This window comes from Sus scrofa, chromosome 1 (genome assembly GCF_000003025.6).
Source record: "Sus scrofa isolate TJ Tabasco breed Duroc chromosome 1, Sscrofa11.1, whole genome shotgun sequence".
Classification (NCBI taxonomy): Eukaryota; Metazoa; Chordata; class Mammalia; order Artiodactyla; family Suidae; genus Sus; species Sus scrofa.
Window position 1 is genome coordinate 1,981,878 of NC_010443.5, and position 69,492 is coordinate 2,051,369.

A 69,492-nucleotide genomic window follows, 5' to 3' on the forward strand; every position below is an offset into this window, starting at 1 on the left:
CCCGCCACCGTAGACCTCAAGATTAGAGGGAACACGTGCCCGCGGGGCTCTGCTCTTGAACCAGTTGCCTGGTGGTGATGTTTGCAATTGTTGTGACTCCTTTGGTTTCTGATCAGGTGGAGAAGGACGAGGAGGAGCGAGCAGGTGCTGAGGTGCTTGTCGGGGAGGGGAGATGACCCCCGGGCCTGGGAGCCTGGACCGAGAAGCGGGGACCGGGAATAAACACAGCAGGATACAGACACGACAACCTGTTTAATGTGCGTTTGTTTCCAAGGGAGAACCGGGAAGGAAGGATTTCACTCTACCCCGAGCTCTGCGGGTCGGGCCCGGCCGCGGGGGGCAGCTCGTCTGCCGTGGCGACGGCGTCTCCGGTCGGGAAAAGAGGCTGAGAGAACCACAGGTGGAGAGCGAATTTCAGTCATGTCCAAGGACTCGGGAAACTGCTGCAGAGGTTTCAGGGACTGGCCTGCTCTCTTGCCTGCGTGGTTCTCACGGGGACCATTCGTCCCCCCGTCGGGGGCAGCAGACACTGCTCATTTGTCCAGCATTGCGGTGATTTTCCCTGGGGACCAGAGGGACCGCCTGTCCTGGGGAGGGACCCTCTCCCCCCCCCGCAGTGACTCCCCTGGGACCCCAGCAGATCCCGACCCAGAACACTGCCCTCCCAGGACGGCCTGGGACCCCGCTCTCCCCAGCCGCTCGTCTCCCTTGTCCTCTTCATCACGTCTAGCCTCTGCCTCGCTGCACCCTCCTGAGTCTGGCTGACAGACAGCTGTTTGCTAGGCCAGCATCAGGGGACTCAGGGCGCGGCGCTTAAAGGGTGGAGATCAGTATCACATCTTTGTGGCAGAGGAAAAGGCCTCACTCACATAGGCTGGTCTAGACGCTCCTCTCTGCACAGCCTTGCAGAAAAAGAAAAAGAAGAAGGGGGGGGAGGGGCCTGCTGGTTAGCTCCGACCAATGAAAAGACACGCGGTGACAGCATGCCGGGGTTCTGACCCACCTCCCAGGACAGGTCGAGGCTTTAGCTGGAGTAAAACTACAGAGCCATAGGTAAGCAGATCCGGCCAGTTAAAACCAAGAAAACCCAAAGAAAACCCAAACATGGTCTCTGCATCCTTCCAAACTCCCAGGACCCTGTGCCCCCGCCCCCTCACCATTTTCACCCCAAAGCTTAGCGAAAAGCAATGAAGTGGATTTTTTTGAAGAATTCTCTTCAAAGAAATGTTAAGGGTACAGTTTGGCGATGCTTTCGTGCTGAAAACGGTCATCGGTCTGCTGCAAACCTGTTCCTATCACCAGGTCTCATTTACCATGATTATTTGTAAATTACCCAAGATTCTGATTTAGAACCAAGTTCAATCCTCAATTATCTAGATAATTGCCTTTCTGCAGGAGACCTTCCTCTAAAAACTCCAAATTCTGCTGAACCTTCTCCCCCCAAATATGACACCTCAACATAATCCAGACCCTCACTGTCGCCTTGGGGTCACGAGCATCTCATGGGCCCACATCACGTGACCTCTGCCCACTGTGATTTGACTGCTCATCTCCATACCCACGTCACCTGCCTCCACCGGTTATAACCAGAGTCAACAGATGCCAGTCACCAGGTACTCAATATGTGCCCAGCGATTCCTCTGTGGTATAAACTTGGTCCTTATAATGACTTGCAATATGGGTTTTCCCAGCCCCAACACTGTTGCCAACGTGGGCCTGAAGTTCTTTGCTGTGTGAGTTTTAGGGGGGCGGGGGACATCCTATGTCCTGCGGGACGTCGACAGTACCCCCAGCCTCCACACATTAGATGCCATTAACACCCCCACACTCTAGCGCTGACAGCCAAGATGTCCACAGACTTGCAAACGTTCCTGCGGGCAGCTGAGAACCACTGACCTATAAAAGAGGTATTTCCTGATTTTCAGATGCAGCAACTGAAGGTTGATGAGATCTGTTAATTTGCTCGTGTTTGATACATGTGGTCACTGATGGGAATTTCGCTCCAGGTCCCTGTGGCTCCAAGGCCTGTGTTTCACCCAGCACCCAGCACTCAGCACCCAGCACCCAGCACCCAGCACCCAGCTCCCAGCACCCAGCACCAAGTGGGCAGCTCCGGGGAGACCAGCTCCTTCTCCCACCAGACGGCGCAAAAGCCATTCAACTGAAGAAAGGAGAAACTGTCTCCTGGACCTGGCCTCCAGTGGGTACTAGGCTTAAGTTCCTGACTCTCCGCCTAAGCTTCTTGCAATACTAATGCTTCTTCTAGAATCAGTGACACTTTTTTCTAAGTGTTTCCTATTGAGTGGGCGTTAGTGATGCTCCGTGTCCTTGACCTTCAGAACCATCCTTCGGATTAACCTCATTTTCCCGAGGCTTAGAGCAGCTTGGGGAGCCTGGCCGGTCGCTGCACGGCTCAGTGAGGATTCACAGGCAGGAGGCCGCTGCCCTGGAAATCCGAGGTTCTGGTTGATGTAGCGTCTCACCTGCCCAAGGCCATCGGTCCCAGCACAGCCCACCTGCCCAACGCCTGGCTCCTGCCCAGTGCCCATCCTCCTTCCTGAGCCCTCAGAGTTGAAGGTGTGGAGGAGCAGAAATCTCCCCAGTGATTGGTTCGGGTTGGATGTTTTAAAGGTGAAGGCGTGGGTCGTACACACCAGCCTCTGGTCTGGCCGGATCTTCGTCATGTCCCCATTAACCAGTCCTGGGAAGGTGGCCTTTTCAGCACGCGTGTGCCTCTCGGTGCCTTTTGCCAAGGTGTCCACTTTACAGCCATCACCGAGTGCCTGTCCCGCCTTTAGGGAAACACGGGAGTCCTGAAACGAAAATTGACTTACGGCGGGACGACTTCGGCGTCATGACTCTTCCTCCTATTCAGGCCTATTCAAAGCCTATTGTCTGCAGGGCACCAAGTGTAATATTTCCATGAAGAAATCTCACTAAACCCATCAGCTCCAAGTCCCTGCCCTGAATTTGGTTATGAATAATGAAGGGAGGAGTTCCCGTCGTGGCACAGCAGAAACAAATCCGACTAGGAACCATGAGGTGGCGGGTTCGATCCCTGGCCTTGCTCAGTGGGTTAAGGATCCGGTGTTGCCGTGAGCTGTGGTGTAGCTTGCAGATGCGGCTCGGATCTGGCGTTGCTGTGGCTCTGGCGTAGGCCGGTGGCTACGGATCCTATTAGACCCCTAGCCTGGGAACCTCCATATGCCATGGGTGAGGCCCTAAAAAAGACGAAAAGGCCAAAAAAAAAAGAAAAAAAAAAAAAGAATAATGAAGGGTATGATTCACCCTACAAATATGTTTTTTTCTTCAGGACGTTTTATGCAAATTTTTCTAGATTATCAAATTAATAGCTACCAGTCCAGATAATTCCTGGTCACTGAATTTGGTGAATTTGGAAATCCTGGGCGATATAAATTGCAGTAATTACTATGCAAAAATTTCCCTTTACACATTTTTCTTCCCTTTCTATTCCGTCCTTTTGGCCTATACACTGCTCCATTCTATATGGAATATTTATTGAGTTCAATGAACAATTGGCCAATATTATGTAACTTTGTATCCATAATGCTGAGCTAGGAATTTAGAAAAGAATATGCACGCCTTCTCCCTGAAGATGTTATTCATGTAGAAATGGACAGAATGGAACAAAAACACTGACAGGAAGAATATCAAGGTTTCAGGGGTTAATATTCGTGTGTGTGAAAATTCCAGATGATGGGGCTTCCGGCCTCTGAGGTGTCCTAGGACTGAGTGAATGAGTCCTCCGTGCACTCATGATATCAATATTTAAGAGCTATCGTTTACTTATAGACCCACCTGCTGAGGTGGTAAGATAAGGCATTTAAATTACACAGGCTTCCTTTTCCCCGAAAAACCTATATGATGACTAGGTGTCAGGAAAAACATCATTAATCTTCATTACGTGAACTCAAGCTGTTACTGCAGGCAGCATCCCCTGTTGTTCATTTAAGCAAACGCTTTTTCTGTTTATAGGAGCGCAGCTCTACCTCTCTTTAGGGCAGAGATACCTCGAAACCAGGGGAAGACTTAGCCTCTAACAGGCCAATGAAAGCGGCTCCAAGCGCTGCACCGCCCAGCTGAACGAGGAGCTGTGATCCCTGCTCTGGGCGCACAGGCTCCTGGCAGCTTGCAGAGGCTGGTTGCTGCAACTCTGGCTTGTTCCCTCTCTGCCCCGTCTTGAGATAACGCCACCGTGGATGTGACCTTCAGGAAGCTACCTGGGGAGTTAAAAAGCAGAGCCTGGGAGAGACTCCCACAATAAGCGGCAATTTATGTTTCATTTTTTCAACTCCTGGAAAGTGCGTGGCTTGATTTGCTAGAAACAAACTGTCAGCTGATGACGATGCCAGAACTGATGACTGCCCGCCTCTGGCTCGGAGCCCCTGGCCGGTGCAGCCGGCAAGGTCACAGGAATGCAGCTGGGGAGGGTGGGCCGAGCCCGTCCACCTACCTTGTCGTCGGGGTGCTGGACTTCCTCCCCTTCCTCCTGTTGTCTCTGGGCGCCCTGGTGCTGGGCTGTTTTGGGGGGAGACTCTGGTTCTGTAGGAAGATTCTGCAGAAAGAGAGTCATCAGCGCCTGAGGTCTCCATGGAAACCACGGTTAGGACCCCCGCCCCCCGCCCCATGTCTTGAGGGGTCATCCAGGTGGCTGCCCCAAGGCCGTGGGCCACCTTCTGTGTTTACACGAAGGTGCGTGTTCCCAGGGTCCCAGTTTGCATGACCCGGGCCGGGATGCCCCAGTGACAGCCAAGCCTGAACAAATAACGGTGGATGGAGAAATCGCCACCCACCCAGGCCGGTGGGGTTGCTTTCTGTGGTGCTGAGGGAGCCCACAAGTTAGAGCCCAAATCAAAGGGAACCCAGGGGAAATGCTGCCACCGCGCTCTGGTGTCGGAAAGGGCTGAACGGAGGGCAGGCTGCTCCGGGAGGACAGAGGGGCCCTGGGGCCCGCACAGCCACGGACTTCCCACCGTAAACACGTTTAAGCCCTCATGTCCCGCCATGGGCAAAATTGGTTCATGTAACTGACATCTGTCATTAAATACGGCGGGGAAGAAGCGGTCTACTAGCTACAGCTTAGACGTCAACTTGCCTATGTATGTGCCTTTACTTCTGCTAGTTTTGATTAAAAACTATAAATAAAAATAATATAAAACTGATTATAGTGATGATTATACATTAATCAAGTATCAATATTATTTTGCCTGTGTGCTTAGCACAGCCAACTAAAAGCTAGGGAAAAAAAAAAATCTACTAATCTCCCCCCAGGAGGTAAGGGGGCATCTGGAATCACTGTTTTCTGTTCTCTCCACGAAGACGGAGGGGCGGCCCTCTCACTGCTGGGTGCTGGGCCCCCTCACCCCACCCACCTGTGGCTCCTCGATGTCCGGGGAGGAACACGTGGACTCAGCCCTCGGAGCCTGGGTCGGGGGGCTGCCTGCAGGGCCCTCAGGGGGCGATGGGTGGGTGTCTGCAAAGCGAGGAGGCGAGGTTGAAAGGACAGTGCAACACGGTCTGAAACCTCACCCTCCTCCTGGAGTTTCTAAGTCCCACTTAAACCGCCTGGGAACAGGTGTTCTTCCCATCACGATGTCACTGTACAAACATGGGGTCAGTTATACAAACACAGGTCAGTCGACAACGTGGGACGTTCGACCACGTCAGAAACATGAATTATGTGAAGAATATATTCAAGAAATATCTGGGGGACATCACTCTTTTTCAAGTATTAAGACGGTTTGGGTGATGAGACCTTTAAGCTGCTTGTGGCCCAGCAGGGAGACGGGCACGAGAGAGAGAAGAGCAGGGTTTGCGAGGCAGAGGGGGCAGTGGGGGGGTGGCCGCCACCTCATCCCAGAGTCAGGGAAGGCCTCAGCCAGGAGGTAGCACCCATCAGTGGGACGGTCCCCAGGCTGGGCCGAGGGAGGAGGCGGACGATTCTGAGGTCAGTAGCAGAAAGCTCAGGGCACCGCTGGGTAAACAGGTTGGTGGAGGCCTGAGTGGGGCCAGCAGGAGAGCAAGGTGGCAGGCGAATGAACACAGGGTTCTCAGCGGTGAGAGCCCGCGGGCCACTGACCCTGGAGGAGGTGAAGAGCCAGCCTGGAGGAGGGAGATGGTCAGGCAGACCCAGAGAAAGGCCAGCAGAGGCCTGGGAGGGTGGGAGCCACCAGGCAGGCGGATGGGGTGGCCCCACCCATGGGGTGGAGGGAGGGGGTAGATCTGAACTGCCGCCAATGATGCAGGAGATTCTGGGGAGGCACGAGGTTCTGGGGATGCAGGAGGTTCTGAGGATGCAGGAGGTTCTAAGGATGCAGGAGATTCTGGGGATGCAGCAGGTTCTGAGGATGCAGGAGGTTCTGAGGATGCAGGGGACCAGCCAGTAGGAGTGCAGGTCCCAGGAAGACAGGAGACGCCACTTCATCCTGTTGGGTTTGCTCTGCACACAGTCCGCACCCGCGGGGCCCCGGCCACAATAGAGGCCCCGGCATTCAGGGTGGCAGGTCCAGAGGAGCCCCAAAGGTCTGACAGCAACTTGAGGAAGGGGCTTCTTCCCCGACCAGTGCCGCCAGTGTCCACTGGTGCTCTTTGGTCCTGCTGTGGGACCCCTGAGGCAGAGGCCCTGCACAGCTGTGCTGACAGCCCTGAGCTCAGAAACAGGGTGGGGACAGGCCAGGGATGTCCCACCAGGGTGGCAGCATGCTGGCCCCCAGAATCAGCTCTGGGTGTGCGGGGAGGGGGTCGGAAGTGCCGGCAGGACAGACAGAGGGGACCCAGGGAGGGGGTCAGACAAGAGGGTGAGAGGCGAGGCCATTCCTGAACCACGTGCACTCGCCCCAGAAAGATCCAGGCGAAGCCTTGGGGACGATAAAGCCCAGGCCTCAGAGAGAGAACCAACAGGACGGGTCCCTGCAGGACGCTCACCCGCGTGGTCAGCAGCTGGCGGGTCCTCAAGGGCGATGACACAAGCTGCTGGCACCGGGGACTCCCCGCAGCTCCATTTCTGCAGACACATCGGAAGACTGGAGTGGCGCCTGCGGCAATGACAGTCACCACACCAGCAGGGTCCCTTCGGCTGCTAGGCCTCGGGACCGAAAACCACATGTCCCAGCAAGCCACTTGAGCTGCCAACCCTGCCCCACGTCCAGGACACAGGCGGCCAACAGCCCTGCTCTCAGCACCGCCGGGCAGGCCGGCTCCCAAACGCAGAGATACGCAGAGATACGCAGAGGCCGGCGGAGCGAATGATGAGCCATTCCTCTGCTTTTTTGGCATTAATGACAAAGCTGAAGAAATTCACTGTTTTTAATCTCTGGGAATATAATTCTTCCAAACAAATTGAAACTATGTAGATTAATAAATTGTGCGTTCTTATTAGGCTAAGTGGAACTGTGCCTAAGCCTAGGTCTGAAACAGAAGCAGTTTCAATAGTAGTGTTTTCAAAGGTTACCTTTTCGTCCTCACATGAGGTTGGATTGTCTTCACGGGGCGTTTCCCTCCCGGGAGGCTTTGCGCTTCTGCCTTGCTTCCTGGAAAGGGTTTTGTCTCCACCGTCACATGATACCGTTTCCGCAGAGTGGATTCTTTCCATCTCTACACACATGGGCTGAAAAGGAATGTGGGGGTGCTTCTGCATTTACACACTCATGATCCAAAAGCACCAGCAAAGAGCCCGCACTGGCCATCCTGGCAGCTAGGCTGTCATACCCCGCGTTTGGCCCTGCAAAGCAGGACCTGTGGTGTAGCCCGCTTCCCATTTTAGAGCATGAGCTCACGGGATTGAGGGAAGGTGGGATTAACCCTGCAAAAGAGGTTTTGCCTTCACAGCAAACTTCGTCAAGCAAAATTGAATTTAAAAATATATAGCAGAATTTTTTTCTGCCCTTTGTGTTACTCAGAACTTGATGGCTTTCAGGGGGCGGCTATATGCCGGTTACTCATTCACTCACACACAAATTCAGCAGTTTCGTTGCAGGCACCTAGTGAGTTAATTCAGTTCAGGGCAGGAATGTGGGGGAAGCCTGCCTCCCTTAGCAAACCGGGGCGTCCACGCAGTCACGCGGGCCTCAGACGCCGTCTATCCCAACGTTGCAGAAGAGATCCCTTCCCTACTGGTAAGAAACGCTTGAGTTTGGAGAGTCCAGACCCTCCTTCAAGGAGGAAAACGTTTCCTGTTCAGCAGTGACCTTGGGGCAGGAGGCCAGGACCCTCAGTCACCCTCAGGAGCTGGGGTCTTCTCCATGCAAGGCAACCCTGTGTCCACCCGGCTTCCACCTGCCGGGGGTGATGAAGGCGCTGCTACGGGGGGCTGACTTTAACAGTGACGCTGCAGGACAGACGGAGCAACATTCCGCAGGAAGTCCCCAGACCAGCTGCGGGACAGCCCTGGAGAGTGAGGACAGGATGGCTCAGGGCCACTGAGATGGGCCCAGGGACATGAAAAATGTGGCACCTAAGACACACCCCCCCTCAGGCCACATTCATAGACATAAACCCGGGGCTGCCGGCCCTCCCGCCAGGAGCTCCCTCTAGGAAGGCTTTCTGCTGGGGGGCGCCCCCGAGAGCCCCCAGGTGGACCTGGCTGTTATGGGGACACTCTGCAGGGAGGAAGTGTTTCCATGACATGCGGCTGGGACGCGTAGCGTGGGTCCCCAGCCTCTGCTTCTTTGCAGACTGTTAACCCCGAGAGCCACCTGGGCAGAAGATGGGTGTTTGGATGGCAGCCCCCCACCCCTGAAAGCGGCGCTGAGACTTCCACCAGTGTATTTCCGCATTTTTCCACTATCTGTGGGCAGGGGTGAAATTTTTCCAGAAGTAGATTCTGAAACCTAAGGTAATTTATCACAGACCAAAGTCGGGGGGGGTGGCCACATCCTCAGAGGTACAGTGACCTCGAGATACAGCCAAATTCTCACCCATTCAGGGTTAATTACAGTGTCCTATAGGAAAACACAGGGATATGCAGGGGGAGAGGGGGAAGGTCTGGGCAGGTTCTCGCCCCCGCGCGAGCACGCCTGTCCCAAACCCGGCACTGTGTGCCTTGTGTAGCTCCTCTTGTGCACTGTTTCAAAATATCTTGGGAAACTCAGAGGTTTCCCCAAGGCAACAAAATAAACAATACCCAAATTTAGTGCCTTGCGTGATGTGAGAAAGGGTTAAACAAGGAAGAAAATGTGCCCGCATTTCCGGTGACTCTCACAGTTTATTGGAGACTTGAACCGCAAGATCGGTGGCTTCCCAGCTCTAAAGCAAACTCCCAGCCAGCCTGCCCTTCCCGTGCCCGGCAGTGGTTTTAGCCATTGGCCCCTCAGCCCCGAGGAGGGCAGGGCGTGGGGGACGCTGCTCTGGGCTCTCCCCATTTCCAACGTGGCTGATCCTGTCACCGCTCTGCCATGTGCTCATGAGCGTCACTGAGTTTTGATCTTCTGTCCCTAAAGTCCTGTCTCCACACAGGTGTGCCGGTATCGGACTATATCTAAGAGTTCGGAATTCACATGCGCGTGCTGTTGGCTTCAAATTGGGTGTGTCCCTTCGGGGGCAGGTCCTGTCATTGCAGATAACCCCGTGACCTTGTAACAGGCACTGAGCACAGACCGGACAGCCATTTGGAAGTCCACCGAGCACAAGAGTGAAAGCTAAGAGAGTCACCCTGTCGGGTCAGAAATACCCTAACGCCTGCAGCTGTAGGTTCAAAGGTCACACTTTCAACGCTGACAGGAAACGTCAGTACATCCTTGACCTACAAGAAGACACCTCCACTTATATCTTGAGGGTGTTTGCATGGTTTCAGGCGCCATCTGTACGTACCACGTTAGCGGTTCGAGTTGTTTAGAGGCATATGCAGGAGGCAGAAAGCAGACACAGCAGACAGGCCCTGGCCGCCTGCACAGTTTCCCCAGCACTGCCGCAGCCCCCCAGCCAGATGTGGAAGCCAGATGTTAGGTACAGTCAAGCTGGTGTTTAAGGAGCTGACAGCCAGGCTGTCAGATGCTGACTCTAACTCTGAGATGAAGCTGGGTGCTCCCTGTGCCATTGCAGGGAAGCTGGCCCGTGTACGGACGGAGCATCCTGGGGTCCTGTGGGCCGGTCCTGGGGTCAGAGAGCGGGGCCAAGTCTAGGCTCTGGCTCACCAGCCACATGACCGTCAGTGGGGTTAGCAGTGGACCTACCTCAGGACTGTGGAGGGACTCCATGGGGATGGGACGACAGCCCGCCCGCGTGAACCCGGGAGGCTGCTGTCAGGTGTGCACAGGTGTATTTGCAGACCGACACACTGGCCTGCAGGGACCTGGCCTGTCCAGCACCATGACTCATTGTTTGTGGGAAATGGAGCTGATGGGCGAGTGAGCCCCCGCCTCCCGGAGGGGGTGTCACGGCTCCATCACCCACACCGCGTTTAAGCACCAGAGCCCTCTGGTACCTGAGTGTCCGACTGTCTCCGAAGGCACCCCGCCAGGGCCTTCTTGGTCTCCAGACGCCGCAGCTCAGAGGCCCTCAGCCCAGCCCGCAGCTCCTGGTTCTGCCTCGTCAGCGCATCCATCTGGGCCCGGAGTGCGCGGTGCGTGGCCGCCCAGTGGTCCTCCTGCCTCCTGAACGCCTCTCGGAGCCCCGAGACCTGCTGCTGCAGCCACTGTGCCCGAGAGAACAGAGCCCCGTCAGGAGCCTGGCCGGCACACCCCCCAGCCCACGGCTGTTGGCTCAAGGCCACCTTGGCATTTCTATTACGTCACGTCCATCAAGGAATGGTCCAGGTACCATAACGGACAAGGGCAGCTACGAATTAGCGTTCTGGGCAAAATATTACTGGGGCGGGAAGAGGCTGAGAATTCTTACACTTTTTTCCTGCTTCATCTTATCCTTAGGAGTCAATACAGCAAGGACTTAAAAGCATGAGGGTGTTTGTCGTTTGTTTGTTTTGGCCGCAGCATGTAGAAGTTCCCAGGCCAGGGATGGAACCTGCACCATAGCAGTGACCAGAGCCGCTGTGGTGACAAAGCCGGATCCTTAACCCACAGGAGAACTGAAGCATGAATTTTGAAGTGATCCAGACCTAAACGAGAGCCCTGGCTTCCCCACTTCCTTGCTGTGTGACCTCAGGTAAAGCATTTACCCTCTCTGGGCCTCAGCTTCCTCTAAAATGATGATACAAGATGACCTCAGACTGTTGTTTTGAGAATGGACACCTCCGCTGAACCTAGAGCACCCAGCGCAGTGGATGGAAAACTTGGAGCAGGTGTGAGGGATTTGGGTGATTTTCCACTGCTTCATTCCCTTACGCCCGGCTTAACGCCACCCAGCTTTTCACGCTACTATACAAGACAGACTTCAAGATTAGAAATATTAGCTGCGGAGGAGAGCAAGGGGAATGTTCTTTGATATTAGAAGTAAAATTGTTTTCCGAAAAGAAGATACTGGAATTCCCGTTATGGCTCAGAGGTAACAAACCCGACCAACACCATCCATGAGGATGCGGGTTCCATCCCTGGCCCTGTGAATAGTGGGTTAAGGATCCAGCGTTGCCGTGAGCTATGAGGTAGGTCACAGACACAGCTCGAATCCCAAGCTGCTGTGGCTGTGGTGTAGACCAGCAGCTGCAATTCAAATTTGACTCCTAGCCTGGGAATTTCTATATGCCGCAGATACAGCCCTAAAAATAGATATTAACTTGCCTACATTAGACACAATGTAGAGGAGAAACTTAGAATTAAGAAAATAAGTTTAGGAGTTCCCGTCATGGCACAGTGGTTAATGAATCTGACTAGGAACCATGAGGTTGCAGGTTCGATCCCGGGCCTTGCTCAGTGGGTTAAGGATTCAGCGTTGTGGTGAGCTGTGGTGTAGGTCACAGACGCGGCTCGGACCCCGCGTTGCTGTGGCTCTGGCGTAGGCCGGTGGCTACAGCTCCGATTAGACCTCTAGCCTGGGAACCTCCATATGCCGTGAGAGAGGCCCTAGAAAAGACAAAAAAAAAAAGAAAAAAAAGAAAAGAAAAGAGGTTTAAAAACTCTAGAACACAAGCAAAGTATTTCCTTTTATAGAGGTTATCACTGAAAAGTGATTAGCACCACATTACAAATTAATGATTAAAAGGAGAAATACAAATGGAGGAAAAATTAGTGATTTTATTATTCTCTCACTTTAGAAAGAGCAGAAAAGTCATTGCATTTCACTGAAAATTCAATTCCTCTTCTCCCCACCTGCAGAATTTATTCTAATAATACCAAATTCCTGAAGGCTGGTGCTGCAGAGCCTCGGGGGCCGGGGGCGGGGGGTGGGGGCGGAGTGTCTCTCCATCCCGGGACCAGAGCTGCTGGAAGCAGAAACTCCAGGGGATTTCAAGGGCGACTTCCCACAGGCGAGCGGCCAGGCCGGCGTGGACTCTCACATCACCTCTGCCCTTACACAAACACTAGCTTGGCCTTGCCGTGCGGTCCAGGCTGGACACCTGCTCTGCCAATGTCACCTCATGCGCCTGCACAAGCCTTGCAGGTAAGCGCTGCTCTGAACGCCAACCTGTCACCACACTGAAGGCGCAGAGCTGACAGGTTGGGGCCCTAGATTTTCACCCAGAGAGGTCAACACCAGGGCTGGCTTTTCTTCTCAATTTTTTCCCGAAGCCTTTATCACTTTCTCGTGTAGGGTCTCAGTGACTTAACTCTGTTTATTCACTTCCTCTCTGTCTGTCTTCCATCGACACCACCAGGCAAAGTCCCCAAGAAGGGGGGCTGCTGGGTCCACTGGGGCGTCCTGAGAGCCTGAAACAGCGCCTCGTGCACTGGCAGGATATCTGTCAAAATCTCAGTTCTCCTCAATTTAGCAAACTTGGGGGGACAGGCAGAGGCTGACATCGGGGTAGGGGTGGGAGGAAATCAGAGAGCCCAGGGTAGAGACATTCAGGAGTCGAGGGGGGCATCAGGACAGAGGGTTGCCAGGCTCGGGGTGCAGCTTCCCCCCACCCCAGCCCCAGCCCCCACTCCCAGCCCCAGGCAGTGGTGGAGGTTACCCAACTGTTCGGTGGCCAGCAGCCCCCACCTGTCTGCAGTCTGGTTGCAGGGAGTTTTTCTCACCATGGTCGCAGTCCGCTCCCCACCCATCCTTTGTAAGCAGTCCTGGGACTGCCAGCTGGAAAGGGTTCTGGGCCGGGCCCAGGATGCTCAAACCTGGACCCTGTAGGAAGAGACCCTCAGGAAGCTCAGCTCAGCCTCCTGCACAGGGAAGTGTGTCTCTGCCCCCTCCGTGGCCCTGGGCAGGTCAGGGAGCGAGTCCCGACTCCACCTCCTGCGTATCTGTTGATCCCCCACAGCGGTACCCCCTGCAGGACCCAGACCAGCTCTGGGGCCTCCCCCTTCCCGGGCCACGGGGCTCAGGGTGCCCCTCGCAGGCCGGGGCTGAGGCCCAGGTGATGGAGCAGGGCAGGGCCTGGCGGGATCAGTGATCTGTGGCTGAAGCCTCTGAATTCCCATAAACGCCAGAGAAACCCGGGTGGTGTCAAGGTGCAAACTTTGTGACTGTTAGAAATCAGCTGAAGCCACGGCATTCGAAACCCCTCGTGTTTGCTTTTCCACGGGCCCCTTGCTTGGACCATGTGCTTAAGGGTCGGTGGGGTCGTGATGGAAGGTACAGCCCCGTGTTGTGTGATCACAGCCGCCAGCCAGGGGGCACGGGGGACAGGGGCCCCGCCGGGGCCATAATAGGAGCAGAGCAGAGAGAACCCCCCCCCCCTCAAGGAGGCCCCTGAGGAAGCTGACGGGGCTCCGAAACTTTGATGAGACACTTTAAACCATGGAAACTTTCCAATTTTTTTAGCCAAGCTTTTTCAGTCATTGCCTTCTCTTGGATTAAGGGGGTTAAGCTGAAATGCTAACATTTAGTGCCCTTTTGCTTCCTCTCCTCTCGCAGATCTAAGGCTGCAGAAGCAGGAGAGCCCCTTTAAAAGGAAGCAGAACATCGGTGCCCAAGGGAAGCTTTACCGAAACCGTCCCGAGAAATGAGGAAGCCGGGGAAGTCCCCTGCCATGTCCGAGGGATGCCACGGATAACAGCTGGTGACCCCAGGCCAGCACCAGCCTCCCCGCCACCCCGCGCCCCCACTCACCAGCATCTCCTCGGCCCTGCCGGCCTCCCCGGCCGCCGGCTCAGGGTCCAGCCCAGTCCTGCCATCCTCTGGGCGGCCCGTGTCCTCTGGCTCCTCGGCCCCCAGGCGCGCCCTCAACATCCTGGGGGAGAGGAAGGCCCGTCAGGCGGGGAGGGGGTGCAGGCGCCCCCACCCCCCCTGCAAGAGGCGACACCCCTTCATCCCAGTCAGTCCCACCCCCCGAGTGCTGACCAAACCGACCCACACAGGCCGTCTCAGCATCAGGAAGCCACACGAAAAGGAGGCCTGAACAGGACACCTGCGGCCTCCCCGTGGCCATAGCGAGAAAGCGCTGCAGTTCCTAGAAAAGCAGGCAACGCTCTGGCAGTCAGCGCGACCTTGGCTGTGACCTTGGCTCTGACCTCGGCTCTGACCTCGGCTGTGACCTCGGGTGTGGTCAGGATTGTCTCAGCGGACCCTTGTCACCTCTGGAGGCAGGACTTGCCGTCCCCAGGCTCCAGACACCTTCCTGACTTCCTGCCCTCCAGCTGCGGGCTTTCAGAGAAGGACACTGGTTCATCCCCAGCCCGTCTGTGTGTGTGTGGGGGGGGGACACAGGCCAGGGGACAGCGCGTCCCCGGGGCCCAAGCTCTCCGCAACTGAAAACAGGACTCCACCCGAGAAACCAAGTTCCCTGAAAGCCTGAGGCCTCCTTTGAAACCCACTCCTCAGCCGTCCGCCCTTCCTTCCTTCTGCTTTAGGGAAGCCGGGCTTTTATCAAAATGAGGATTAAGGCTGATTCAGAAGGAAACCAGTGACCCTCCCGGGACCGAGAGCGGGGGACGGGCAGGCCTACAGGGATGCCTCCAACTCGGACGAGATGGCACCCGTGTATCAGCAGCAACGGGTTTACTCATACACCTCAAACTACATGTAATCATAAGAGCGAATGATTCAACCGCGGTGACAGAAAAATACCAACAGCAAAGGCTGATGAATTTCCTCATATCCCCATCCCTCCAGCCTCAGTCGGGTTTTACTGAACCTTGGTTGGGAAGTTGGCTTGAGCTGACCCCTCTCTAACTCTGAAAAGGGGCCTCTCTCCCATGTCTCTGAAGAAGAAATAGGCCAGTGTCCTCACTCAGCCTGGGGAAGGCCTCGTCTCTCAGCCGCCCCAGCAGACCTGCCCCCTCACCTAGCGCGAGGCGGTCACGGTCCCCGGCCAGGATCCTGTTCCTCTGGGCCATGGCCCCCTCCGACCCCTCCCCGCCCATCTCAGAAAATCAGGAAATAGCAGGTGGATTCTAAACCGACTCCCAGCCTTAAAGGGACACACGCTTTCCACACTTGCCAGCCCTCCAGCTAGTTGGGGGATTCCATAAAGTTAAAAGAGAAACAAATACTCGCAAAAGTGTGGTTTGGACACACTAAGTTCACGGTCAGCAGTGCCCACATGGAGTCGAAGGCGGCAGAGGTCCTTATCCCAGCTGACCACCCGAAATAAGTGCAATACCAAGCTTTCAAGGTGCAGCCAACAGCGAGAACTCCGTTCTCAGAGACCGGGTTCTTGGACACTGAACGCTGTCCTCTGATGTCAGAACACGTTATTTGCCAGAAGAACTATTTACGAGGAGACAAGAGGAGATGCAAGTTGAAATAGGAGAAACGATTCAAAAGCTCGTCATTTCACAAAATGCCTCTTGTTCTCAGTTGTCCACTGGTTTGGGGATATGACAACGTCAAGGCTGGGGGTGAACGTTGCCCCCTTCTCGCCGGCAGCCCCGTCTCTGCAGTCGTGAGAGGTGGAGGGCTGGGCAGAAGGGGCCTGCTGCGTGCCTGCCGCCTGCCCAGCGCAGGAAGGGGTCCTGGCCCCGGTGGCCGTGGCGCCGCGGGACGGGTGGGTCCAGCCGCTGCAGGGTCAGAGGGTCTTCTCCCCAGATGTCTGGTGCACAGCGCTTGCTCTGGACCCATGGCTTCAAGTTCGCATTCTCCTCGACCCAGGCTTTGTTCACCCGGGGTGGCTGAGTGCCCAGAGCTCTAGACGTGCCATTGGCACTCTTGCCTGTCCTGGGTCCCTGTGACCGTCAGGACCAACTACCCAGTGAGAATTTACAGAATGTATGTTACCTTATAAGGGGGGCGAAAGGATCAAAAGGCGGCGGGAAACCTAAGCGGGTGTGTCAGGGGCTCAGCCTCTGGAGGCAAATCCGCTGCACCCGCACCGCACCAGTAAATGCTGCTTCCTGGAAATAAGTCTCGGTGTCCCGTCTCTCTGGACCAAGTCCTGCCACAACCCACTTTTTTATTCAGAAAAATTCGGAACACATTAAACGCTGCTCCTTCAGGGCTGAGACTACGAATATTTGTAGTTACCACAATACTTTGTTTTAAGAGACTTATATTCCTGTGAGGGAGACCAGTGAGGACACAAACTTGAAGAGAAGGACCTGGAAAAATTCAATACAATGTGTCTGGGGTGGGAGCGGGCTCAGAGAGGAGAATCCCCCCCCCCCACTGCTGGGCGCCCGGCACAGGGAAGCTCAGCCTAGGGGAGGAGGCACAGCTCGGTGCCCAGGTGGGGGGCGTCTGTCCACGTGGGGAGGGCCGCCCTCTGCTCTCAGCCTTGGTCAGCCATGTCCCGCAAGTCCCCACACCTGGGTGGTGGCCCAGGGCCCAAGTCCTGCCCCTCCTCCTCCTCCTGAAGAGCCTCTGTTCCACCCCCCGCCCCCCACCCAGCCCCGACGACGGCTGGCTTGACGGCTGTTAACATTTGCAGGAAATTAAATGGAGTTCCCGATGTGGCTCAGCAGAAACGAACCTGACTAGCATCCATGAGGACGCGGGTTTGATCCCTGGCCTTGCTCAGTGGGTTAAGGATCCGGCGGTGCCAAGAGCCATGGTGTGGATCACAGACGCAGCTCGGATCCCGAGTTGTTGTGGCTGTGGTGTAGACAGGCGGCTACTGCTCCAATTCGACCCCTAGCCTGGGAATCTCCATAGGCTGCGAGTGCAGCCCTAAAAAGCAAATAATAAGGAGTTCCCGTCGTGGCGCAGTGGTTGACGAATCCGACTAGGAACCATGAGGTTGCGGGTTCGGTCCCTGGCCTTCCTCAGTGGGTTAACGATCCGGCGTTGCCGTGAGCTGTGGTGTAGGTTGCAGACGCGGCTCGGATCCTGCGTTGCTGTGGCTCTGGCGTAGGCCGGTGGCTACAGCTCCGATTCAACCCCTAGCCTGGGAACCTCCATATGCCGTGGGAGCGGCCCAAGAAATAGCTAAAAAAAAAAAAAAAAAAAAAAGCTAATAATAATAATAATAAATAAATTTTTTTAAATGTACTCATTTTCCTAAGTATTGATCCTTCTTATTTCGAAACTTCATGTCCTTATGAAGCCTCGATCGGAAAGTGGAAGAAAGTGGCCAGGTGTTCAGCCCATGAACCGGGAGGCCTTTTAGCAAGAGCTTAGCCCAAAGGCAGCACCAGGTGGTGCCAGGAGGGAGAAAAGGTTTTACGCTCGCCTGTAATTTAGGTCTCTTGGAACTGCCTCCGAAAACCTCCTCCATTTGAGACAGTGCTGCCCGCTGCCTGGTGCCTGCAAGTCAGAACCACCAGCTGGGCCACGTCGCAGTGGGTTCAGCTCAGGGATGACGGGGATGACGGGGGCCTTTGTGCCCTTGAAGCGTGCAGAGAGTCAGTGTGGACAGGGTACGGCTGACCCACCAGCACGGGGCGGGGGGCGGTGGGGGGGGTATTCCTCAGCTGCTGGGAGGTGACCTCCAAGGTCTCGCAGGTCAAGGCTGGCTGGCCGTGGTGACTTTGCCGGCGGGGGGGCTCAGGGCCAGACGGCAACCACATGATGCGGGGCTGGGGGCTAAGATGGGGTGGGGGTGCTCCTGCACCCTGACCGGGAGGCCACGGTCTCCCCTGGTTGTCAGCGCTCTCTGCATGTCGTCCTACGCCCATGACCCCACGGAAGAGGAAGCTACAGGCCTCCGCGCAGACTCTGTCTCGTGCCCTCCCCCTTGCGCTGATCCGGACACCTCCTTTCTCTATAACAACCTAACTCTAAGTGAGCTCTGTGAAGCCCTCCAGAGAACTTCTGAAACCACCAGATCTGAGCCACATCTGTGAACTACGCCAAAGCCTGAGGCAACACCGGATCCTTCACCCACTGAGCAAGGCCAGGGACCGAAGCCGCAACCTCATGGTTCCCAGTCGGATTGGTTTCCGCTGCACCACAACGGGAACTCCTCAATGTGGTTTTGATATTTGCATTTCTCTAGTAATTAGTGATATCGAGAACATTTTTATGTAACTGTTGGCCGTCAGTTTGTTTTCTTTGGAGAAATGTCTATCTAGATCTGCCCATTTTTTGATGGGTTTCTTGTTTTATTGACATAAACTACATGAATTGTTTGTACATTTTGCAGATTAAGCCCTTGTCAGTTGCTGTGTTTACAAATATTTTCTCCCATTCTGTGGGTTGTCTTTTTGTTTTGTCAATGGTTTCCTTTGTTGTGCAAATGCACTAAGTCTTCTAGTTATCTTCAAACATAAAAGAAAAACTAGACAAGAAAAATAGGTAGAATTGAACGTGAGTATTGGATTAAAGCATCAGTTCTATTATCATTTAAATCTAGGAACATCCAGATAAAAATATATGCCATACAAATTGAAGTGAGAATAGAGAACTTTCCATAATAGGAAGAGCATTGAAGAAATAGAATGGTTACTGAAAATGAAGTTTCTGGGGATTATAAGATTTGACAAGTTCCCTAAGGGAGAAGCTCAAATATAACTTCAAAAGAAAAGTAGGCATTCCCGTTATGACTCAGTGGAAACGAATCTGACTAGTATCCATGAGGATGCAGGTTCAATCCCTTGCCTTGTTCAGTGGGTTACGGATCCAGCATTGCCGTGAACTGTGGTGTAGGTCTCAGACACGACTCTGATCCCGCGTTGCTGTGGCTGTGGTGTAGGCCGGCAGCTGCAGCTCCAATTCAAACCCTAGCCTGGGAACCTCCATATGCTGCCGGTACAGCCATTAAAAAAAAAGAAGAAAGAAAAGAAAAGAAGTAAAGAATAATTCAATCTTTCAGAAATAAGGAAAATAAACCAGCATGCTTAGAAAAAGCAGGATTTTTTTCAAAATTCTATACCTTTGATTCTCTATATTTAGAAAGGGAAATATATAATTATTAGTGTTTGTTTTACCTATTGCGCTAGAATAGCTACAAATTAGAAAGTTTGGGGTACACTGTGGCCTGAACTCTGCAGTGAGGGGCAGCTTTAAAGTCTCTGGACGTTTTCACCGTGTTGAGAGAAAGCAGTTGAATCCATTTCTTTCCTATATATGTGTGGCCTCTGTTCCTGAAGAGCTGAGCGAGTGCCAGCTCTGCTGGGTGTCATGTGTGCACAGGATCCTTGGAGCTGGGACACGTGGTCTCCAGCCAACCCCCTACCACCCCCAGGGAACCTTTTATAACGGGCACGGGGTCATAGAAGGGTCACTAGAGGTACCAGGCAGGACATCTCTGCAACTCCGGATGCTTGGACCAACCCCCAAATGCACCTTCTCAGGAAACATGAGGCTGCGGAGCCTGCGTGACGCAGAGCTGGGGTGACGTGTGGGCGGGTGGTCCAGCTGGATGGGAAAGCCCTGATACAGCTAAAGCAAGAAGGACCACCAATCCAGTTACCCGTAGGACCATGCAAATCAACAGCCCTGATGGTGGGCTTCCAAAGACGTGGCTTTTCGTGACCACGGAGTGAGGCTGCTGCCAGCAGGGAAGCACTCGGGGGGCACGGTCAGCGCCCTGGGCTCTGGTGCTGGCGGGGCGGGGAGCATCCTGCTCCTGGCTCCCTGCCCTGTGTGCCCTGGAGCAAGGGACCCAACCTTGCTGAGCCTCCGAGCTTCATTGCAGTGATGGGGTGAGTGCACGTTGGGGCTCGACACACGGAAACTTTCGGCTGAGGCAGTAACTCTTCCAGTGGAAGCCTCCTCAAGCTTCCAGCTTAGGTCTCAGAAGTTCAGGCGTTGGAGTTCCCGTCATGGCTCAGCAGTGACGAACTCAACTCGTATCCACACAATGCCGTTCGATCCCTGGCCTTGCTCAGTGGGTTAAGGATCTGGCGTTGCCATGAGCTGTGGTGTAGGTCACAGACGCGGCTCAGATCTAGCATTGCTGTGGCTGTGGTGTAGGCCGGCAGCTACAGCTCCCATTGGAGCCCTAGCCTGGGAACCTCCATATGCCACAGGTGTGGCCCTAAAAAAAGCTAAAAATAAAATAAAGTGAAGGTGTCAGAGCATCAGGGAACCGAAGTTGGGTGCCAAACTGAATTAGTGTGTTGGGGGAGAAAAAAGAGTTCTGTTAGTGTAAGCAGCAGAAAGAAGTTCCAACGGCTCCTGCAAGTGCGCCAGCATCCACAACGGCCGGGTGCGCTGCCAGGCACGAGCAGGCCCGATCACAGCCACCCTCGGTGAAGAGGCTGGGGTGCACCACGTTCACCCGCTGCCCCAAACCCACACTGCTGCCAGCTGGGGAGACCAGACAGAACTAAAGTCCATTTGACTCCAAAGCCCAAGCCAGGCTGAACAGAACCAGGGTCCGTTAGGGTCAACTGTGGGTCAGGCCCCAGCTCACCTGGGGTCAGCAATGGCAGGGATGAGTGGGTTCATTCAACATGTACCTTTGGACTCATTATGCCCCAGGCACGGTTTGATCACGGGCACACGGAGCTGGACTCAGGCACCTGTCATTCTGGTGGATTCTGTGCATCCTGACCAGCCATCGATTTTATCATGGTTTCCAGCTCGAGGAGGCCCCGTGGTGCAAATTCTGATCCTGGTAGGGGGGCGGCAGGGAAACCCCTCAGCAGAAAATCAGACCTGGCCCAGTGAAAGGAGAAGTGAAAATGGGCGAGCGGGCTGCCCCACAGCCTCTTCCAAGGAACCAGAGCAACAACTAGAGGACTGCCTTTTTCTTTCAGTCATTCCTTTAACTGTGAGACAGAAAACCCCCCGTCCTTAGACTCTCCTCTGCGGCAGCGGTCAATAGAGAACCGTGCTCGCCGGATGCTCTCAGGACACAGTGCTTGAATTTGACGCCAGATGACCTAAAGCGAAACACAATTTCCCCTTTTTTAGGGCAAAACAAAACTGCAAGGGGGAGTTTCCCTCTGCCCCGCACGCTCCTTCCCCAGACAAATTTTGGGTTTTGCCTTTGCCTTGGCTTGGATGCTGGTCAGTGTGTTTTCTGTCTTGTGCAGGAAAGAGCTCCACCACCGGCCTGCGCCTGCCCTCCGCTCCCGCAGGCCGGTCCCCTGGGACTTGCGACATGCTGCCACCCAACTGCTCCGCGCACAGCGCCGCGGCGGACCTGGCGGCGGGCTCCCTGCTGCTGCTTGAGTGCGTGCTGGGCGCGCTGGGCAACGCCGTGGCGCTCTGGACCTTCTTCTTCCGCCTGAAGGTGTGGAAGCCCTACGCCGTCTACCTGTTCCACCTGGTGCTGGCGGACCTCCTGCTGGCCGCCTGCCTGCCCTTCCACGCCGCCTTCTACCTGAGGCACAAGACCTGGCGCCTCGGACCCGCGTCCTTCCGAGCGATGCTCTTCCTGCGCACCCTGTGCCGCGGGGCGGGGGTGGCCTTCCTCACCGCCGTGGCCCTGGACCGCTACCTCCGCGTGGTCCACCCCCGGCTCAAGGTCAACCTCCTGTCTCTGCGGGCGGCCTGGGGCATCTCGGTCCTGGTCTGGCTCCTGATGGCCGCCCTCACCCACCAAAGCGTGTTCCCGGCCGAGGCCGAGGGCCCCGGCCTGGAGCCCGGGACCGCGTCCTCCTTCGGCTGGATCTGGCAGGAAGCGCTCTTCTTCCTCCAGTTCATCCTTCCCTTCGGCCTCATCCTGTTCTGCAACGCAGGCATCATCCGCACTCTGCAGAAGAGGCTCCGAGACCCAGACAAGCAGCCCAAGCTGCAGAGGGCCCGGGCGCTGGTGGCCGTGGTCGTGGTGCTCTTCGCGCTGTGCTTTCTGCCCAGCTTCCTGGCCCGCACCCTGCTGGCCGCCTTCCGCGGGGCGCAGCGCTGCGGGGCCCTGCGCGCCCTGGTGCCCGCCGGCGACCTGACGGACAGCCTCACCTACCTGCAGGGGGCGCTGAACCCCGCCGTGTACTGCTTCTCGAACCCGGCCTTCCGGCGCTCCTACCGCAAGCTCTTCTACACCCTCACCCGCCCGCTCCGGCGCCGCGGGCGGGAAGCCGAGGCCCGGGGCTGCGAGCTCAGAGACTCCGACTCCTGAGGGCACCTGCTCCGCCCGTTCCCAGCGCTGCAGGGTGAGCAGCCCTGCTGATGAGCTCGGATTTCGCGCTGCAAACCCCGCACAAGGGCGCCGTCCTCGAGGACTTGCTCCGGCTGCTCAGTTGCAGAGCAGCAAAGCCAAAGGCGCGAGCGGAGCCTCCTTGGCGCAGTTCGGTCCTAAACTGCTGCGGGCCCATCACCGGACGGAGGCGCCCCGGCGGCCCGGGATGCGGGAGGAGGGAAGGCCTTGTTGCCGGTGAGGTTCTGGCGAGTCCCCTTAGCTGCCTATGCTTCTTCGCACATGCAAACAATGCAGAACGTCTGCGTTCTTTCCAACCTGTCACACAGACGTGTGGCAACCGCCGTGGGGAAGTGGGGCTGTGGTTCTGAAGACAGGATCTGGGCGCAAGGGCTCTTCCTGCGCTGGGGTGCTCTCAGCGCCCGGCAGGGAGCCGATCGGGGGCTTCCTTGGTGTAGATTACGCAGGACAGCCAGGCCCGCCGCTCAGGGCCCTTCTTTATTTGAAGGAATATTTTCCTACTCAGTGTCTCCAAACTGTTTCTAGAATTGTTTTATGTTTGAATGTCTAAAAGCTTTTGAAACTCAATTTGCTTCCCTTGCTCTAAAAAAAAATCACTGTCCTTTAAGCCACCAGGGAAAGGTGCCCAGGGTGGGACATCAATTTGCATGTGAAACAGTGGTTCTCACCCAAGGCCACCACCACACCACTGAGAGGAAGGCACCTGGGGGCCGGCCCGGGTGCCAGGCACCCACATGGAAGGTGGGCACGGCCTCCAGCCCCAGCCCCTGGACACCGGCAATGGACACATCTTTCCCTCTCAGTCTTCTTAAATGGTGTCCCAAATCGGTAGCTCATGCTGGTGACGAAGGACTTCAAAAGCAGGACAAGGCCACCTTCTAATGGCCCTGTCTCTCGTTCTTTGTTCAAGGTGGTGTCCCCCCCGCCCCCGCCCCCGCCACCACAAGGCTTAGAAGGGGCTGAGGCTCTGCTGCTGGGTCCCAGGCAGCCCACACAGGGCAGCTTTGCCTGAGCTGCCCCCTAGGTCTGGCCACAGGGAGAGACCTCCGCTTTTCCCAGGGGGTCGTCTGTGACCTCTGTAATACTCAAGATTAAACGTGACAGCATGACACAATCAACAATGGCAAAACTACACCCCACTCCCGGAACTCTCTGCCCCCAGGTGGGCTTAGCGTCAGAACCAGATGTGGGAGGTGGGTGTGAGACTACTGCTGTTTTTTTTGTTGTTTGTTTTTGTTTTTTGCTTTTTTTGCTTTTCAGGCAAAAAAAAAAAAAAAAAAAAAAAAAAAACCACGGCATTCAGAGGTTCCCAAGTTAGGGGTCAAATTGGAGCTGCAGCTGCCCGCCTACACTACAGCCACAGCAACACCAGATCCGAGCCTCGTCTGTGACCCACACCACAGCTCACGGCAGCGCCGGATCCTTAACCCGCTGAGCCTGAGCGAGGCCAGGGATCAAAGCCAGGTCCTCATGCTTCCTGGTCGGATTCGTTCCCACTGCGCCACGACGGGAACTCCTGCCGTAGTGTTGAAGGAGGTGGGCCCGCAGACGCTGGGGCTGTGATGGGCCCGCGTGGTCCCAGGGGAACGCAGACCCCTCAGCAGCACTGCGCTGTTTTCTTGGGTTTCATGTCCTCCCGACTGACTAGAATTCCACAGGGCTAAGAAGGGGGTCACGTGACCAGATGAAGCTGCAAAGTGACTGAGTAAAATTCTCTGATGGGGACGTTCCATGCCGTGCCTGTTTCCTCCCCTTTCAAAGAAAATCTCCATTTTCCTTCCTCCAAGCTCGTTGCATTTGCAATTTTAAGTGCTACTCCTTATGAGTCTAACATTCAAGATGAATGTTTTCCATAGTGTGTGATTAACTCGCCATATGCATTATGACATAACCCGATGATGTTTCTCAACCATTTTCCTGTGGACATGGAAACCCCTGACTCCCCACACAGGTAAATCCACACAGCCATCTGCATGGCATCAGGTGCCCTTATGTGGGGGTAAGCCAGTCTGGAGGGGCTTGCTGGCCAGTGCTGGACACAAACTATTGCCCACACACAATGCCACCTGGCCACCTGCACAATGGCCAGCCAGCAGGCTGAGCCTCCCCCGCCCACACGCAGGGTGGCAAAGCCAGGCGGTCTCGGCACAGCCTTACTGCCTCTGGGGGGCTTGCTGACCGTCTCCTGGGCTCAGCTGTGGGATCAGGAGCTTTTAAAACATCTGAAGCTTCAGCTGACAACGGGCGTTGTGACTCGGCGGGTAGCATTGAAGACCCCTCCTCGAGTCTGTTCCTGTGAAGCCAGGGTGGAGATCTGCCCTCAGGACCTTTGGGTCAGCAGCCTGCTTCGTCACTTCCCAGCTTTGTGACCCGGGACGATTCACCAGACTGCCCTGAACCTTCCTCTTCCATAAAATGGGGGCAATGAAAACAGCACACGGGGTTACTGTGGGGATTAAATGACATAACTCATAAATCTCTGTTGGGCACAGAGCTTGGCCCAACTTTCACCGGGTGTTACTTTGCTCTTTCCGAGCAATCAGTTTATCGTCTGTTTACGTCCGGCTCAAAATGGGGGCCCACGGGGATAACATTGTCACCTACACCGCATCAAGCAGAGCTTCCTGAGCTGGAGGTCCGGCAGTTCTGCTTCACCAAAGCCTTCTTACTAATCTTTATAGTAATCCTTTTCCGACAGTTTCTAAGGATTCTGTGAAATGGAACCGTTATTTTGGACTTGGGAATTTCAGGACCCTCCAAAAAACCTGTCCCCGAGGATAGTTGTGGTACCCTGTCCCATCCCTCTGATCAAAGACGCCAGCTCTGCCTTCAGATGGTTTTCTTCTTTAAAGGCAGGGAGTGGGAGTTCCCGTTGCGGCTCAGTGGTTAACAAACCCAGCTAGCATCCATGAGGACACGGGTTTGATCCTTGGCCTTGCTCAGTGGGTAAGGATCCTGAGTTGCCATGAGCTGTGGTGTAGGTCGCAGACACGGCTCAGATCTGGCGTTGTTGTGTTTGTGGTGTAGACAAGCAGCTGCAGCTCTAATTCGACCCTTAGCCTGGGAACTTCCATAGGCCACAGGTGTGGCCCTAAAAGGACAAAAATACGTAAATAAATGAAAATAAAGTCAGGGAGCAGCAAGGTTCTTATCTTCTCCAAATTCTTTTCTCCGAGTAAGGAAATGACTCAGAAGGCAAGTGTGGGCAGACAGGACACGAGAGGCCCCAGAACCGCAATCGTTTTGCTGCCAGTGGCAGGTTTTGGTTTCTTTTCTCTTGTGACTCATTTCTTATAACACAGCAAGTGCACAGCCTTGGCCGTGAGTTTTGCAAATCTCAGTATCGTCTGAATCCTGGCACATCCGGAGCCCAGATTTTCCCTCCAGGGACACTTTTCTTTCCTTGTTCAGACGATGCTGTCGCTGTTTCACAGTCCCAGGCATCTTCTCATTTTCCTTTTCCAAAACCCAGTGGGGGCCACCGAGCAACCGCCCCCGCCCGGGATGTACACACCCACAGGTGCAGGCAGCCTGCCCCAGATGTCCGGGCTCAATCCTGGGAATTCCTGCCACTGCTCAGGTCCAACCCTGGACCTGCCTGTGGCACACCCCAGCCGCACCCCAACACAGCTCGTGACTCAGCCCTGTCCCCAGGCCTCCTGAGGGTCTCGGGCTGCGCTCCTCCCCGCCCAGCACCTCGGAGCCCAGACAATTTCCTCTCATCTTTGCACCCCAGCAGTTGGCACTGGGCCGGGCACATGGTAGACGCTTAATAAATTTGTGGAATAAACCCATGAACAAATTAATCTGATTTAAAGTTAATAAGTTCATTTTATTCACTGTTTAATAGGTGTTTTTTAAAAATACACTTTGAAGACTTCCCATTGTGGCTCAGCAGCAACAAACCCGACTAATATCCATGAGGACGTGGGTTTGATCCCTGGCCCCACTCCGTGGGTTAAGGATCCGGCGTTGCTATGAGCTGTGGTGTAGGTTGCAGACGTGGCTCAGATCTGGTGTTGCTGTGGCTGTGGCGAAGGCTGGCAGCTGCAGCTCGGATTCGACCGCTAGCCTGGGAACTTCCATATGCCATGGGTGCGGCCCTAAAATAAATAAATAAATAAAAATATGCTTTGAAAGACTGCATCCAAATGCAAACTTGAAACTGTATCTTAAAGAATCTCCTAGGAAAACACTAATACAAATGAAAATACAATTCTCACATTTATTGGAGAAAGCTTTCCCTCTACATTTTCCCAATAATTTCTGCCAAAATGTAAGTCGACAGTTGTGATTCTCCTGCGGGCCGGGATGGTGAAGGGGCTCCACGTTTGTTCATGGGCTTGGTGGGAGCTGGCCATGTATCCCGTGACTCCCGGAGAATCCCGAACACACCGCAAGTGTCCTCAGGACCCCAAACGGTAGTGACCCTCAAAATGTCTCTTTTTGTGCACGGGGTTAAAACATACATGCACTTGACCACCGTAACCGTTTTCACGTGTACAGCTCAGTGGCCGTAAGACTGTTCAACCACTGTGCTGCTGCCGCCACCGTCCAGCCACGGGTCTCTTTTCATTGCCTAAACTGACGCTCTGTCCCCACGAAACCCCGTGAAACACGAGCTCTCCGTTCCCCTCCTCCAGCCCCCGGCAACAAAATCCTACTTTCTGACTCTGAATTTGACTCCCTAGAAACCTCACACGGGGGAAGCACACGACATTTGCTTCTTCTTAAAGGACCATTTGACTTTGCAGAAGGTCCTCGAGTCTCACCCACGCTGTAGCCTGTGTCAATATTTCCTCCCTTGTTAAGGCTGAATAATGGTCCATAGAGTGAAGGTAGCACCTTCCGTGTATCCATCAACCACCTGCGGGTGCTTGGCCCTCTTCTCCTCTTGGCTATTGCGGATAACGCTGCACCAACGCAGGTGTGCAAATATGGCTTCAAAACCCTGCTTTCAATTCTTTTGAGTACGTGCCCAGGAGAGGACCCTGGATCGCAGGATAATTCTAGCTTTAGTTGTTTTATTCTTTCTACAGCAGCTGCACCAATCACCTTCCCACCAGCAGGGCCCAGGGGTTTCAATTTCTCCACATCCTCGCCAATGCTTGTTGTTTTCTGGTTTGTGGTGTTGTTGTTTAGTTGACTTGGCTGTGCCCAGTCACCTGCCTGTACACAGTCAGCTGGCTCTATCCCGTCACCTGGCTGTGCCTGGTCACCTGGCTGTGCACTGTGTCATTACTGCACCACCCTGACAGCCTATCTGCATGCTGTGTATCAACGGTTAAATCATTGTCCATCTCAGGAGTTCCCGTCGTGGCGCAGTAGTTAACGAATCCGACTAGGAACCATGAGGTTGCGGGTTCGATTCCTGCCCTTGCTCAGTGGGTTAAGGATCCGGCGTTGCCATGAGCTGTGGTGTAGGTTGCAGACGCGGCTCGGATCCCGTGTTGCTGTGGCTCTGGCGTAGGCCGGTGGCTGCAGTTCCAATTCGACCCCTAGCCTGGGAACCTCCATATGCCATGGGAGCAGCCCAAGAAAAGGCAAAAAGACAAAAAAAAAAAAAAAAAAAAAAAAACAAGACTCTGCATATTTTTAAAAGCCTACGTCTGCAACTCTTCTATATTTTGTTGTTTGTTTCTTTTTTTTCCCTGCTGCATATGGAGGTTCCCAGACTAGGGGTCGAATTGGAGCTACAGCTACCAGCCTATACCACAGCCATAGCAACATTAGATCTGAGCCGCATCGGCGGCCTACACCACAGCTCACGGCAATGCCGTATCCCTAACCCACTGAGCAAGACCAGGGATCGAACCTGCAGCCTCGTGGATCCTAGTTGGATTCGCTTCTGCTGCGCCACCGCGGGAACTCTGAGACCTGCAGGTCTTCTTGAAAGCTGGGAGATCTGCAAGCCCCGGGCAGATTCCCACAGGCAGGGGTGGGGGCAGAGCCCTGGCCCATGGTGGATTTCACTTGCCAGTCCCGTCGGGGCTGGGGTGTGTCCGTTCTGGTCCCTGCAGCTTTTATCCCTCATGGATCCTGATTTTCGCCACTCTGCCTTTCAAACGCCTTTGTCGACGTCCCTTCCCCAGGACTGTGGTGGTTAATCGTCTGTGTCCCCCTGGCCAGACCGCGGTGACCAGTGACTCATCAGACACTAATCAGGTGCCGCGTGAAGGTGTTTGCAGAGGAAGTCATGTCTGCCCGGGCTGACTGCGAATAAAGGAGATCGCCTGGTAACCCAAGAGCGTGGTGGGCCTTGTCCAATCAGGTGAAGGCCTTCTCGACAAAACCCCGAGCTTTCCCAGGGAAGAAGGAATTCTGCCTCCAGCCCCAAACGCAGAAACCCTGCCAGAGCTTCCTGTCCTGTGAGTTTCAGACCTGTCACCCCACAGGTGCAGGAGCCAATTCCTTTAAATAACCCCCTGTATCCGCGTAGCCCCTGTTCCCTACCTGCTCTGTCCTGGTACAGGGACGGGAGCTCTTCTGCCCTCTTTCAGCCCCCCTCCTTTCATCACAGGCGTGACCTCAGTGACACCTGCCAGTGCAGATCTTCAAAGGATTTGCTTCTCTCACTCGATTCCATCTCCGTCACCCCGTTCCGTTCACATCTCCCTCGTGCTCTCGCTTTCAGGCTTCACCTGGGCCTCTACCCTTTTCTCACCCAAAGTGTCCTCCAGGCTTTGATGTCTTCATTTCTCCCCTGACACACACCAGCCCCTGCCCCCCAGGCTGTCTCTGCAATCTTCCTGCACCGGCACCGGGGACCGTCCAGGCTCCCCAGGCCTCGTGCATTTGGCTTCTGTTTGACAGCAACCTGCACAGTTCTCCGGTCAAGGTCAGCCTGTACCCGATCAGGCTGCGAGTCTGTACGGCGCCGTTAAACACGGAAGTTCAGCACAGACGTGGGTCTGCTTCTGCCCCCTGGACCGGAGCTCAAGCTGCTCTGTCGCCTGCAGTCATGACACCGTGCATCATTCGGCAAAGAACAAGCAGCCAGCCTCATCTCCACGATGCCGCCGGTCCCCAGCTGCGTGAACGAGAATCACCAGCTCTGAGCCACGAGCCCTGTCAGTTCAAACACCGCAAAGACAGGTGTAAGAACGGTCATTATTCCCAAACTGAAAAACGCAGGCAAAGGAAACCCTCTTTAAGCCTGAACAGGAACCTGGGGCGTGAACACACTGGACATTTGAGAGGAAAGAAACGCGCTTTACAGAAAAGACTCCTCCAGGCGGCGTGAACCTGGCTCAGGGGGAATCACAGACAGTCCCGAGACAGAGACGGGGCGTCCACTGTGCACAGCGGCACCAGGCGGGGGACACGCTCACACTCTTTAATGACTCACTTTTCTCATTTTTACTAGAATTCTGATGCAATCAGATTTTATTTCCTGAGATTCCAATCCAGCTGCATAATAACAAGCCTGTTATTATCAACAAGCCTGGAAGTCTCCTGTGATTGTATTATTTTACCCACAACATGTTAAGAGCAATTAGAGCTTTAATTTACTCTAAAACACTTAGTTTTATTCCAAACACCTAAAGCATCTTAAAATTTTAAGAGCTAGCTGCCTAGAAAAATTGCTCAGAGTATTGCTTTTGCCAACACAAAGGTAAACACTGCTAAAATTAAGGAAGAAAGGGAGTTCCCCTCGTGGCTCAGCGGAAACAAACCCAACTAGTGTCCATGAGGATGCAGGTTCAATCCCTGGCCTCGCTCAGTGGGTGAAGGATCCAGCATTGCCGTGAGCTACGGTGTAAGTGGAAGACATGGCTCAGATTCCACATTGCCGTGAGCTGTGGTGTAGGTCACAGACACAGCTCGGATCTGGTGTTGCTGTGGCTGTGGTCTAGGCCAGCAGCTGCAGCTCCAATTCAACCCCTAGCCTGGGAACTTCCATGTGCCTTGGGTGCAGCCCTAAAAAGAAAGGGAAAAAAAAGGAAGAAAAACAGTAAAAATGAGGCAATGAAATTCCCTGGAAACCACTGTGACTTAGCGAGCTCATCACTGGAAAACTTCATTCCCAACACGACATTTAAGGGGTGGGGATGGGGGAACTGACAAAAGAAGGCAGGTTCATCACAGAGATGCAAAGGGATTCTGCCACCCCAGGGCGGGGGGCGGGGGGGGCAAGAAACGGGAGGGGATGGGAGGGGACACCCAGCAGATTCCGGGCGGGGGTCTCACAGGCTTTGGACCATTCACACCAGGCGGCAACCTGAACGTCTCCAGGTGGGAAGGGGCTGCTCCGACGCTAATGGTGGCAGGTGCTGCCCTCCTGGTCCTGCCCAGCTCCCTGGTAACCATGGTAACCATCACCGGCCTGGCGAGACCCAGGCCAGAGATCCTGGCCAGTGCCTCTTCTCTGGGTGAAACCGACAGGTTCCTTCACCCCCAGGGTGGGCTCACAGGGCGTCGGGTCCCCAGCAGAGGGCGGGAGGCCCAGCTGGGACTTGACTCCCGCACAGAGGGCTCTGTGTCTGCCCCCCAGTGTCCCCTGCCCCATCTCCACACCCAGCTTGGATCTCACATCCTTCCTGCCAGGACACCTTGGCATTCTAGGTGGGACCACAGTGCTCACAGAGAGAAAAGATAAGAAGCAAGCACTGACGACATGCCAGGCGTTTCTAGGCACAGGGTGAGGACTTGAAAAGATGGCCCCTGCCCTCGGGACCCACCGGGGACCTTCCGCCATTTGAACAAAAGGATGTGTGGTTTTCACACAGCCCCAGAGGTCAGGGGCAGGCAGGCAGAAAAGGCACTTGAGTATTAAGGCAAGAGCTGCGCCTTCACCTGAGCCTTAATTAGACAAACTCTCCGCCAGCAGCCAGAGGACCAGGGTCCCTCCCCAACTATGGCTCCTCTCTCTTGGTCACAGACTCTAGGAGCTGGACACAAGCCCACGCGGTGGAAGGGACAGGGGAGGTGCCAGGAAGCCTCTGAGAGGGGGCAGCGTTACAGGGTGGGGAGGACTCACCTAGAAGGCCGCCTTCCAAGGAAACCTGGCAGGATGCGCGCCTTCTTTTGGGAAGAAGAGGCCTGTCCAGGCAGAGAGCCTGGGGCCGGAAGGCGTGGCTCGGGAGGAGGGGCCGCTGTGGGTGGAGCCTGGGAGCGAGAGGGCCGTGAGATGGGGGGGAAGCGCGCCCAGGATGTCAGGCCTAGCGGGGAGCAGTCAGGATTGCTGCAAGCTCGGTGACTGAAGAGGGTTAGGAGGGAGAGGATGCAAGGTGGAGTTAAAGGTCCGCTCTGCCTGCAGTGTGAAGGCAGAGGGAGGCGGAGAAGACAGAGCAGCGTGCTGTGCTACTGCAACGGTCCAGTCTGTGTGGAAGAAGCAGGGGGGATGGGGGCAGCCGCCCCGACATGCAGAGATGTGCCTGAGACAGAACCAGCGGGCCTGGGGGACGGCTTTGGATGGGGGCTCTCCAGCAAACGTGGTGTGTGGAGGCAACATTTACCAAAAGGAGGAAGACTAGGGCAAAAGCTGCTCTCTGGGAAAGACGCATCATCAAGATCAGTGTGGCGCCATCTGGTGGTCATGTCCAAGAGGTGGGTCTGTTCAGGAGCCCGGAAGGGAGCGTCCAGGATTGTCATCAGCAGGTGGAGGGTCCTGAAACCCAGGGACGGGAGGGGCGGGGGCACAGGGAGAGGGGCGCCGGCTGTGACTCAGAGGCCCAGCGGGCATGTCTGCAGGAGCTGCCGAGAGGCAGGTGTCCCCTGGGTCTGAGGCTCACAAGGTCACGGACGTCTCCAGAACTGGTACCACAGCCCCTGCTCCCAGGTCAGGTGGGTCAGCGGGGGAGCTGAGGGCCGCTCTCAAGCTGCAGCTCTCTTGTTGGACAGGAGTCGTTAGGTCTGTGTGTGGCTGTGACCGAGCAGGACCCTAGGAGGTCTTCCCAGAGTGGACCCCCCCCCTCCGCCCCAACTCGTGGGCTCCACCTCCCTTTTGTCTATAGAGAAGCTATAGTCAAAGAGCCAATTTAAGCAGAGAAAATACAGAGAAAAAGGAAAACAACAATAATAATTCGCCATTCGACAACGTCAGGGACCTTCCGTTCTTCAAAGACTGTAGGTCATATTCTGAGCCCATCCTTGGAGCTGTTCTGCGGGTGCGGAAGCCCCACCGGGTGGAAGACGGCCACTGCGTGCTGCCCCCAAGCACGGGGACCCCAGACCGGCTGGAACCAGAAGGCTGATGACGCTGACTCCCAGGGACCCCACCACCCGCCAGTCAGGAAAGGCTCCCCGAGCTGAGCACGCCGGCTCCGCAAACGCTGTCAGACGCCTCGCCACCCCTTTCACGGGGGCGCCGTCCTTGAGGCTCAAGCCTGCCGTGTCCCCTCTTGGCCTGACAATCGAAGCTGCCTTTCCGGTTTCCTCCGACTCTGTCTCCGCATGTCTATTTGGCATCGGTGGACAGAGGTGGCCAGGATTTCAGCAACTGAGGACAGCTCGTTGAGCAGGGTTTTCCCAAAGGGGAGGCTGTCGGCAGCCTTTGACAGGTGTCCCCAGCGCAGCCACCCTCCTGCTCCCATCAGGCCCAGAGCAGAGCAGTAACAACACACGAAGACACCTGAGTTCTGGAGAATTTCTCATCCTGTGAGCGCAGCCTGCGTCCAGCAGATGGCGGCAGCGCTCCATCCAGGGGGGCCATGGTCCCGCGTTGGCTGTCGGAAGCGCCTCCCAGCATCTCCTGAAGGCGTGTGTTCGCTGCTGTCCTGAAGAGATGTGCTGGGTCGTGGCCTCATGCCCCGTTCAGAGAGAGGACGCCCGGTGTCCCTTTTAAATTCAAAGTCTTAAATTCAGGGATCTTGTTCATCTTTCAAAAGAAGTTGGAGAAATGAAACTTTCTCGTTAAAAGATGAATCCTGGAGTTCCCGTCGTGGCGCAGCGGTTAACGAATCCGACTGGAACCATGAGGTTGCGGGTTCGTCCCTGCCCTTGCTCAGTGGGTTAAGGATCGGCGTTGCCGTGAGCTGTGGTGTAGGTTGCAGACGCGGCTCGGATCCAGCGTTGCTGTGGCTCTGGCGTAGGCGGGGCTACAGCTCCAATTAGACCCCTAGCCTGGGAACTTCCATATGCCACGGAAGTGGCCCCCCAAAATAGCAAAAAGACAAAAAAAAAAAAGATGGACCCTGATTCCAAATATGGCGCGTAGAAAACTCAGACCGACCAGCGCCGGATACTGAGGTGGTTGTCAGTGGGGTGTGGGGACAGAGCCGCTTGCAGACAGAGGGGCCTGGGCCTGAGCTGCACCATCCATACTTTACTTCCTTAAAATGTGCAGCCTTTGTTGGGCTTGTTTGTTTGTGTGGGTTTTGTTGTCGTTGCTGTTGGGTTGTGGGTTTTTGGTTTTGAAGCAAGTGGTACCGCTGCCTCCCCCCCCGTGGACAGTCGTTTTCCCAGTGTCTCCTGTTCCTCCTGCAGAGCGACAGTCCATAGGGACAGAAGCGCTTTCTGTTATTACGTGTGTGCACACGTGACCGTCCAGCAGAAGCCATTTCCCTGGCTTTCTCCTTGTTGTAACCTCATGACTAAGTTGAGGCCGATGGGTTGGGAGAAGTGATTCCCACACCTTTCAGGCTGTTTCCTTAAAGAAAAGGCCCCCTGCCTCCCCCTTCCCTCTTTCTATTGTTGGCTAGGATGAAAATGTGATGGCGGGAGCTAGAGCAGCACCCTTGCCCCATGAGGACAGCCTGGTGTTGAGGACAACAGCATTCTGCTGGGCATCCTGGACTGTCTACCTGGATTCTAACACAAGAGGGAAACAAACCAAGAGCTTAGAAAAGGTAGAGCCCTTACCGCTATAGTTCTCCTCAACTGAGACCATCCCAGCTACTCTGTAACAGGAACCAAGACACATTGCCTCTGGTCAGTATATAGATACGACTATACATAAACACACACACATAAGGATCTGCCATAAATATATGTGTGCACCCATTATTAATGTAATAATAGCAGCCTGGCAACCACTAGCACGCTGTCCCTGTTAACACACAGTTCTGGCAAAGGCAGGCAGCTGATTCCCCACTCACAGAAGAACAATGTTTGCAAAGACTAAAGGCACACTTTTTCAGGTCCAGCTGGAGCCTGACAGCAAGAGAAGATATGGGAAATGGGTGAAAAGGAGACACGGGACCATCAGGGAACAGTCCAGAGCCCTTTAATGGAGGAGCAGAGTCCCTGGTAGCTCCAGTGCTCTGGGGAGGCGGTGTGTCTGCCTGTGTGGCTGTCACTGTACCTGTTCTGACGCCCAAGGCAGCAAGAAAAAAATGTCATGGAAAGAAATAGAGTGTGCAGCACATTTTAGGAACATCTTTATTCATCACGGCTGAGGTGTGGAAAGGGCAACTGCGTAAAGATGCCAGCTTCGCTCATCTGGAGACGAGACACACAAGAGATCGTTTCCAGCTGTGCCTTCTGGATCCTTCCGTGCCGGTTTAGAAACACACCCTTACTTTCGCAGATCACATCCGTACTCTGATCCCATCAAAAGAAACATCTGAGAGAGTCCCCATCGTGGCTCAGCGGGTTAAGAACCCAACTAGTATCCATGAGGATGTGGGTTTGATCCCTGGCCTCGCTCAGTGGGTTAAGGATCTATCATGAGCTGTGGTGTTGGCCACAGATGCAGCTCGGATCTGGTGTTGCTGTGGCTGTGGTGTAGGCTGGCAGCTGCAGCTCTGATTCGACCCCTAGTCTGGGGACTTCCATATGCTGCAGGTGTGGCCCTGCAAAGAAAAAATGAAAATAAAAAAAGAAGCGTCTGAGTCACACCACCTCTGCTTTGATTTCTGGAGTCAAATGCTCACAGATTTAAAGGATGTGGGACCCTGGAGCATCGTGACGTCGCAGTCGGATCCCTGAGCATAGAGGACAATGGCTATTTCACACACGACCCAGGGTTTTTGTTATTACAATTATTATTATTTGGCCAGGGCTGCAGCGGCTCCGTGTGTGATCTCCGTTCCCAGACCAGGGTTTGAAGCTGAACTGCAGCAGTGAAAGCACCAAGTTCTAACCCCTAGACCCCAAGCAGTTTTTTGATTTTGCTAAGCCAAAACCATGTTTTTAAAATACAGACATTGGCTCTTAAGAGACACGTTGAATTCCACATAGAGATGTGGTTGAATCTTACAAGGACAACAGAAACACTGATAGAACAGAAAGTTCCAGATAGAACACTGGTGCCAGTCAAGCACACAGGCACTTTCGCATTGCGTGTCAGGACCTTTATGTGCATTTACATTTCTGTAAGATGCGCTGATGCTTTCCCACTTAGGTTCGTCTATTTACAAAGCCCTTTCAAAACTTGAGTTCTATAAACTCCCGTTGAAGTTGAGGAGAGTTGATCAAATCTGAGTCCACAGTTAACCTCAGACTCTAAGATAAAGCCTTTTTCCCGCAGTGGAAGCCAGCGTGGTCCCAGCTGCCCGCCAGCTAATCTGCAGCGACCAGGAGCAGAGTCCCTTCCACGCACCCTTCTTCGGGGCCAGTGTGGAAATGAACAAAGGTTCTTTCATTATTGTCTGCGGAAAGGCACCCCCCCCCCTTTTTAAGTATTCTATTTATTTTTTTATTTTAAAACATCTGACACCTTAAATTGCTCTCTAAGCTCCGATTTCATGGGTCGTTTTTTATTAAGCCCCTTCTGCCTGCTGAAGGGATGCGGTCTGGGGGACGTTGGGAGGAGCTTCACCGCTCACGGAGGACCCTTCCTGCTTGCCCGTTACCAGCTCCGCTGCCTGATCCTCGGTCCGGCCAAGCATCGCTGCCACCGACGCAGCCGCCTCTTCTGTCCTTCAGCTGGTTTTCCTTCTGCCTTTTCAGCATCCCGGGCTTGTGGCGCCTCCCAGGACACGGAGATAAAGCTCAAACCAGAGCATCGCGCTGCGGGCGGTCGCTGACTGTGACCTCGGCGATGCGGAAAATGACCTTCCTCCCTAAAATGAGTTCTGTGTGAGGGCTTTTTTTCCCCCCCATTTTGATTTTTTAAGCCATGGACGTTTTTGCAATGACCAGAAAAAATTGGGTCCAGGGTTGCTTCATGCATATTCCCGAAAGCGGTCACATGTGTAAGCCATCCGTTTTCATCCGGCGCTTCCCAAAGCCTGCTCGGTGGCAAGCCAGCTGGCAGGGACCGGGTCCCAGGGCGTCCCCGCTGGAGCGAGTCTGGAGGCGGCGGCAGGTGGGGGCGCGCGCGGACCCGACCCTGCGGGAAAAGACCTTTGCTCGGTGCGTCCCGTCCACGCTCCCCGCGCTCTGGTCTCACCTGCTCGCAGGTGCACCGCGCCTCCGCCGTCACATGGTGAAGGAGGACGGATTGTCGTTGTCCGGGGTCTCGCTGTTCTGCCGGGAGGTGAAGGTCTCCGAGTGCAGCCGCGAGCAGGAGAAGCCCGGCGCCTTCTGCTTCCGCCGCACACACCACAGGTCTTTCATGATCTTCAGAAAGTAGCTCCGGAACTTCTGCCCGATGAAGGCGTAGAGCACCGGGTTGAGGCAGCAGTGCAGGAACGCCAGGACCTCGGTGATGTTCCGGGCGTAGCCCAGCGCCCTCTCGCTGCCGCAGGACCGGTCGGTCCTGCCCAGGTTGACGGCCGTCACCAGCAGCACCATGTTGTGGGGGATCTGGCAGGCCAGGAACACCAGCACCACCGCCAGGATCACGCGGATGGCCTTGTGCCTCTTGGAATTCTGGGCCTGCACCAAGGTCTTGACGATGAACATGTAGCAAAATATCATGAACACCAGGGGGATGAAGAAGCCGAAGAGCAGCTGAAGCCCCAGCACGAGCAGCTTCCACCGCAGCGGCTCCGCGACGCTGTGGTACCGGGGCTCGCACACGTCGCTGCCCTGCAGCTTGTACTTCTGGTTGAAGGTGAAGGTGGAGCTGGAGATGAGGATGGACACGGTCCACACGGCGAGGCAGATGGCTTTGTGGTGCGCTAAGGTCCTGGAGCGGAGCCGGAAGGACTTGGTGGCCTGCACGATGGCGATGTAGCGGTCCAGGCTGATGCAGGTCAAGAGCAGCATCCCGCAGTTGAAGTTGACGGCGTAGATGCCCCGCGCCAGCTTGCACATGGCGTTGCTGAAAATCCACTCCCCGGTGGCGTGGTGGACGGCCCAGAACGGGAGCGTCAGCACGAAGAGGATGTCCGCCACGGCCATGTTCAGGAGGTACACGTCCGTCATGGACTTGGCTTTCTTGTAGAAAGCGAAGGTGACCACCACCAGCACGTTGCCCAGGAGGCCCGAGACGCATATCAAGGAGTAAGCGAGCGGCACAAACAGCACGGAGAACTTCCGGACCTCCTGCAGGGAGCACAGGAAGCTCTCGTCGTCCAGTAAGTAATCCGAGCTGTTCACCGACGCGAAGTAATCCTCGCTGGCATCGTAGACGCCGTGGAGTTCATTGGTTCCTGGGAGTAAACAAAGACAGAGGTAGCTGCGGGGTCCGTTCCGAGGCCACAAGTATGCTCCCAGCCACAAGAAAACAGGAGACGCTCACCGCTGTCATGGTGGGACTCGAGCTGGGCAGAAAGCGCGAGCCTGGCAAAGGGGTGGGCGGTCAGCCCCTCTGACTCACAGCAGAGACGGCCGGAGAGGAGGAATCTGCGGAGAGAGAAGGCCAGATGCGTTTAAGTAGCTGCGCAATGAAGGGTCGCGAGGGAAGGATCCGCAGAGGGCCAGCGAGAGAAGGAAACTGGACGCCGCCCCCCTGCGGCACAAGCCGCGCACGTTGTGCTGTTGCACACGGCAGTGTTCCTTCAGAACAGGTCTCGGCAGCCTCTTCGTCCAAGGGCAGGGTGCAAAATGGTGCAGGATCTGCAGGTCAGCGTCTCCGAGGCAGCCGCTCAGGCCTGCCGTACACCGGACCCGTCCTGCGGCTACGGACAGCTACACCCGTGAACGGGCTGACCCGGCCTGGGGCCCTGGGCTGCGACCTGCTCACCTCCGATCCAGCGCATGAAGAAGAGTGACGTCTGCAAACCCACAGGTCTGATCTGCGCAGACGTCTTCTTGCCAAATTCAACGTCATTATGTTCAGCGAGATTCCACTGAACCCGACTCAGAGATGCGCAGTCTGGGATGCTTATAATGCAGCCTGAGCATGTTACATATAATATTAAAGTGTGTGTGTGTGTGAATCCTTCATAGCCGCAGACATGTGCTGTGTACACCCGAGCTGACAGCCAGCGCGCTGCTGGGGCAAACATCACAACCCTCAGAAACCAGAGTTTAGGAAGGAGGGTTGAGGCCAGCATGGCTAGGGAAGCTCTGGGACAGGCCCACTCTGGGGCCCTGGAGGACAGGTGACCTGCAGGTGACCGCTCCGGCTGAAAAGGAAGACCAGGCATCGCGTGTTTGTGGGACAGTGTGACCGGCCTGGCCCGGCAGCCCGATGGCTACAACCAGCCTTTACGGAGCAATGAAGTGCTGGGAATGCCAAGCCGGGTGACCCGGGGGTCCAGACTCAAGAAGTTCACTGGGACCCGTTAAGGATGGAGCTGGAGTCTCAGCAGGAGGACCCGAAAGCCGCCACTTGAAGCAAACCGGGCAGGAGAGGAGTCTGCTCCTCCCGGGCTCTCCCTCCCTCCGTGTCCTCTCGCCCGCCTTGTAACCCAGCCCCGCCCCCGACGAGAGCCCAACCTGGAGCTCCGACTCTCGGGGGCATGTGACTGCTTCCTGTCCTTCAGCTCCACTGCCACCACATGCCAGGCAAGGTCGGGAAGAGGGAGGAACAGCAGGGAGGCGGGCTCAGACGCACAGAGGAGAAGGTGAAACTTGCCCTAAGCGGTCGAGCCGTGCCCAGTCAGCCTGCACGTGGGGTCAAAGTTCACCCCGAAGGACTTTTTTTTTGTCTTTTTTTTAGGGTCACACCCACGGCATGTGAAGGTTCCCCAGCTAGGGGTTGAATCAGAGCTGTAGCCACCAGCCTACGCCACAACCACAGCAACACCAGATCCGAGCCACATCTGTGACCTACACCACAGTTCATGGCAACACTGGATCCTTAACCCACTGAGCGAGGCCAGGATCAAACCCACATCCCATGGATACTAGTCAGATTCGTTTCTGCTGCGCCACGATGGGAACTTCCCGAAGGACCTTCTGCCATGCTTCATGTATCATTTGATGCTCCCGTATGACTTCACAGGTCAGGCGGCCTCAGCCCTCCCCTTCCCTGAGGCCTGGAGGCCGAGTCTGTGCTGCTGCCAGCCCCTCTTCTGGACGCAAGAGCCGAGGGAGGCGTGGCACCCTCTGCACTCTCACAGCTGTCTGCCGGCAGGGTGTTCCAGCTATGCACGAGAGCGTGCAGAGGAAGCACGGGGCAGCGCTTCTGTGGAAGCAGATGCGGAGGCAAACACACCAGTCAGATTTAGTGCATCCATCAAAGCATGACCTCAAGGGATTTCCCGTCGTGGCTCAGTCGGTTACGAACCCGACTAGTATCCATGAGGACGTGGGTTCAATCCCTGGCCCCGCTCAGTGGGTTAAGGATCTGATGTTGCCATGAACGGTGGTGTGGGTCGCAGATGTGCCTTGGATCCTGTGTTGCTGTGGCTGTGGCGTAGGCCGGCAGCTGCAGCTCTGATTCAACCCCTAGCCTGGGAACTTCCATATGCTTCGGGTGTGGCCCCCCCAAATCCCCCAAACAACAACGACCTCATGATTTGTGCTTCCGGCCAGGATGGATTAACAGAGACCAAGTGCACCCCAGGGCAAAGAAGCCCATGCGCAGTGAGGTTCTCAGGGCTCCCCCGGCTGGGAATGGCCCTTCCCCAGACAGCGCGCCAGCACCAGCCACGACCGTCCACGTCCCCAGGCCCTCAGAGGGGCCACCGTCAGACTGATGGGGCTCAGGGGATCCCACCTAATGCTGCTCGGGAACAAAGCCGAGAGATGTCTTCCACGAGGCATCTGATTCCAACAATATAACTGCATTCCAGAACAAAGCCCAGAATTATTTAAAGAAATACAGCAAAATTCATCCTTCAACATAGAAAATTCATCATGTCAGGCACCCCAACAAAGATTTCCAGACCACTAGAGATAAAATGAGGCCCCCCAATTCACATGCTGAAGCCAAATCCCCAGTGATGGCGTTTGGAGGCGGGGCCTCCCCTAAACATGGGATCGGTGCCCTCGTGAAATGAGTTGGGAGAGTGTGCTTCCCGCTCTGCCTCCGCCTAGGAGGACACAGCCAGACAGGCAGCCGGCCCTCGTCAGACCTGGACCTGCAGGAGCCTTGACCCTGGACTCCCCAACCCCTAGGACTCTGGAAAATAAATCCTTGCTGTTTAAGCTGCTCCGTCTGCAATAGTTTGTTACAGCAGCTCAAATCCACTAAGGCACAGACACTAAAAAAAAAAAAGCAGGAACGCTTGACCCATAATCTGTCCAAAGAAACAGAAAAATGACAATAGATGATAGAACTGGCAGAAAAAGATGCTCCAACAGCTGCTCTGAATGTATATTCCACACGTTCAAGAAGATAGAGGAACGCAGACACATTGTGAAGACTGTCATGAGCGAGATAAAAAGACCTAAAGACGGAGTTCCCACTGTGGCTCAGCGGATTCAGAACCCCACTCGTATCCATGAGGACACGGGTTCGATCCCTGGTCTTGCTCAGTGGGTTAAGGATCTGGCGTGGCTGTGGCTGTGGTGTAGGCGGCTACAGCTCCAATTCGACCCCTAGCCTGGGAACATCCATATGTGACAAGCACAGCCCTATAAAAAGACAAAAAAAAATGTTTTTAAAGTCCTAAAGGCAGGAGTTCCCGTCGTGGCGCAGTGGTTAACAAATCCAACTAGGAACCATGAGGTCGCGGGTTCGGTCCCTGGCCTTGCTCAGTGGGTAAAGGATCTGGCGTTGCGGTGAGCTGTGGTGTGGGTCGCAGACGTGGCTTGGATCCTGTGCTGCTGTGGCTGTGGCGTAGGCCTGTGGCTACAGCTCCGATTCGACCCCTAGCCTGGGAACCTCCATATGCCACGGGAGCGGCTCTGGAAAAAGCAAAAAGACAAAAAAAAAAAAAAAAACCTAAAGCCAGATCCCACAGATGAAATACGTAGTATGTAAAATGAAAAACACACCAGTTGAGATTAACACCGAATTTGGCACAGGTCCATATACTCCCATCAATTGGAATGCTTTACCCCAGCAACACCCGGAAATTGAAACTGAAAAAAAATTATAATAGATCTGGAAACACGAAATGAAATACTTATAAATACACGCACCGAAATGTATGCACATCTTGAGAACCAGAAAGCACGTGCTGAGAGCAGTGATCTGACCTACACCAGTGCAGAGCTGCGTCCTGTTCGGGTAAACGATTCAGTCTCGCTGAAACGTCAGTTCTCTCCGAATTGATCGGCAGACGAAACACAATCCACAGGAGAACTGTGGTGCCCGTTTTTGTGGAAACTGACGGGGTACATCTAAAATGTACGTAGAAATTCAAGGGGTGGAAGAGCCAAAAGAGCTTCGAAAGCGAGAACAGGACCGCAGGATTCGCGGGACTTGATTCGAAGACCAACTCGGCAGCTGCAGGAGTTCTGACCGGGTGTCACTGTTAAGAGGGTGGATGATAATCCAGGGAACAGACGAGAGACGGATGTCGCACTACAGGGTCGAGGTAATTCCGTCTCAATAAATGGTGCCAGAATGACTGGATGCTCACCAAGAAAAGCTGGTACGACTCCTTAGCTCGTACCATCGGCCAAAAATAGCTCCAAAGAGATTGCAGATCCATGAGCGAGGGCTAAACCACAACGTGGCCAGAAGGAAAGGGGAAAATCTTCGTGCCCTTGTGATGGAAAGAGATCACTTATGTAAACTGCACAAGGCCTGAACTCTAGTAAAATTGATAAATGCTCATGGATCAGAAGTTTCAACTTCTGCTCTTTGAAAAACATCCTAGAAAATCAAAAAGACCATTGAATGGGGAAAAAGGTAAACGGATACCTGACCATGGATTGCAGCCAGCATATTCCAGGAACGCTTACACCTCAGCGTCAAGAAGACAAACAACTCAATAAGAATCAGGCCAAAAGTTGAAGTCAATTCACCAGAGAAGACAGAAAAAAAGTAAGCCTAAGATGGCACTCGAGGAGTTGCCCTGGTGGCTCAGCAGAAAGAAATCTGACTAGTGCATGTTCAAACAAACCTGACCCTGAGGATGCGGGTTCAATCCCTGGCCTCGCTCAATGGGTCCAGAATCCGGTGTTGCCGTGAGCTATGGTGTAGGTCGCAGACGCAGCTCAGATCCTGCATTGCTGTGGCTGTGGTGTAGCCCGGCAGCTGTAGCTCGGATTCAGCCCCCAGCCTGGGAACTTTCATATGCCGTGGGTTCGGCCCTAAAAAACAAAAAAAAAAAAAAAAAAGAAAAGAAAAAGAAGAAGAAGACAGAAAAAAAGATAAGGCACTCGATGTCATTAATTTTGGGGAAAATGCAAATTAAAACTGCAATGAAAAATCATTTCATGCTCACCAGACTGGCCAGAATCAAAGAGGCAGACAAGAGGGTGGCTGAGCTGGGCCCCGGCGCTGCTGACAGGGTGGCGAGCAAGTTCTGAGAACACGTCTCGGGTCACTTCTAGGTGGATACAGACTGACCACGTGAACCACAAGTGACCCCTGTGCATTCACCCGAGAGAATGAAAACGAAAGACTCGTACCCCAAGGTTTATTTTTAAGGCCCCAAACTGGAAGGAGCACAGTGTCCACCAGCTGGTGAGGGGCCCTATGAAAATCGCACCCACCCACGGCCCGGAACAGAGTCTGGCAGGAAAAGGGGGCTGCGGAGGGCCGCTCCATGTGTGTGCATCTCAAGAGCGTCCTTCTGTGTAAAGAGTTCAAACATATAAGACCGGGACTGCACTGTTCCGTTTAGATGGAATTCTGGAAAAGGCAAACGATGGTAGTAGAAACCAAAGCAGCGATTGTCTGGGTGGGGGATGGGCAGAGGGGCCCAGCTGGAGTGGGGGAGGGTGGGGAGCCCCGTGGGACCTTCCTGCGGTGACAGAGACTTGTCAAAACCCACTGCATCGTGTGCTTCAGATTGCTGACCCTTCATGGTAAATTATGCCTCAAAAAGCTAGTGAAAATAGCTGCACACAGGGAGCTCCCCGTCGTGGCGCAGCAGAAACGAATCCAACGAGGAGCCATGAGGTTGTGGGTTCGATCCCTGGCCTTGCTCAGTGGGTTAAGGATCCAGCGTTGCCGTGAGCTGGGGTATAGGTCACAGATGTGGCTCGGATCCCGCATTGCAGTGGCTGTGGTGTAGGCTGGCAGCTACAGCTCCGATTCTGCCCTTAGCCTGGGAACCTCCATATGCCTGCCGCAGGTGCAGCCCTAAAAAGACCAAAAAAAAAAAAAAAGCTGCACGAAGTTTCACACAAATGTGCGGGTGTGGGGCAGGTCCACACTGAGGACGGAGCAGGGCTGTGGGGGTTCCTGGAGGAAGGCCGCAAGGAGGAGGGGAAGGTTGGGGGGCCGTGCCCGGGAAGGGGTTGGGATCAGCACCAGGAGGGCAGGAGGGGCGGGCTGGGTGGGGTGTCAGCCTCCCCCCCCACCGCCCCCGAGGGCGCTGACCCTGGCGGGAAGGGGGCCCAGGTAACACGGGCTGAGGGGACCCCGCAGGCTGGGCCTGCACGTCGGGAAACATACTTCTAACCACACCACGATGTACGACGTGGAATTCAAACTGGATTCGGCTCCGCCAAGGTCTCCTGAGGAGGAGGACATGGAGACAGGAGCTCCGGCTTCGAGAAGCTCTCAGGTGATCAAGCGCTATGAACCCAGCAGCACTGACACTGGGAGCAGATTACAGAGGCCAGGGGTTACCTCTGGTGACGGGAAGGCTCGGGAGTGAGTGTCCCTGAGGGGCTGGACCCGCAGGAAGTGCTGTTCAGGCCCCGTTGGGAGGGCGTTCCCAGTGGAGACCATAGCAGTTGGGTCTGACTCGTGTCTACTCATGGGATATTGTTTTAATTTCCTGGGGTTTACTCCTCTTTCTTTCTTTCTTAGGGCTGCACATGTGGCTTATGGAGGTTCCCAGGATAGGGGTTGGAATCGGAGCTACAGTGGCCGGCCTACACCACAGCCACAGCAACTCCTGATCCCAGCCGCATCTGTGACCTACACCACAGCTCATGGCCACGCAGGATCCCTAACCCACGGAGCGAGGCCAGGGATGGAAACTGCATCCTTATGGATACTAGTCGGATTCGTTTCTGCTGAGCCACGATGGGAACGCCTACTCTTATTTCTGATTAGAATGGCAGGATAAATCCCCAACACCCAAGCCTGTAAATCCTGTATCTTCACGGGATCGTATTGCATCACTCTTGGAGTGTGGCAAACGTCATGCACTCTGGTTAGGCACCCGTGCCCGCCAGAGGAGTGCCGCCAGGTTTACAGGCATGCCAGGCACTCTCAGTAACTGGAAATGACCCAAGCTGCCCAGACCATCCTTGTCAGCACAAAAATCATGTGAATTCTTTGAAGGAAGTTGCGTTGGTGAGAGATTGGCATCTATGCCACCCACGACATGCAAATCGGCTTTTTTTTTTCCGCAAGTAAATTAGCTTGGACCCTGAGCAGTAATCGTCAGCTCTTTGGGGAAAGGGCTTGTGGGCTTTGTGTTATGAAGATGACGAGGGTAAAAACAGTCAGACGTTTTAAGCAGACATTTCTGTACTTTCTTTACTGATCTGAGTGTCCTCTGCCAGCGGGTGAGGAGATGCAGGCGAACCCAGGCAGCCCTTTGTCCTTCTCTTGCTGAACCGACAAGTCAGCAACAGTGAAGCTACTCGAAACAGAATTTCAGATGCTCAATCTCACTTGAAGTCTCCTTTTCTTCCTCAGACAAACCCCTTATCACCGCCATTCTCACCTGATCTCATTTCGAGGTCAGTAAATCACATATAAAATGCATTTAGCACAACTGATTCTTAAACTGTACGTTGCTTTTGTTTGGAATTTAAATATTTCCTAAGTCATATCTGCAGCTGATGGGTGTACAAATACTTCTACAAAGCTGGTTGGTATTAAGAGAATCTGTGGAGATGGATAGATAAAGAAGATATGGTACATGTATAGAATGGAATACTACTCAGCCATAAAAAAGAACAAATACTGCCATTTGCAGCAACGCGGATGGACCTAGGAATGATCATACTAAGTGAAGCAAGAAAGACAGAGAAAGACAAAGACTATATGATATCCTCTATGGGTGGAATCTAATAAACAATGATGCAAATGAACTCATTTACAAAACAGAAACAGACTACAGACTTAGAAAACAAACTAATGATTACCCAAAGGGAAGAGGGGGGTAAATTAGGGATTTGGGATTAGCAGATACACCCCACCATACACAAAATAATAATCCACACGGACCTGCTGTATAGCACAGGGAACTCTGTTCAATATCTTGTAATGACTATAAAGGAAAAGAATAATTTTTTTAAAAAGATACGAGACTCCAGCAGACAGTGTTCTAAATTGTCCTTTGGGGAAGAGTTTCAGGCCTTGAAGGTAAATCATATGACACACCAAGCAGCACGGTTTTACTCAGTTTGGTTTCACAGCTGAGAGCTGTCTTTCACACACTCGGCCGCCTTCATGAGGACTTGCCCAGGCGTCAGCCCCTTACTGGACCTCTTTGTCCCTCCAGGCCCCAAGCATCATAGGCACAGGTGGCCTAGTACCAAACGGGCCCCTCAGAGTGGGGACACCCAGCCCCAGTGCCGGTGCCTGGAGCCCAGGGGAGCAGAGGGCAGAGGGCAAGCACTCAGAGCTCACGTGCTGAGAAGACCACCCCCACCCAGCTGAGGGGTGCTGATGAGAAGCACGATGCTGGCGTGTGCCCTGACGGAACCACGGGAGAGCCTGGGTGCAGGCTGAGCACCCAGCCCGAGCGGGCGTGACGGCCACCAGATGCACATGGGAGTCTGTACAGGAAGGCCTCAAGACACTCGGGCTAAGTCTGGAATTCATGGGGGCCAGGAGGTGGAAGGGCTCTGAGTGACCGCACAGGCGCTGGTTTGTACCTTGCGTGTTGCCCACATGGCGCTCCTGGCCCCACCTCTGTCTCAACCCTGTGCTACCTGCTATTTTTTTTATCAACTTGGGGACAAAAATAGAAGAGGCAAGCTCATCAGGCCTGAAGATGATGGAAGTAAAACTAGGATTATTCTATTTGGTGAGAGACTCAGTGAGCAGAGACCCTGGACAGAGTCAAACAGGCCAAGTCCAACACTAAAACTCAGTGGAAAATAGAGGATCCTGCACTTGGATTTGAATAGCCAACCACACAGATGTAGAGTAAGAGTTTAGCAGCCGTGGAAATTTGAAGAGTTTTATCCGATCACTGCGAATCCGTGTGCAGGCACGGCTGTCAGATAGCCCCCGAGCACCTAAGGTTCCTTTCGTCTAGATGAGTTTCCCGCCTCCTACCTAGTAACGGACCCACAGTGCTGGCACACAGGCAGCGGAATCACGGCCCCAAACATGAACATGTGACTACGTGGCAAAGGGGTCTCTGAGGCGGGACCAGGGTGAAGACCCTGAGACGGGGCGGTGACCCCGGCGTTATGCAGACGGGCCCAGCGCGTCATGGGTCCTGAAAAGCGAAGCGGCTTTCCCAGCTGAGAAGAAGAAGAGATTCGAAGCATGAGAGGGACAAGGTCCATTGTTGCCGCCTTTGGGGACAGAAGAAGGGACCCAGAACCGAACAATTGGGGTCCTCCAGAAGGGGACACTGGCCTCAGCTGACGGCCCACACAAGACAGATCCCAGTCCTACAGCTGCAAAAAGCTAACTTCTGGCCACAGCACAGCTGAAGAGGGACGGATGCCCTGAAAGGAGCACAGCCCTGCCAACGCGCCGATTGCAGCCCAGGGAGACTGGGTCAGGCTTCGGACCGACAAATCCAGAAGATGCTAAGTGCGTGTGGCTCAAGTGGCCACATCTGTGGCACCTGGTGACGGCAGCGAGAGAGCACTCAAACCACGCTCAGTAAGCGGGGTCTGCTGGAGTTCTCGATGTGTAACTTTGACATCAAATCCTCAGGTGCAGAACCAGGTGAGTGGTGGTTCCACCACCCCTGCACTGGCCACCGTACACAGTCATTCGGAGTCGGAAGGAAAACCTGGGAGGGACTGAAGCCAAGTGGGCGGGAGCCTGGAGGAGACCCTCTGTGTCAGAACGGAGTCGCTCCCCCCAAAAGGACGACACGCCGCGTAGAATGAGGCCGTCAACCACCGACAAGGTCGTCTGTGAGAGGGTCTAGGCTTCCGCCTCCCCCCAAAGGCTGAGAACGTGTCCAGCAAGGGGAGAGGGTATCAGCAGCTTTGGCTGAACCTCAGCAAGAAAACGTGAGCAGTTGAGTAAGAAACACACGAGCTACCTCTCCGTCCAGCCCCACAGGAGCCCCCAGCATGAGGTGGGTGTGAGGTGGGTCAGCCCTGCTGAGACTGAGGCTCTGCAGATGAGCTCATTGGAGAGGAACGGGTTAAAGCAGGTGCCACCCCCCACCCCCTCCAGCTGGGGACGAACCTGGACCAGCCTCCAGCACTTGCTCGGGGTGCCCTCATTGAATTGCTGGAGGCAGAATACACCTGTGTGCCTGGCTTTGTCCCCCCAGGGAGACCCAGGGTCTGGGCGCTGCTGGAACCTCGTCCATGGGAGGCACGGAGTCCAGGAAAAGGCAGCTTCTAACTGGGTGGCGAGCGGTTCAAGCTGGGAGCCCTGGGTACAATGCTGTCACATGTACTGCCCACAGCCCCTGCTACTGGTCTGAAACCAAAACCCTGTCCAGTGAGCTGTGCCTGACGGTCTGGGGTTTCTCCAGGGGCGGGGTGTCCTCCTGTCCCTCGTGCTCGGCCCGCACCTGTTGAGCCACTGGAAAGATCTCACGCGCTATGGGGCATCTGCTGGGGTGATTCACCTCTTTCCTTCACGCCATCTCTCGTCACCCGACGGCATGTGCGTGAGCGGGAGCTGTGCTTCCTCAGGGATCCAGCATCACGGGGCCAGATCCCTGGAATTCAGATCAGCATTTAAAAGTCAGTTCCTGGACGGTGCTCTGGGTCCACAGAACGGGCGCGGGAGAGAGGGAGCGAGGGAGGAGGAGGAGATTGTCCTGAGGTTGAACAGCTTGGAGACACTGCCACCTGCCGCTCCTCCTCCTGGATGTTTATTTGTTTCCTTTTTACGGCCACATCTGCAGCATGTGGAGCTTCCCGGGCTAGGGGTGGAATCGGAGCTGCAGCTGTTCGCCTGCACCACAACCACAGCAACGAGGATCCCAGCTGCATCTGCGACCTACGCCACAGCTCACAGCAACACCAGGTCCTTAACCCACCGAGCGAGGCTGGGGATCAAACCTCATCCTCATGGACACTGTGTTGGGTTCTTAACCTGCCGAGCCCTACGGGAACTCCCCTCTTGGAGGTTTAGGCCACGTCTATCACTGATGGCTGTTCAGCGCCTTACTGAGTAAGGCTTTCTTCCCAGCCAGCTCACCCACAGAGCCTGCAGAGTCAGAGTTCTTTGGAAAAAGCTGGCCCTTCCTCCCTTCCTGCAGGTGCTCTTGGCACCCATCCAGCAGCGCAGATCTGGCCACGGTGCTGGCCCAGCCCTCCGGGGCGAGTGTGGGGAGGGTGTCGCCCAGGCAAGCGGACCCTCCGTCTTTAGGCAGCAGGCTGGCCTCACGCCGCCTCCGACGGGGGGTATCTCCACCCTCAGAAACTCAGAGCAAAGATTACGCAGGCCCTGCGCTAACGTCCAATAGAGTCCCTTCTCATCGTCCACAGGCGTATAAATCACCTCTTTTTAAAAGTCTGTCTTTGACTGGCTTTTCTTCCCTTTTTAGAGGCACATCCTGATAAGCTGAAGCTTCAGGTGACTTCTGCATTTACAGTTTGAAATCATAAAAATAGATTACTCTTTTAAATGACCAGTAAAAGTGCTAAAACTCCAAGGTTGGACGTGATGGCCTCTGCCTTTCAATGGTCACACTGGGAGGATTCCGCTACCGCGCACAAAAAAGGAAGTGTTGCTTTAAGGAAAATTTAACTAGAGTAACATTTTTAACATAACATTTTAAGTGTTCATTTACATTTTTATTGCAATGAAGTAATGTGACTTCCCAGGACCTTTTTTGAATCAGGTACAATATGCCGCCAAAGAAAGTATCTCAGGAGTCCCCGTCATGGCGCAGTGGTGAACACATCCGACTAGGAACCGTGAGGTTGCGGGTTCGATCCCTGCCCTTGCTCAGTGGGTTGACGATCCGGCGTTGCCATGAGCTGAGGTGTAGGTCACAGATCCTGCGTTGCTGTGGCTCTGGCGTAGGCCGGCAGCTACAGCTCTGATTAGACCCCTAGCCTGGGAACCTCCATATGCCGTGGGAGCGGCCCAAGAAATAGCAAAAAGACAAAAAAAAATGTATCTCAGAAACTAAGAGCTCACTGACTACTTCATTCCAAAATGAAAAGAAGCCCTAATTACACGTGTCCCAAACATCAGCACGGACCCAGGGAGCTGGGAAACGGTCACAGACATGCCAAGCAGGGTCCCCTAGCCCTGTGCCGCCAGTCAGATCCGACAGAGCCTCCCCTGGGTTTCCCCACTTCGCAGAAGCCACTTCTTTGGACTCTGAGGCCTTCGGAAGCCCAGCGTCACACACAGGGGACCAGGCACAGGTGGGAAAGGAAATGGGTCCTGAGCAGCAGGTGTCTTCCCGGCGTCGCTGGCCGAGGACAACCCTCAGGTCTGCTCTCCGCTGGGACCAAGAGCAGGTGGCAGCAAAACGGAAGCAGGAGCCCCAGGAGGAGAGAGAGGGGGTGGCAGAAAGATCAGAGGGGTGGGGACAGACCAACTGCAACGATTCATCCGTTTGGCCAAGGCAGGCTCTGCCCAAGAAACACTGATACTGGGATCAAAATATTATCAGCAAGGAAAACCCCATTAAACCTTTGATTGAAACCAAGTGAATAAGAGTTTTCCTAAAATTAAAGCAGACAATTTTAAATCTGTGCTTATTTTCAAGAATAGCCACAGCTCACAAGTTAGAAAACAAGAACTAAAGAAGAGTGTGTGTGTGTGTGTGTGTGTGTGTGTGTACCTGTGTGTGCATACGTGGAGTGTACATCTGCACGTCTATACGTGTGTGCATGTAAACACACACGTGCACGTGTTATGTTCTGTGCAGAGGCATATGGATATATGCCGTGTTATGTATTGCATGCATGTGTCATACATGTGTGTATGCATGCGTGTATATGTTGTGTGTGACTAGAGACCTATGTATATATATTACATGCAGGTGTATGCATTGCATGTGTGTGTGTGTTTGCATGGAGGGTGGGGGGTGCAGGCTTTAAATTCAGTTCTAATTACATCCTGGGCTTTGCAATCACTGCCCTACATCTCTTAGCTCTTTGAACTTCGCAAATACCTGTTAAGGTGGACTTCTACCCATTGCTCAGATGAGAAGGCTGCAGTTCCTCTAGGGCTGTGAGGCTCTCACTCCCCATCTTAACTCATCTGGTCTCCAGCGGGTCTTACAGAAGGACTGCAAAAGTCCCACAAGCTCCTAAACAACATACTTCTTTTTAAACCCTTCTGGCTGTCAGAATCTCACCTTCTACCAAGGTAGGTACGGGTTCAGTGCCTGCTCTCTTAATTCGTCTGAATCACGGGCGCTCAGGGTTTTCTCCTTTTTTAGACGAACATCTGAAACTCCGTGCTGCCTTCCTTCTGCTTTTGACACAGTGGTTAAGAAAGAAGCCAGAAGGTTTTTTCCAGTGATTTGTATATAGGGGTTTTTTTTTTTCTTTCTTTTTTCTTTTGGTTCTTTTTGCACTTTGGAAGCTCGATTTTACATTTTTATTTACAGAAATTATATCTCATCTCTCTCATCATTTCAAGACTTAGTGATTCATTCAGACCTGGCATTTCTTTCCTTACAGTATTGATTGCTACAATGTCTATTTTCTGCCACGGCATAGGCTTTGGAGGAAATCTGTGGCCAAGCCTTTAAAAATCATGATGTAGCCTTTTATGAAACACAAACTCCATAATGTTTGTGGCATTTGCAGCCATTATCAGAGCTTTCCCTGTATTTTACTGAGTCTCAAGCAAATTTGCACCCAGCCAACGTCTTTTCAATGACTGCCTCGCCAGCTCCCTCTTGCTCGGTGCCCAGCCATTCGAGATGCTCCCTCACAGCCTTTCATTGAGTAAGTCCCTCTTTGCATCACCTCCAAACATGTCTTAGCTCAGGTTTAGCTTTTCAAAGGCCTTGCGTACGTAGTTAAACAAAGGACTGTCTTTCTGTCCAGACCGATGCCTCGTGGATGCTCACCCTGCGAAGGAATGCCCCAACCAGCCCCAGGCTCCAAGACAGGGACAATCAGAATGAAATCACTTACTGCACATTTTGAGGGAAAACAGCCTCTTGAAAACGTAGTTCTAGTCCCCAGACTGTAAGGACCCAGTACTGTGGACGTGAGGCTGTTTTACGAAGTGTAAACCCAGACAAAATGCCCGCGTTCTGGAATGCTTAAGAGAAAAGCATCTGGGTGTGTGTTATTCCTCAGAGGCGGGTATCCGAGGAGAAAAGACGTTTTGACAGGAGTGGAGGGGGCGTAGCCAGGCTCACCTGGAGAAACGCCGGAGTCCAGAGTGCAGCTCCGTCCCACACCCCGCGTGAGGCCCGGGACACCCACATCACCGGCGTGCTCCTCTGAACAAGACGCGGCTTCTCGTGGCCATTAAGAAAAAGGCAGCGAGAGGCCAGAATTAGCCAAAAGCAGATTTGCTGAATTACCACTTCCTATGCAGGAGGAACGCCTATTTGCCCAAATACAGATGGTTAATCATCTACATCCTGTAGGTTATAAAATCATCTGATGACGCCCGGAGCCTGAGAAGGGGGGGCCGAGGCGCTCCCCCCGCCCCCCGCGCCACTGCCTCCCAGAAGAACGGTGCTGGTTTGCTTTTCAAGGCACGGGCATGGGTTTGGGCTCAAACACTCACTCCTCCGAGTCAGTGGCCTCTGGGAGCCCTTTGCAGGCTGCCTGCGATGATCTGGACGCCTTCAGAAAAGGCCGTGTGGCACCGTGGTTAGGGACGCAGCCTCTGGAGGCCCCCAGCCTGGCTTCTCCCCAAAAGCTGGGCACCGCCACCGGCAGCTGCTGACCTCTGCACACACACTCCCTCCTCTACAGAAAGGACTGGGATGGGGCAGCCTGCGCGGCACCAGAGATGACAGGCTCCACGCCACATGGCGCCACTAGGACGGTGCCCGGAGTGGGGTAGGTGCTCAAGAAACGCTTGTCTGGAGTGGGGATAAAGCACATAAGTCCTATGATGGTACCACTGGGGTCAAAACACTCTGTGTGGTGACGGGTGTTAACTAGACCCCTGGCAAGATCATTTCACAAGGAAAGAGCCGCTCATCAGGCTGTACACCTGAAACCAACATAAATAATATGTCAACTACACCTCAGTAAAACAAAGGACGAGACCCGAAAAGCTGGGCATGTGATCTTTATGAGATGGCAGGTGACAAATCGGACCAGCGCCCTGTCACTAGATAAAGCCATTACTGGTGGGAAGAGCCATGGGTGGTTCATGGGGGGAACTCATTTTTAGGTACAAGTGGTTCCCAAAAAAATAGCAGGAAAGGCAAGGAAAAGGCATTCTGGAATCACCAAGGCGGGCACCTTCACAGGGTGCGGTGGTGTTCCAGCCTCGGGAAGTGGCTCTATAAAAGACGCACAGTCCGATTTTACCGCAAAGGTCCACCAAACGCAGGCTCGGCTGACTCACAAGCTGCCTCCCCCAGCCTCCTTCTCCTCCTGAGCTGAACCCGTTCACACCGCCCATGGCCCGCCCTCTGCTCTGTCAGGGCGAAACGGGACCCAGGGATCTCTGCTCTCCGAACCCCGCTGGTCCCCAGGCCTGAGCGGCTCTGAATCCAGGAACCCGGCCCCCTGTCAGCGCCTCGTGGCAATGGGCCAAGCACAGAGGGACCCTTTTTCCCGCCATCAGGGGAGGGGGGGCCTCCCTGCAAAGTTCCGGCTCATCTCTGTCTCCTTCCGCCACCCTATACAGGAAAAGCCCTTTTCTGTTTGATTTCGAGATGCTTGCAGATCTTAGCGCCACAAGTCCCCTCCCAACAGCCCCTCCCTCACAGGAATCTCGAGTGACACCCCTCTTTTCCAAGCCCTGAGCTGTTTTCCTCGATGGAGTTGAAGACTCTCCGTTGACACGGGCTGCCCCATCCGCGCCTCTGGCTGAAAAGCGCCCTCCGAGCGATGTCCCTCCCTGTCCCTGACCCAGACCCCCGATCCCCGGGTGGAGAGAAAGGGAACTCGGGCTTTCTGCCTCCTGCCGCTGCCCGTCGCCAGCACCCGCGCCCCACCTCCAGCACCTCTGCCGAGGGCCTGGTCCTCGCGGTGGGTGGAAGCCGCTGGAAGGGCCGCCTCCCGGGGCCCAGGCTCCTGGCAGAGGAAGAAACGGCGGCCTGGGGATCTGGGAACAGGGCGTCCCCCACTCCGACCTCTTCTCTAGCCGACCCCTCTAACACCCCCCGAGGGTCTTGTTTAGCAGGAAGGTGGGAAGGCACCACTTTCAGAGCTAATTATCGCGCTGGACCTGGCCTGCCTGAAACAGGAAACAGACCTGGTTCTGCTGAGGATGAAAGACCCGGCAGTGAGTAGAATTCAGCCCACTGAGAAACGCGACGTGGCCTCACCGAGAGGCTGGACCACGGCTCCTCTTCTGGAACTACGGGCTTCCGCGTGGGTGTGAGACCACCCGTCAGGAGGGTGCAGATGCCCGAGGGGGAGAGGCCCCACCCAGGGGTGACCGTCTCTGCCCCAGAGGGCAGTGAATCCGCAGAGGCCTCGGGCCAGCTCCAGCCCTGGGCCTCCTCCATCCCGTGCCCGTGGCTGCGCCTCCGTGGGACCTGCCGCTCGTTTGCCTGATGTTCCAGAGCGAAAGCCCAGTGACAGGCTTTCCTGGGGGAGCTCGGCTGCCTCTCGTTTCTCCTCTCGAGAAGTGCTCTCTGTTGAAGATCCTGTGCGGTCTCACCCCTGTTTAGTCTTCCTCAGACCTAAGCTGCGGCTGCCCATCCGCGTGGCGTCGTGGGGGCGCCAAAGCGAGGCGCAGCGGACGCTTATGCCCTTTGTACCGTTTCCGGTCTGAAAGTTTGACGGCAAGTGTGAAAAGTTCATTCAGAACCAAGTCCAGGGACGGCCTAGTAGTGCCTATTACAGCCACAGGAAGGGCTCAACCTTGGTGGCCACCTGATCATGAGAGTTCTGTGGCGTCCTGAGCCTCCCAGGACTGTCACTCTAAGCTGGGACCCCTCGGGGCCTCCGGAGGCAGAGCCCCCACCGCAGGGCCTGCGGAGTGTCGGGAGGGAGGGGGTCTCGGCCACGCGGACACACGGAGAACACAGACCCGTTCCCTGAGAAGGAGGAAGGAGGTTGGGGCTTTGTTTTTTCTTTTTTAATAGCCACACCCGCAGCATATGGCAGTTCCCAGGCTAAGGGTCGAATCAGAACCACACCTGCCAGCCTACACCTCAGCCACAGCAACGTGGGATCCGAGCCACCTCTGCGACCTACACCACAGCTCATGGCAATGCCGGACCCTTAACCCACTGATCGGGGCTAGGGATCGAACCTATGTCCTCATGGATACTTAATTGCATTCCCTGCTGAGCCACAAAAGGAACTCCAGATCACGAACATATTTTTAATTATAAAAATTAAAATGACTTCAGGCAACTCTTTGGAAAAGAAAGTTTTTCAATCAAATTGACTTTTCCACAGTCCACACTGAGGGTTCCTTGAAGGATTTAACATAGTTTCAACTGTAGATAATTTGCAAAGACGCCTGAGACGCAGGCGGCCAGTGTCTGCCGATGGATGTGCGGGGAATAAACCTGACGGCCTCCAGTGTTTCGGTGGACGGGGGCCTCACTCATTCCCAACGCCCGCGTCTGATGTTTGCCAGCCGCTGGGCAGGCCTGTGCGGTGACAGTCTGCAGTGTCTCTGAGGAACGCCCTGGAGGCTCGTTCTGGTGCTCAGAGAGTCAGGCTCGCTGAGACCCGGCCAGTGGACGCAGCTGACCTCGGTGTTATGGTGTCTTAATGAGATGGTCACCTCTTGTGACAGGGGATCACCAGAGAGGGCCAGCTTCAACTGCTGAACTTCCAAAGTGAGCCTGCTGCCCACCTGTCAAGAGGCAAAACTGATCGCCCTCTTCTGGGTCGAGTGGCCCTGCTGACGCGTTTAATCGGCAGAATATGGTGGAAGCGACAATCTGGGAGCTCAGAGGCTGGTCCCAGGAGCCTCGCGGCTCCCCATTGGGCCGCGCGTCCTCTGGAACCAGCCTCCAGGCTGGGCCGAGACGCCCAGGCCACATGGAGAGGCCACATGTGGACAGCGTGGTGGAGACCGGGCGCCCCGGGACCCTCGGCCAGCCCCGGGGGCCTTCAGATCACTCGAACAGCCACCCTCTGACTGTGACGGCCCCTCCTGCACCAGCCAACCCCAGAGCCATGGAGACAATAATGGCACAGTTCGAAGCCACGGCTCCTGGCAGCGGTTGGCCGAGCAGCCTCGAGGGAGGAGCAGTTCTCCCCTCTTGTGCTCTAACCTGCCCCTGCAGCATTGAGCTGGGCTACAGATAACCCAAATCAAACTATGACATTTAGGAGGGATAAGCCATGAGGTCCTACACGGGGAACTAGATCCAATCTCTTGGGCTAGACCATGACGGAAGACGAGATAAGACAAAGAAGGTGTATATCTGTATGCATGACCGGTCACGATGCTGTACCTGGTAAATCAGCTGTGCTCTGATACAAACAAATTTCTTTTAATTAAAAGAAAACAAATTACAAAAATCAAAACAAAAACATACTTTCTTTGTTTTAAAAAGATCCTCCCAAAGAAAGCCGGCAGTCAGAACAGGTGTTAGAAGTGGGGGCAAATAAGAAACCTGAAACAGCTGTTGTTGGAGAAGGTAAATTTGAAATAGAGCCTCGGGAGTTCCTGACGTGGCGCAGCGGAAACGAATCCGACTAGGAACCATGAGGTTACAGGTTCGATCCCCGGCCTCACTCAGAGGGTTAAGGATCCAGTGTTGCTGTGAGCTGTAGTGTGGGTTGCAGACAGTGGCTTGGATCTGGCATTGCTGTGGCTGCGGTGGAGGCCGGCGGCTACAGCTCCAATTAGACCCCTAGCCTGGGAACCTCCATATGCCACGGGTGTGGCCCTAAAAGCGAACACACACACAAACACACACACACACTCAGAACATCGCATCTAGCTGCGGCCCAGTCTGTGCTGCACAGTCTGGCTCTCTTTCCCTCCACGAAGAAATAAGGGACACTCTTCATCCAATTTTGCAGCACATTCCCAGGTGGGTACAAAGCGCGTTTGAAAGAGGGAATCAGCAGCTGGCTGACACCTCCTACTGGGAACAGACAAAGATTTCAAGTTGCAAAGCACTTGCTGTAGCTTTGGGCGTGTGATGTTAGCTACTCCATTTCTCTCCTCCCGGAACTCCAGCCTGAAACCGCCCTCCTCCCGAGGCGGGCACCCTGACCCCCTTTGCCTGGTAGACGTTAACCCGCTGGATGCCGACCCCCTGCTTTACACTACATACAAAGACGCTCGAAGGCATGTGACTATTTCCTGCCCTTAAGGAATTTCACGCTTGCAGAGGGGAGCCACACACAGGCGGGTCCAACAAAGCAGGAGTGGCAAGGTGGGCTGAGCCGTCACCAGGGAAACGGTATGGACAAGGGTTTGTTTGAAGGCGGCAGAGTGGGAGCCCCTCTGCTCAGGCTCCCTGGGGGAGGGGGCGAAGCTCAGCCAGGACAGGTGCCCCCCCACCAGGTGAGGTGGGCGGGCCCGCAACTGAGCAAAGCAGTGGCGGGAAAGCACCTGGAGGACTGGCCCAAGGAGCAGGTGGAGGAGCTGGGACTTGGTCTCGGCCCCAGCGCAAAGACGCGGGTGTCCTGTGAGCTGCCGTGGGGCGACAGGCGATGTGTCCTCAGAACCAAGCAGGACAGGAAGCCGTCCAGGAGGCTGGAGCCCAGAGCCGGGGGGTGGCGGGCAGGGCTGAGGGTGCGCAGCCAGGCGTTTTGGCGTTTCTCTCATCCTGTTGGGTACATCCCCACAGGGAGCCTGGACGGTGCTGCTGCCGTCAAACTGAAACTCAGAACTAAACAACTTCCTCAAGCCGGTGTAGCTATAATCATACGAAAGGCAGAGGCGCAAAAGCCAGGTCACCTGAGCCCAGAGCTGAGGCCTCTCTGGGATGGAGGGGAAGAAGAGATGACGCTGGGAGGTCTTTTGAAAAGTCAGAAGGAGCTCGAGGAAGGAGGAATTGGTGCCAGGTTTTCCGCCTCAACAGAAACGCGGAAACCAGACCTGGACGCTCAGGTCTAAGCTTCTAACACGTTGTGCTTGGAGAGCCACGGACACTGATCTAAGGGGAAGGAAATGAGTTCCACGTAAGGCACATGGAGGGAGCCCGAGGTCCTATGTAACTGGAGAGTCTTGACCCTGGATCTGCGTCAGCCACATGTCGGGGCAGTTTTCAGATTAATGTCTGGGTGTCTGTCGGTGTCCCCAGGGGTAAGATGAAGGGGCGGGACGCATAAAGGATTTACGGTGCAGCTCAGACGCGCGGGTCTCCAGCCGTTTTCTGCCCCCCCGACAGACGCCTCCTCTTCCCCCACTCCTTCTCTTCCTCCTCCTCCTGCTTCCTCCCTCCTCCCCCTCTTCCTGCTCTTCTTCTCCCCCATCCCTCTTCTCCCCCTCCCCCTCCTGCCGTCCCAAAGGGGAGTCATAGCATGAGATGCAGGAATAGCATAGTGATGCCCAGCTGAGCTCAGAGATGCCGATGAAAGCTCTGGAAGCTTGCACTTATGCGGAGGAAACAGAAGGACAAATTGAAAGGTGGGACAAGGCAGAAAAGACGTGGCCGGAAGAACAGGTGTTATTGGAGCAGACAAGGGAGGGAAGCGCTTTTGCAGCAAATCCTGCAGGGTGGAGAATTCGAGGACTGAAAGCGGCCTGTGCCGTCGGTCACTGGTGTTGATGGCACACGCGGAAGGTGAACTTTCGGTATGACCGTCCAAACCGAAGCTTTATCACAAGGATGTAAGAAGAGAGTATATGGTCTCGGCAGCTAGAGACGACAGATGCAGAAAACTTGTTTTGAAACACCTGTCAAGGCCAAGAAAAGAGCGGCATTCCGGAGGGCAGCAGGGACAAGTCCAATTGTATTTACGGAAGCCCGGGAGTTGGCAGACACCCCTGCTGTTCCCCCACACAACCCCCGGCCACTTCTGATCACAGCTGCCACTGTGGGGACAGAGGCCGCCCTCCTGGACTGTCCCCGTGGCAGGGCGCAGGGCTCTGGTTTTCTGACTCAGGCTTTTCTGCTCACCCTCAGGTAAAGCCCAGAAGGACAGAGTCCATGGCCCCCGATGAGGACAGGAGTCAGCCCTCAGCCCAGAGAGACAGGGTCACGTTTCATGCCTGCGCTGACCTGGCTCGCCCTGGTGGGCTGCCAGGATTAGGGTGGTTTGCCAGGGGCCGAGGGGTTTCTCAGAAGGCAGAAACTTCAGGGCTGCGACCAGGACAGCCTTGGGCAGGCCGGGAAGCGGGTCACTGGAGCTAAAGAAGGAGCAGCACCCAGGACGGGGGTGGGCAGGAGCCTTTCCACCGCGCCACGGGGTGGGCAGAGTGAGACTCGGGAGGAGAAGGGGCCTGGAACCAGGACAGGCAAGAAACAGGGTGCTGGCTGCCTGGGGTGGAGGTGGAGACCAGCGGGATGATGCTGCCTGCAGTGCGCGAGGAAGCGGTCAAGGAAGAGGAAGAGCCTCGGCCTCCATTGTGCCAAAGCAAAGACAGGAAGGAGGAGGGAGGAGGAGAGGGGGGGACGGAGAGGAAGAGGTGGAGGAAGGATGGAGGACGAGGAAGCAGGAGGTGGAGGGAGGAGGGGGAGGGGAAGGGAGGAAGAGGGAGGAGGGGGAGGAGGGAGGAGGAGGAGGGTGAGGAGGAGGGAGGAGGAGGGGGGAGGAGGAGGGAGGAGGGGGAGGAGGAGGAGGGGGAGGAGGAGGGGGGAGGAGGGAGGAGGGGGGGGAGGAGGGAGGAGGAGGGAGGAGGAGGAGGGGGAGGAGGGAAGAGGGGGAGAAGGGAGGGAGGAAGAAGGGAAGAGGAGGGGGGAGGAGCAGGAGGAGGAGGGAGGTCTCGGCTGGCTAAAGGAGGGGCCTTGAGATGCCCAGGCTGCCCAGGCCTTCCAGTCGTGGCGTGCGCGCTTCCTCCCATGGACCCCAGACGTGCTGCGGAGAGATCCTGTTCCCTCCAGTGTGGAAGGAGGGGGTTAAGCCCAAAAGATAACCTGACGTAGAAAATCAATTTCCCGGCAGTGCTGGAAGGAGAGAAAAGCTGGAAGGAGAGAGGGAGGCTTAGGGGAGGAGGAGGGAGGGGTGTGGGGAGGGATGGGGGGGTGGGTGTGGGGGGAAGTTGTGGGGGGGAAGTTGTGGGGGGAAGGGTGTGGGGGAAGGTGCGGGGAGGGGGGAGGGGTGGGGAAGGATGTTGGTGGGAGTGGGGACTGTGGAAGAGTGGGGGGAGGGGTGGGTGGGGACTGTGGGGGACAGAGGGGGGAGGGGTGGGGAGGATGGTTGGGGGGACTGTGGGGGACAGAGGGGGGGTGTGGGGGAGGGAGGTGGGGGTGGGTTCTGTGAGCTGGGGTCTGAGGGGAGCAGGAAGGCGAGGAGGGTTCCGGGTCCGGCTCCCGAGTGCTCTCAGGGACACGGGAGAGTCTGGGCTTCTGCCTCCCGGTGGCCCAGGGACAGCTTCTCAGAAGGGAGAGATACCATCACCAACCACCCAGGCTGAGTTCGGTTGAACCCGTATTCACTCTCTTCCTAATGTCTGGTGTCGGTGAAGTTGGTGCGGGGAGAGGGGTGGGGGGAGAGGAGGTTTTTCAACATGTCGAGTTGTGCTCATGACAGTAGCGGAGCTTTGTGAATTTTATTTGAGATCCCAAACTGAAAGTTCTACCACTGACCACAGCTTCTAGATGGGGCCTCATTCTTACCAAAACTCTCAGCGAAATGAGAAACTGTGACAAAACTATAATTCTTCCCAGAACCCAGCCTGGGAAGCCCGTACTGAAATGGTGATGGTGGTTGGTTGGGGAGGCAGAAGCAAGAGAGATTTCATTTTGTTCCCGTGTCTGCAGCTTCCGAGCGTAATAAGGAGACAGCCGGCTGCAGAGCGAAGCATCCTTAGATCGGCAAAGGACTCCCTGCAGTACGTGTCACTAATGTTCCAAAGATGACACCTTCTAGATATTTCCGCATGACCTTCGTTGTCACAGTTTTTTGCCAGTTTCCAGAACAGAGGATGAGCTGCTGTGCTTCACGTCAGACACAGGGAAGTGTGGATGGAATTGCTGGGCAGGACCCCTGCCCAGAACAGCGAAACCAGCATGAGACTATGGCCTGCAGTTCAGCTGCTCTAAGAAGCTCTAAAACTAACTTCCAGGAGGACTGGTTTTGCTGAGACTTTTGCCTTGAAAATATCACAACCCCTTCAAAGGCATAGGATTATTTTACCAGAATGTACAGAGTGGGGGGGACAGAAGGCCCTTTCTCCTCTGTCCTACCAAGTCGAGAGCAGGAAGGACAAGAAGGACACCGGGCTCAGGCCTCCAGAGACCCCGTCAGAGCCCAGCGAGTCCCCCCACCTCCCGTCCGAAGTGAGGGCGCTGGACGCCAGGGCTGACCGCTGTCCCCATGGAGATGCGGAAGGGATGCAAAGCACTTGAGCCTGTGGTTTCACAATCTGACCCAGCTGGAGGTGACAAGACCAGAGGAGAGGGACTTATTTTATTGCATTTTCATTTAATTACACCCACAGGACAGTGACTGTTAAGTCTCCTAAAACCTGTTTATCTGCCAGAAAGAAATCTGAAAGCCACACGTCCTTTCATGTCGGGGACCTCCGATCGAGTCATTTTGATGTTAGATAAACCCACAAGTAAAATCTAAAGCCTCCCACCTGGAACCAGTGAGGACCTCAGCTGCCCCAGTTCCTGACAGCGTGCATGGGTGGGGGGGCGGGGGGGGCAAGGCCCCGGGGCGTCCCCTGATTCATTGCATTCCTCCGTGACCCAGATCCAGGCCTGCGTTTTCATTTGCCTATAATGGGAACAGCCAGGCTGATTTATAAAACTGCTACAGAAATGACAGAGGACGAGGTTGTGATAATGTGATGACAGCCTGAGCCAATTTCCCACATGGCCGTCACAGCAGCCGCCGTTAAGATGGTCACTGAAATGTCACAACACACAGCCACCGCCACTGCCTTTGGACAGGGGCATCCTGGGCCTGGGAGAGGGGCTTCCTCATGCCGAGCCGACGCCTCCTCCTGCCAGGTTCTCACTAGCAGCCCGGGGACCGCTGCTGCTCCGGGGACCCCGCTGGAGCGGGAAGGGTCTGGAAGGCTCAGCAGGTGCACGTAATCTGTAGCTCATGAGCCCTTCGCCCCTGGAAGTCCAGGAGGTTGAGTTTGCTGGGGAGGAGGGCCGTGGGGGAGCAGGAAGTCTACCCGACCCCATCCAGGAGGAGGAGGGGGCTGAGAAGGGAGGCGCAGAGGCCTCGCCCGCACCCCAGTCCCAGGCGGCCCCCTGCCCGTGGCCGTGGGCGAGCCCTACTCTGCGTCTCCCACAGTCCTTGTCTGTACCGGACTGCTGCCCCTTCTGCTCAGATGGCTCCCTCCTTGACAGCGATAACTTTGCTCGGCTCTCTTTTCTCTCCTGCTCACGTATCCAACCCCTCGCTCCCCGCCCCAACCGGAAGTCGTAGAAAGGAAAGGCGTTCCCGGGCACAGCGGGTAGGGAACCCACGTTGTCACTGCTGTGGCGAGGGTTGGATCCCTGGCCCAAGACTTTCCACAGGCGGCAGGCAAGGCCAAAAGAAAAGTAAAGAGAGACCTGTCTCATAGATATCGGTCTTCCCCGATGTGGAACCTTCTCTAGATTCTAGGGCCTCGTCAGGCCACCAGCTGCTCCGAGTCCTGAACAAGGCGCCGCTGCCTGCTTCCTGTACGTCGGGAACACGGCGGCTCTAACCCACCTTGTTCTTGAGGAAGGTAATTCCTAATCAACTTTCCACTGCGGGTGATCGCTTGCAGTTTTAAGTATTTTAGAATCTGAGACTGCTCAAACACATCTAGTGAAAAGCTCGGCCCTGCCTCTGAGGTTGCAGATGTGGGCATGAGCCCTCCTCCTCTGCAGAAAAGCCCCCAACTCCACGTGGAGGTCACTCAGACACCAGGCACTATTTGCTTCTGCGTTGCATGGCCCCGAGTTAAGGCCGTGGAGTCGTCCTGTCTGTTTGGGGCTGTTCCCATCCCACCCTGTCTGCTTTCCTGCCTCCTTCTTCCCAGCATCTGACCCCAGGAGGGACCATCCCGCCTGAAACCATTTGCTTCTGTACACCCTGGGCTCGGAAACCAAACCGCCCTACTTATCAGAACTGCACCTAAAATAAGACTCAGGACATCTCTGTGCACCTGAGGGTCTCCCCTGGGAGAAAAGGGCTGGCGGGGGATGGGCTTTGTGGTGTCTATTTCGGCTGCAGAGTCTCTCTTTGTGTTCATTTCCTCTTTCTCAGTTTGTCTTAAGGGCTGATGTTATTAGAGACCTCCAGGTAAGCGAGAGCTTGAGCTGTTTCGTAAGACATCGTGCAAGATTAAAGCAGACGCCTCCCGTGTTGTCGTGTTGCTGGAATAACAGTATTATTTAAAATAACAAAATGCACGAACCCACAGTCAGCGAAAGTGATCGCCACCTATTTGTCACTGTCACTTGGAAGGTGGTTTTATCACGAGAACTTCCTCCCCTGAAGTACAGCACTGTCCGTTCTCTTGAGCTAGACCCAGGAATGTGTCCCCACAGGGAGGCGCGTCCACCCGGGGACCGGGACCTCCTCCGAGCAGGCGCCCGGCTGCCCAGCCCTGCCTCCCGCCTCCTCGCCTGTGTGTCGCACCTGGGGCTCTCTTCCCGTCTCTGCCCCGTTCTCCTCACCTAGAGCCCCTCCCGGCTCTCCAGGTCAACGCCACCTCCCCTCCCGAGCCGCTCAGCCCCCCGGCGCCTCATCCTCATTCAGAGCCACCAGCACCCCTGGGTCCAGGCGCAGGGGAGCCCAGCGTGTTTGGTTTGGGTTTGCAGCGTCCACGCTCCCTTTTCATAGCCGTGGCTCATGCAGAGGCTCGCTCTTTCAAAGCTGGCTATGGTTTACGAGGTTGTTTGTAAACCTGCCTACAGACCTTTCTCAGGGCTGGTCGCCATCATCAGGTCACAGGGACCTGAAGGGCCAGCAGCCGCCCCGTACTGCACACCGACAGTGGGACTTGGTCTCTCCTTATCACACCTGCTCCCCCGACCATGGGCGCGGTTACAAAGGTTACATAAGCGTGCGTGGAATCACACAGGGGACGCCTCTCCAGCAGTGGCCAGCTCATCTGGACCCAGCAGAAGTCCCTCCTTCGCTGCCTGAGCGACAACCGATGCCTGGCCCGATAACATAACAGTCTCTCCCGTTCAAGGCATTAAACGGTTAGGACAACAGGGATGCGGTGTTTTCTAAATTCCACGACAAAATAAAACTTACCAACAAAGTCGCTTCCGATTCCACAGGCGAAGAGTCACAGAGTTTTTCCTCTTCGATGTCAGGTTTCTCAAATGCCCAGACTTTTCTTCGCCGGTGTAAACCCCCTGGCCCCGTGCTGATCAAAGCCGTTCGGAAGCTGCGCACTTAGTGGGCGCCTGCCCCTCGGCTGTCCCTGGGCTCCGCCGCCCTCCTGCGAGCGCTCTCGTTCTCTGCCCACACGCTGGTGGTGTGGTGAACGCCTCACCGCAAGTTCTATTCTTCCAGCACACACTTTAGATCGCAGAAAGGTAAAAAAAATAAGGTGGAGGAAGGAAGGCGAGCTTATGCAACTAGGTCACTTCATAATTTCAACTTTAGAGACAATTTTTTTCTTGTTTCAGAATTATTAGCCTGTGGAATACTTTTTATTCTTCTTGGAAATGACACCTTAATCAGAATAATTAGAAAGTTCTCTGAAAAGCTCCACACACCACATCGTCTTTAACAGACGCCATCATCAACCCCCCACATTCTGACTGAAAACAAGAGAAGCATGGAGCAGCCACATGGCTTCTGCCTCATAGGTTAAGTTTTGATCATAAATGAGGTGCCGATGATCAGCTCCAAAAGGAGGCACGACCCAGTGGTGAGGAAGCAAGACCGCGCTCGGCAGATCCCCGCTGCCTCCTCAACCACTACGGCATGGTTGGGGGTCATGAGCCGTTACGTCATGAAGGGACCAGTTTCAGGCAGCAGCGGAATCCCGAGCCTCTGGATCCCCAGAGCGGCAGTCCAGTTTGGGACTAGCCCTGTAATTTGAGGGGAATCTGGGTTACCTTCTCCACTGAGGTCTACGGTAAGGCCGAGTCAGGCCACAAGTCCCCGAGGGAAAGTCCTGAGTTGGCCGCGGTAGAAAACACCTGCAGCTCCACCGGGCAAGGGGGCGACGGTTCATCCCTGGTCTGCCCAGTGCCTCCTGGGCTTTTCATAGGGTTACAGATATTATGGCGACTGTTAAGAAACACGCGCGATAAAATTAGAGCCCTTTTCAGAGCCGTCCTTTCCCTTACCCCCGACAAACAATGTTGGTAAAATGGTTCACGGATGGAAAGAAACTGACACCTAAAGACGTAAAGGATTTGCCTCGAGTCTACACGTCGGAAGGAGTGGATTCAGGAAATGCGGGCTGGGTCTTCTACGCCCTCTTGACACCAAACCGCAGTTCACGGTGCTTTCTGAGCTCCCGCCGTGTGCTGGGATCGCCTCTAGGCCCACGTGCGAAGGGGACAGACCAAACCCGCACCTTCACAGGATTTACCTTCCAGTCGTAGGAGCTGGGCCTGCAACACGGTAAATGAAAAATGCGTACCATGTAGGTGGCGGGAGCGCCACGGAGAAGAACCGGCAGGGCACCTTTAGGTCTCGCGGACGGGGACGGTGTCACCGACGGGCACACAGAAGTGGGGCCCAGAGAGACCTGCGGCAGCGCGTCCCGTGTTTCTGTGGGGAAGGGGCACCTCAGCACAAGGAACAGCCAGGCAATGTCCCTGATGCAAACGCCTGCCTGACACATGCAGGAAAGCGGAAAGCGTGGGAGAGTTGAGGCTGGGGAGGCGAGGGGGCCAGGCTGGGGGGCCCTGAGCCCATAGCAGTGACTTGGTCCTCTCCTCGGGGGCGAGGGGGAGGTATTGGAAGGTCCCAAGGGACACCACATTTTAAGGACTGTCTGGTTTGTGTCTGAAGACGATTACTCTGCCGGCGATGTTAGACGTAGATTCGAGGGAACGTAGGTGGAATTAAGAACAGCCCAGTGAGACACAGTGGGTCAGTTTTAGAGAGAAGTCGGCAAGTTTTGCAAACAGACTGAATACAGTGCTTGAGAGAAAGAGAAGCACAAAACATGACTCCAAGGCCTTTGACCTAAACACAGAGTTGGGTAGAGTTAAATGCATTAAATGGGCGATAAGCGGCAGCATGCAGCACCTCAGGAATTCAGTTAGGGACTTGAGAAGTCAGAGATACCTAGTCCAGTCTCTCTGTGGAGAATCCAGCACAGCAAATAATTTCATATCTGAATCCGGCGCTCAGAGGGCAGCGCTGGGCCGGAGGTATAAATTTAGGGGTCATCAGCTTATGGGTGGATAAGGTCACCAGGGAGTGGGCACAGGTGGACGAGAGAAGAGGTTCAGGGTCTGAGACCTAGAGGCCAAGCCCAAAGGCAGCTCCAGGAGAGGAGAGTAGTCAGCCATGTCCATGCTGCCAGCAGATCAAGCAACACAAAACTGAAAACAAAAACAAAACCTGATCATTAAATTTAGTCGATGCAAAAACAAAAACATAAAAAGGGAGTTCCCCTTGTGTCTCTGCGGGTTAAGAACCCGACGTAGTCTCCGTGAGGATGCGAGTCTGACCCCTGGGTTGAGGATCCGGCATTGTCATGGGCTCTGGCATAGGCCAGCAGCTGCACTTCCAATTAGACCACTAGCCGGGAACTTCCACGGGGTGCAGGTGCAGGCCTGAAAAAAAAAAAAAAAAAAAAAAGCAGATGCAGTCAATGCAGCCCTGGTGGGTTTTGCTGAGCAGTGTGGGGAAACCTAACTGGGAGAAGGTTGGAGATGGGAGAGGATGCAGACACCTATTGCCGGGAGTTTGCCTAAGAGGATGGAGAGCGGTGGATGGGAGCTAGAATGACACCATAGTTTAAAAAATCTTTTGTGAAGATGGGAGACGTGGGAGCTGTTTACGATACGTAATTCCTGATATGGTGAGAATGAGCCCGTCAGGGGGCAACGTTGACTGGGCAGGAAAGAGCAGAGAAACGTTTGGCCTCCTTGCCTGAGTGTCCCAGGGAGGCTGGGAAGTCACCACAGCAAGGGGCTTCCTCAGTGCTAGGCCAGGTGGCGGCGGCGGGCAGTGTACCCAGATGGGTGCAGTGGTGAGTGCTCAGGTGGGTTCTTTTCTGACCGTTCCTGTGCTCTCAGTGCAAAAGGAAACCGGGTCATCGGCTGAGAGCGAAGATGGAAAAAGAGGCATCGGAGCTTTGACAATGAAGAGCCACTCGGGGGAGAAGAAGAATGGGTGGGGCAGAAAATTACACAATGGCCAGGAACAAGAGGGAGCGACCACAAACTTCAAGTGAGTCACTACAATATCTGCTTCCAGGCACAGTCACTACATAGGCACAAGATCTGGGGTGAAGGAGAGTCAAACTCAACAGAGCTGTGGTTAACCGGGTGAGTAAGGAGAGAGGGCCCTGGCATGCCGCCTTCTATCTCTCCCAGCATCACGGCACCCGGGATGTTCCAGCGGTGACCCACAGACAGATTGGTTGAAAAGAAGCGTAATGATCCCCCCTAGCTTCAGACATAAGACTGTCCCACTCGCAGCTGACCTTGGCCTCTGACATTGACAGTGGCTCTGACATGGGTACCAGGGCATACGTTCCGATGAGCTGTAACCTTCCTCCTTGATGTCAAGTACAAATTTAACAATACTGTTCATCAAAACCCTCGTGTCCTTTAAAAATTGATGATGGTTTTTAATATCGGAAACATTTAAATCTTACTCTACTTTTTAAAAAAAATTAATTTTGCCTCTGAAAAATCTCAGGGCAATAAATGACTGAATTTTGCCATCGCTGATAAAACGCTTTCTTTTTTTACCCTAACTTACTTTTCTTATGCGTCTACTATGTATTAATACTCTGAGGTTTAGCAAGCAAGCCCACGCTGTGTACAGCGATGCTGCCGCATCAGGATGTTTATACCGCAGATACATTCAGAAAGGTGGAAATGCTGTGTGGCTACAAGTGAACTGAAGTTGCTTGTGTATATTCAGCAATCTGGGGTTATCCGTCCTTACTGATGAGGAAAATTGGCTCTCTATGGACAGACGAATATCGGGCCAGAGACCAACCTGGGCTAGGGTTCAAGAGACATCACTCATGCATAATAAAATAACTCATTTTGTGATTAAATCATTTTATTATTTATTGTATGTCCAGCATTCTACCAAGCGTATTTTTAAAATGATCTTTTAAATTCTTTTTTTTTTTTTTTGCTTTTTTAGGGCCGCACCCGCGTCATATGGAGGTTCCCTGGCTAGGGGTCTAATTGGAGCTACAGCGGCTGGCCTACACCACAGCCAGAGCAACACCAGATCTGAGCCATGTCTGCAACCTACACCACAGTTCACAACAATGCCGGATCCTTAACCCACTGAGCGAGGCCAGGGATTCAATCTGCAACCTCATGTTCCTAGTCAGATTCGTTTCCACTGTGCCATGATGGGAACTCCTTTAAAAAAAATTTTTTTTATTGGAGTAGAGTTGACTTACAAACTTGTATTAGTTTCAGGTGTACAGCAAAGTGATTCAATTATATATATATCCGGTCTTTTTCAGATTCTTTTCCCATATAGGTTATTACAGAATATTGAGCAGATTTCTCTAATTTTAGGTTGTCCTGGCCATTCTGTGAGGTAGCCAGCACTTCAATATTCCCAAACCTTCAGCAAAATTCTGTTGCTTTCCAGATGGTCTTCAGAATCAGGCACCCAGAGTGGAGAGAGAAGCACACCTAGTGGTCAGGAGGGGATGTTAGCAGAGCAGGTGGCTGCCCAGACATCTGATAGCCCAAGACATCTGATAGCCCAAGCACCCAGTGGTCCATGTTACCCTACAAGCTTTCGACTCGCTACAAATAAGCACAAAATTGGAAGGTGACCCTGAAGTCTTCTCCATCAGGTCGGCTTATTGGACTCTACCTTCTGGAATAATTTGGTCATGTGAGCACAGGGAGATGAACAGAACTAGCCCAGGTGCCGCCCTTTAGACATCACGCTGGTTTACTACGTTGGTGCTTTTATGGCAGAGCAGACTCAGAAGCAGAAAGTCATGCTGCTTTGAAAAGACACGCATGGGTCAGAGATGGAAGATAAATCTCCTGACACCCAAAGGGCCTGCGTGGTTGGGGATGTTCCTGGGGACCCAGGCATCTGTTGAAATTCCTTAGCACAAAGAGGAGGGGCCCCCCACCCGGATTCCTTGGAGTTTGGAGTGACATATGGGACTATCCCATCCTAAACCATTTACCAGACGACTTAAAAAGATGCCAGCTCTCAGGGGGTCCCAGAGCAAGACAGGACTTCCAGGCGGTCCAGGCTGGAGTATTTGCAGCCACTCCGGCGCTGGCCTTGAGAGAGGACTCTGCTGCCCTTTCTCTGTGGCTCTCAGGGTGGCATGAGCCTGATCTGCGTTCTCAGAGCGGGATGAAGACCAGTGTTCTTACACACGATCTTCCTGAAGGTTGAGGATTAAGAAAAAGAAAGCTACCACCCAGGTG

The 69,492-nt window shown here is 54.6% G+C and overlaps 3 protein-coding genes across 7 annotated transcripts; 1 reads left to right on the top strand and 2 right to left on the bottom strand.

Annotated features, from left to right (window-relative positions):
* On the bottom strand, window positions 234-17,355 carry TCP10L2 (t-complex 10 like 2). Of its 5 annotated transcripts, none has more exons than XM_021086039.1 (9): window positions 14,517-17,355; window positions 14,116-14,236; window positions 10,442-10,651; window positions 7,472-7,627; window positions 6,946-7,024; window positions 5,394-5,494; window positions 4,475-4,576; window positions 870-902; window positions 234-385 (listed from the first exon to the last, which is right to left on the bottom strand). In XM_021086039.1, exons 2-9 carry the CDS (start codon window positions 14,233-14,235, stop codon window positions 302-304), a joined length of 885 nt encoding a protein of 294 aa, XP_020941698.1. In that variant the 5' UTR covers window position 14,236; window positions 14,517-17,355; the 3' UTR covers window positions 234-301. The 5 variants fall into 5 exon arrangements, with proteins under 5 accessions (XP_020941698.1, XP_020941691.1, XP_020941682.1 ...); XM_021086032.1 differs by having other exon boundaries at window positions 254-562; XM_021086023.1 differs by lacking the exon at window positions 234-385 and having other exon boundaries at window positions 802-2,813; window positions 14,541-17,355.
* On the top strand, window positions 20,364-26,237 carry GPR31 (G protein-coupled receptor 31). Its single transcript, XM_021086048.1, has one exon. The coding sequence runs from the start codon at window positions 21,431-21,433 to the stop codon at window positions 22,385-22,387; it is 957 nt and encodes a 318-aa protein (XP_020941707.1). The 5' UTR covers window positions 20,364-21,430; the 3' UTR covers window positions 22,388-26,237.
* CCR6 (C-C motif chemokine receptor 6) lies at window positions 34,723-52,295 on the bottom strand. The gene is made up of 3 exons (XM_021086056.1): window positions 52,111-52,295; window positions 37,938-38,041; window positions 34,723-37,848 (listed from the first exon to the last, which is right to left on the bottom strand). Exon 3 carries the CDS (start codon window positions 37,619-37,621, stop codon window positions 36,731-36,733), a length of 891 nt encoding a protein of 296 aa, XP_020941715.1. The 5' UTR covers window positions 37,622-37,848; window positions 37,938-38,041; window positions 52,111-52,295; the 3' UTR covers window positions 34,723-36,730.

Coding starts and splice junctions, on each gene's coding strand:
- TCP10L2 (XM_021086023.1), bottom strand. CDS start 14,235: ATGTTGAGGGCGCGCCTGGGGGCCGAGGAGCCAGAGGACACGGGCCGC. Junction 10,652..14,115: donor GCAGGGCCGAGGAGATGCTG/GTGAGTGGGGGC, acceptor TCTCGGGCACAG/TGGCTGCAGCAGCAGGTCTC. Junction 2,814..4,474: donor TCCAGCACCCCGACGACAAG/GTAGGTGGACGG, acceptor TTTTCGTTTCAG/GACTCCCGTGTTTCCCTAAA.
- GPR31 (XM_021086048.1), top strand. CDS start 21,431: ATGCTGCCACCCAACTGCTCCGCGCACAGCGCCGCGGCGGACCTGGCG.
- CCR6 (XM_021086056.1), bottom strand. CDS start 37,621: ATGACGGACGTGTACCTCCTGAACATGGCCGTGGCGGACATCCTCTTC.